This window comes from Notolepis coatsorum, assembly GCF_963971535.1.
Source record: "Notolepis coatsorum genome assembly, chromosome: 11".
Classification (NCBI taxonomy): Eukaryota; Metazoa; Chordata; class Actinopteri; order Aulopiformes; family Paralepididae; genus Notolepis; species Notolepis coatsorum.
The window spans coordinates 27,323,086-27,389,590 of NC_140175.1; the positions used below are offsets into that span (position 1 = coordinate 27,323,086).

General features: G+C 42.3%; 2 protein-coding genes across 2 annotated transcripts; both read right to left on the bottom strand.

The window, feature by feature from the left end:
- Positions 1-6,964: 6,964 nt before the first annotated feature.
- On the bottom strand, positions 6,965-59,801 carry mamdc4 (MAM domain containing 4; the record flags this gene model as incomplete). The annotated part of the gene is made up of 30 exons (XM_084324877.1): positions 6,965-7,073; positions 7,623-7,757; positions 18,394-18,464; positions 21,309-21,499; positions 24,061-24,166; positions 24,327-24,451; positions 25,205-25,330; positions 25,952-26,101; positions 26,771-26,861; positions 28,941-29,068; positions 29,518-29,658; positions 30,248-30,461; positions 31,703-31,830; positions 32,357-32,491; positions 32,712-32,816; positions 35,518-35,626; positions 37,887-38,026; positions 38,592-38,729; positions 40,800-40,901; positions 41,300-41,323; positions 41,537-41,627; positions 42,074-42,229; positions 44,086-44,189; positions 44,627-44,782; positions 45,235-45,360; positions 48,407-48,640; positions 52,393-52,518; positions 56,103-56,261; positions 57,098-57,190; positions 59,747-59,801. 30 exons carry the CDS (start codon positions 59,799-59,801, stop codon positions 6,965-6,967), a joined length of 3,768 nt encoding a protein of 1,255 aa, XP_084181003.1.
- Positions 59,802-62,601: 2,800 nt separating this feature from the next.
- phpt1 (phosphohistidine phosphatase 1) lies at positions 62,602-65,902 on the bottom strand. The gene is made up of 3 exons (XM_084325349.1): positions 65,559-65,902; positions 65,171-65,298; positions 62,602-63,237 (listed from the first exon to the last, which is right to left on the bottom strand). The coding sequence occupies exons 1-3, from the start codon at positions 65,722-65,724 to the stop codon at positions 63,145-63,147; spliced, it is 387 nt and encodes a 128-aa protein (XP_084181475.1). The 5' UTR covers positions 65,725-65,902; the 3' UTR covers positions 62,602-63,144.
- Between the last annotated feature and the right edge of the window lie 603 nt (positions 65,903-66,505).

Genomic DNA, 66,505 nt, shown 5'->3' on the forward strand with positions numbered 1-66,505 from the left:
AAAAATAAGTTACATGTGGGCCCACGTTACCAAATAAAAACCTAAGCTAAAGCCGGCTTATAATGGTTGGGGTACCCCTAGACCACCGGTTGGCAAACTGCGGCCTCGAGGCCGCATGCGGCTCTTTAGCCAATCAGCTGCGGCTCCCTGACAATTAAAAAAAAAAATTGATTTTTTTTTTACCTCTTATGTTGGAGATCGATGTGATACTTCGACACTGAAATAAAAACAAACATTTCGTCAACTAAAATATTATGTCAACTAAAATAATTTGTCCACTCCACTCAAATATTATGTCAACTAAAATAATTCGTCCCCTCAAATATACGTCACACCCCCGCGCCTCGTTACACCCCGCGCCTCTCCCTGTTATGTCGTCTGCAGGTGGTTAAGTTTCCGACCCGCATGGTAAGCTAACCATGGATAAATCCAAGAAAAGGAAAGTCTCAGAGGAAAATAGAGGATTTAATTCAGCGTGGACAAATTAATTTGCTTTCACGGCTAATGACGCAGGCTTACCTGTATGCCTGATATGTGGTGATAAATTTGCAAACAACAAAAGATGGAATGTTGAAAGACATTTCCAGAATAAACACACAGCATTTTCTGAAAAGTACCACGCTGGAGATTTCGGAACTGCTGCGGCAAAATGACCAGAGCAAAATTACTTTTAAGAAGTGGATCAAGACTCCAAACACAACTGTTGCTAGTTTTGTGGCATCTCATGAGATAATAAAGCGTGGGAAGCCGTTCACAGATGGGGAATATATGAAGGAAACATTCATAAAAATATCCGACCATCTATTCTTGGACTTGGACTTGGACTTGGACAATAAAGGTGAAATTGTTCAGAAAAGACTGTCAAGGACAGGGCCATTAAGATGGCAAAAAACATCACAGATCAACAAATAGAAGACATTAATTCAGCTCCAGCGTTCTCAATAGCATGTGATGAGTCAAGTGATGTAAATTATATTGAACAGACAGCGCTGTTATGCAGATACGTGAACTCTGATGGGCCGCAGGAAGAAATCATCGAGTTGATACCGTTAAAAGGCCAAACACGGGGAGAGGACATTTGTGAGGCTGTGCTAAATTGTTTAAAAGCCAAAGAAATAAACACCACACACATGGTGTCAGTGGCCACTGATGGGGCACCAAGTATGAGAGGAACACATAAGGGGTTTACTACGTTACTTCAGAAGTCGCTGGATCGAGAGCTGCTGACGTTTCACTGCATCCTGCACCAAGAAGCACTGTGCGCTCAAACATTTCCCCCTGAATACAAGGAGGTGATGGACCTTGTCATTCAGATAGTGAACAAAATAATGGCAAGAGGATTAAATCACCGACAGTTCCGTTCATTTTTAGATGAAGTCGACAGCACATATTTGGATCTCCTGCTGCATAATAAAGTCCGATGGCTGTCCAGGGGAGAGGTGCTTAAAACGTTTTGCTGCGTGTCTGGAACACGTGAAAACTTTCCTGGAAAGCAAGGGCCTCATCTATCCAGAACTGGAACATCCGGATTGGCTGGAAAAGCTGCACTTCATGGTGGATATGACAGGTCACCTTAACATGCTGAACAAAAGTCTCCAGGGAAAAGGAAGCACAGCCATTCAGATGCTGGAGAATGTTTTGGCATTTGAGCGCAAGATGACGGTGTTTGCCAGAGATGTGCAGACAGGTTCGTTCTCTCACTTCCCCTCCATGAGAGAATTAAAAGAAGCACACAACCACATCAATTGTGAGAACTTACAGCATGTGATAATCGAAATGCATACTGCATTTGGACAACGATTCTCTGATTTTAGAAAAGAAAAAAACACACTGTCCTTCCCCGTCACACCCCTGGGCATCGACCCATGCATGCTGAACACGTCAGCATTCACAGGAGTAAGTCAACCCGACCTTGAAATGGAACTGGCCGACATAGCTGATAAAGAGTTGTGGGTGTCCAAGTTCAAAAGCCTGACAGCTGATCTTGAAGATGTCACACGTCAGAAGGCGACTCTCGCCCCGGAGCACAAATGGAGCGATATTGAAAAACTCCCTAAACCCGATAAACTTGTGTTTGAAACGTGGAATGCCATTCCCGATACTTATGTGAACATGAAGAAGTATGCATTTGGAGTCCTTTCCATCTTTGGATCTACATACTTATGCAAGCAGGTGTTCTCAAATATGAACTACATCAAATCCAAATATCGCTCACGCCTCACAGATGAGTCTGCAGTCCTGCGTGAAGATCAAAGTCACGTCTTACAGCCCCGACATAGAGAAGCTCAGCAGTGCTGTTCAGCTACAGAAATCACATTAAACAGGTGAGAACATTATCATTTAATAGGCTATTATTTAGCACAAAAAAACATTTATTTTAGAACCTGAGCTGATGTTGTTTTTTTATGTTCAGGATCGATGGTTGATTCCTGTACGTGGCTGAAGAAAAAACAAGAGGATGACCAACAACCTGAAATGGACTGAAGTCATAATTAAATACAAACTGGCCTATTTTTATGTTTACTCTTTTTAAAGCGAATAGGCTGCAGATATATGTTTTATTTATTTCAAAGTGGACTACTTTTTATTTTATACATTTTCCACAAATAAGGGAAGGACTCAAATATACCTGCATAGTTCAGGGTTTTATTTCAAAGTACAGATGCCAGTGTTATTTCAAAGTGGACTACTTTTTATTTTATACATTTTCCACAAATAAGGGAAGGACTCAAATATACCTGCATAGTTCAGGGTTTTATGTCCAAGTACAGATGCCAGTGTTTTTTCAAACTGGCTTATTTTTATGTTTACTCTTTTTAAAGCGAATAGGCTGCAGATATATGTTTTATTTATTTCAAAGTGGACTACTTTTTATTTTATACATTTTCCACAAATAAGGGAAGGACTCAAATATACCTGCATAGTTCAGGGTTTTATTTCAAATTACAGATGCCAGTGTTATTTCAAAGTGGACTACTTTTTATTTGATACATTTTCCACAAATAAGGCAAGGACTAAAATAGAGCTGCAGTTCTGTGTTTTATTTCAAAGTAGCTACAATGCCAGTGTTTTTTCAAAGTGGACTACTTTTTATTTGATACATTTTCCACAAATAAGGCAAGGACTAAAATAGAGCTGCATAGTTTATGTTTATGTTTTATTTCTAGGTCTACAGATGCCAATGTTTTTTCTCCTTCATAAGAGTTTGAGGTTTTCCTTTGTAAAAACAGCAATAAAATGTCAACAATGTTCTTTTTGTCATTTTATAATTTCATAAATACTATAAATATAAAGTATAATAAATCCCAATTACTTTGGATATGCAATCGTCAGGCGTTTTATGCTAAATGTGGGGTATGCTTGGGGATATATAAAACGTTATACACTGTGTTATCTTCATTTTAAGGGTAAATAGGAAGTGCGGCTCCCTGAGCATTTTATTTTGTGGGAGGGGGGAAAAGTGGCTCTTTTGATAGTAAAGGTTGCTGACCCCTGCCCTAGACGCTGGTTGTTAGCGTTCGCTTCAAATGAATACTGTTTTGGCACACGAAGTACCGCTGTACTTTGACAAGATGGCCGTCGGGCAATCCCGCGAGCACAGCCAGTGGGCTGGGGTAGGCAGCAGGGGCAGTGACTGAACTGGAGGAGCGTGCTGTGTTGTGGCGACCTCTGCTGGAAGAAGAGGTGTCCTCGGCTGCGTCGATGAGACGTCCACTGCGGGGCTGCTGATGGGCTGGCGCGCTCTAAACTGTTTGCTACCTTAAACACAGCTAAACTGTGGGTATTGGTGAACGCTCCTGCTATCGCCTGTACTGCTAACGCAACGTGGCTGTATGCACCACCGGTCTTCAGCGACGCTTGCCTTGTGGTATACTCAGAGTCACTATAGCCGTTAGCAGCAAGCTAATATACCGCTTACACTTCTAGGATAACACGTTATTTACTGACGTTGGTTCTTCTTCCCGTTTCGCTTATTCACACACTTCTCTATCGCTTGTACTAGGATAACCCGTGTTATAGCAAAGTACTTGTTATCTCCCGTTGCTCTTCAACGGGGCTCTTCAACGGGGCTCTTCGAGAACACACGCCCGTTCACGTTCGAGGTCACTGTCGAAGAGGACTTCCTTCTGTTCCGCCCTCCAGGTAACCATCTCTCACTCGCTGCTCCTTTCTCCTCCGCTCCGCCTGCCACCACTGCCCCCTGCTGGCGACCGCAAACTGGTCCCTCTATAGGACACTCAAGGCAGGAATAAAGATGCTTCAATGTCACGTTAATGGTCCAAATCGAAGCCGGAGGAAGAAGAGCACCTCGCATCATTAGTCCGGGCGAGATATCAAAAAGGAACACTGTTTATCACGTCTTTGTGCACACAGGGGAATAACAGGTTAAGTCAGCACTTCTGAATAAATAGCAGAATATTCAGGATGCTACACTAGTGACAGTAAAACGTCAATAACACACATTTAGTTGTTTATTTGATTTCATTTTGCCTGATTGCATTCATAAATGTGCACATCTTTTATGGGGAGGTGCCTCATTTGCATATATAAACATAAAATTCAGAAAACTTGCAATATATTTTTTCTTAGTTTATATGTATAATAAACTGGGAACGTTTCATAGTGATATCTATTCAAATATTTGTTTTGCCTATTAGAGGGTACTACACTGTTACTACAGTTATAGCCTGTGTGTAGTTCTGTTCAGTTCAATAACATCATTATTATTATGTTATTCAGTTATCAGGCATGTGTTTAGGTTGTCTATTACTAATGGTTTGATTGGGTGTTGTGTTTGTAAATAGCAGTTTCAAATAAAAATGCATTCCAATACAAAACTTTGAGGTCGTTTTCTGAAAAACTAGTTTGTATGCATTTTACTTACACACAAAATCTTGGAACTCCATTTCCTAGTACCTACACACACCATACTTTCCACATTTCTTCCCATCCATATTATGCTTCTTAGTATAGAAGGGTTTGTTGATATATCATTCATAGCTGGGTTTATAGTACATTTTATACCAAAACTAGGCAACATTTAAAAATGTTATGACAGTAGACAGTATTTCCTGATGATGGGCTGATAAGAGGACATAGGTAGCCACAATCCCCTCTTTAAGAAGTTTCGTTTTGAATATCAACCAAATGAAACCAAGTTTTTGAATCTGCACATTATCCATGTTGGTGATGCGAGTCTTGGCGATACATGCAAATGTGTGCATATTTAATGGCGAAGTGCCTCATTTGCATAAACATCACATTCAGAAAACTTACAATATATTTTTTCTTAGTTATATGTACATAACAAACTGGGAACGTTTCATAGCGATATCTATATTCAAATATTTGTTTTCCCTAGGGCAGCTGATTGGCGCAGTGGGCAAGGCGCTCGCCTCTAACGCAGGAGACGCTGGGTTCGAGCCCAGCTCTCGGCGTTGCTACCGGCTGGCCGGTCGCCCATACCAACACAATTGGCAAGTGCACGAGGGTGGGAAAGCCGGTGGGTGGGTATTTGACGTTGTGGACAGCGACTCCTACAGGTTGGTTTGGTGACGCCAGTGCGACGGAAGCAGGAAGTGACGGGGGCAGCGTGAGCCTCCCACGCGTTACTCCTCGCCACTGAGAGCTCGAGCTGCTGCGGCGAAAAGATGCGACAGGCTGCCTCCTCGTGTACTGGAGGGGACACGTGATGCAAGGCTTCTGTCCTCACTACAGCCGACCAGTGGGAGGCATAGTCTAGCAACGTTCAAGACAGGGGAGGGAAGAATTGGATATACGAAATTGGGGTGGGGAGAAAAATAGAAAATGGGGAGAAAAAGTGGATACAAAATAATAATATTTGTTTTCCCTATAATATTTGTCTCGCCAGCACCTTATGTCATATTTAAATACTGGATGTGAATGATAGAAATGGAAGGGAAAAGAAGACTCTTTCCACTGCTTTATATGATTGATAGTGTGGTGGAAAATCAAAACCATAAACAGTTATGGAATGTAGCCTATACTTGTGTGACTAATATAGATACATACATGTTCTGGTTTAAATAATAATGATATAGTCTACGTGTTTATGTATAGCCTGATGACATGTTTAGCTGTAGACATGGATGTTTGAAAGTCCATGCATTGATATGACAAAGGTCAGGATGGTCTGACAAGACATTTCTTAAGCTTAATGTGACTTAAATATAATTACTATATGTACACAATCAGAGTGGATGGGGTGATGATACAGGGGCCTTTTAGCCAACGGTAGAGAGGCTGGTAGTGTTGTTGTCTCAGTTTGATATGTATAGAAAAGACATAATGATTCAGTGTTTTGCCAGTTCTTCCTTGCAAGAAACGCCAGTATTTTTGCATGTAATCAATAAAGTATACCGTGTTTATTCCTGAAAACCTTTCGTCATTTCCCACTACAATCTATAGAATCCATTAAAAGTTGATTGAGACAAAAAAATCACACCAATGATAATTCTACAATACAGCCACTCTAAAGGGCCAATTAGGACAATCCAATCAATACTTGAACAAGTGTCATATCTATCTTTCCCAGACACCACACCTTTTGGGCCTTATGAAGGAGAATAATTTATACCTATCTGTATACTGCATATGATGAAGAAACAATGAAGTACAAAAGGAATTATTTTATTAAATAAGAACGGAGACGCTTATAGGCGCATGCGGGACTCGTTGGGGACGAAACAAAGTCACATGACAGTCGTGTCGTATACCTGTACAGATACCAGCGGTACATAAGTACACAAATCAAATGAAAACGATCAAATAAATAGCGCTGTAGTCGGTGCAGTGGGCGCTGTCGTTCTTCTCTCAGAGAAAATGGCATATGACGACAGGCTTCAGAGCTACAAAAGGCAAGTTCGCTGATAACGAGTCGGCAGAAAGTGTCTCAACTGTTACAGTGCAACAAAGTGTCTCTGTCCGTCGTCCATGCTCTTCATCACCACGCCTTCCTGACAATCCGCACACTCTTCCTCAACTCTCTCCCTATTTCTGACCTGGTAGGGTGGCTGGTGCTGACCGTCCATGTCCCCTGGCACACCCGGCCACTGAGGAGGGGGAAGAGAATGGATAATCAATGTTATTTATTCTCAATGGCCCGTATTATTATCTTTATTATTATTATTATTAATAAGAATAATAATATTAATACGAATAAAAGTTATTTGTATAGCACCGTTCATACAAGAATTGCAGCTCAAAGTGCTTCACAGCAGCAAAAAAAAAAAGACAGGCATGAAATGAGCAAAATAGACAAAGTCAAGGTAGGACCAAATCACAGTTCTTCATAGGATCTAACATCCAAACAAGTCTCCCTGTTTATAAGGCTCGATTGTCACACATAGTAATAGTGTGAGTAGCAAAAGTAGCAAAATAGTTCAATAGTGCAGTGCAATAAAACAGTTAGTAAAATATAATAAAATTAAAAAAAAAAAATATTATTTTAAATCATTATTATTATTATTTTATTGTTTCGTGTATTTTTTTTTTATTTACAGCTAAATGAAGCCCGTTTACATGATGAGATGTCTCGCATTATCTGCTGATTATAAACGATGGGCTAAATACGGGTGTACTGTAGTAACATCACGACTCACCTGGAGCACCACATTAGTCCCGCGGCTCGTCTGCGGGGCTTGGCGGACTGTCTCCGGTAGTGCATCCAGCCACAGACCAGCTCGTGGGCGATCATCACATACAGCAGCGCGATGAGCACGGCGGGGTCCATGGAGCTGCAGGACCGGACCGGACGCTCAAACAGACAGCGTGGTTGGTGGTTGTTTTTGCAGGTATTCGACGAAAACGATAAACACTAACAGACGACACGGGCTTGCGGGGAGCAGCTTACGTTCTAAAGGCGCGCGCGCGTGCGTGATGAAAGATCGATCATACTCGTTATGCAGCATAGATGAAATGCCACCTCTAAAGTTGCTCTCATGCTGCCTCGGGCTAATCAGTCACATAATATGGTGGAAATTACCGCAATAAGCCCTCCTACTACTACTCGTAATAATGAATAATGACGCACGCAATTTGTTGGTGACTCTTCATAGGCATATATTATATAAATCATATATAGGCGCCTGGGTGAGTGACACAGATTGTAGGCTTATTGATGATGAGACCGAAAGAGGCTACATGGGATGATATTACCGTGGAGACGTGGCAGTTGCTAGGGGAAGGATGTCGTCATCCCCTCTGATTCATTTGACCATGTAGGGCAAAGCCACTTAGCAGCACCCACAATGTCATGGTCTACATCTACACATTGAGGTTGAGGGTTGACTCACATTCAGCCCCCATTGGGGGAACTATACTGCTTTTTATTTTTTTGTATACTGCAAATATACAACAAATACAATTATTTTCATCACCACTTATAAAATAAAAAGGTTCTGCAACTGAGGGTTGAACATTTTACATTTTATTTCATTCACATTATGAAACTCAATTACATCTCGATACAGGCTAAATTTGGCTTCCGGTCACATACTATTCTGCATGGACTTGGTGACAGGGAGTTCGGCTTTTTCCACCCCCTTCAGTTTACAATGACTCCTTCCTTTGTCTTCCTTTCTCTTTAGAACAAAGTTTGACCAACCAACTCCATTCCTTCCCATCAACTATAGACTCTATGCTTCAGCGTTAGTCCTACAGAAAGCATAATTATGCTTGATCTCTTAAGGAACTTCCAAATCTGATGATGATGGCATCCATTTCCGCAATTCAGAGGATGTCAAGTCCTGACATAAACAAGTTCCCATTGCGTTACTGGGAAATGAACAGTCCGTCTTTAGCTACGGCCTCCAAGCCCTTGTCCTTCCGACTTCCTTCCGATGTCCTCCTGCCAAGCGGTCCACAAGCGGGGAGCGTTCCAACCTGTAAGGACGCAGCAACACTGCAACACTTTGGATCAGTGTATTTTCAATATGATGAGTGTGTGTATATGCGTGCAGTGTTGGTAAGTAAGTAACACACTATTTGTTTTACTCAAGTATTGTACTGAGGCAATTCAATTTTACTTGAGTATTTTCAGTTTAGGGAACTTTGTACTTTCACTGTACACAGGAAATTTACTTTTTTTTACTCCATGCACTACATTGATCTGAACCCATTAGTTGCTGGTTACTTTGGAGAAAAAAATTTGCATAGAAAACGTGGCATAAATTGATGAAGATAATGTACTTTCAACGTCTTCAACGTTAAGCCGACAACTTCAAGAGGACGCAATCAGAGCCGGCATAACCGGACCACATACCACTTTAACATGACCTTTAGAGGCCAATGAAATGAGGGTGGAACACTCCCAAGGAAGCACTGCAATACACAAACATCATATAGAATGTGTACTCATACTTTCGATACTTAAGTACGTTCAATACCAAGTACTGCTACTTCAGTACAACTTCAAATGGAGGCCTTTTACTTTGACCAAAATACTATTTTATCTGGGTATTTCTACTTTTACTTAAGTAAAGGAACAGTGCACTTCTTCCACCACTGTGTGTGTGTGCAAGAATGTGTGGTTGTGTGTGTGTGTGTCAGTGTGTGCAAGACGACACAAGCAGTTCTGCTGCTGTAATGTCGCTTCAGATTCTCAGAGCCACCTCTAGGTGGCGATGCCCATGTCTCCTGTTCCTCAGACCTCCATCTCTCTCACTCTGTCATCCTGGAGAAACAGAGAAATAGTCTTCATGTAAAATATGTTGACCTTTGACCTTTTCTGCAGGTGAGAATGTCAAAAGTGCCCATGAAGTGGAAAAACTATACTTTATTGTCTCGTTGCCTCTTACCCCTGGATGTGCTGTACTGCCACATATGCTACCAATGCATTACAAAAAGGTTAAATAAAATTCGCATTCTCCTATTTTTATGTTCAAATTGTATTATTCTCTACCTAAAAAGTTGCAAGATTGTGTCACTGTTCGACCAGCTCGATCCAATCAAATAGCAAAATTTATTTGAAAAGAATCCCACTGTTCCTTTTTACTAATCAAAATGTAAAAAAGTCAAATGTATTTATAAAGCACATTTAAAAACAACCCACGAAGTGCTGTACAGACAAGAGCAGGCCAGTAAAATCGCAAAAAAGAAGTCGAAAAACAAATAACACCAACAAAAGCATCAATACACACAGCAGCATATAGGAACAAATCAACAAATCATAGGCACAGGCACAAATCAAATCAAACCCCCAACTTTGTTGGAACTGTAATTCCTATCTGACTATTTAATTTGGAAACACACTGAATCAAGGCAGCGAAAGCAAAAAACAGGTAACATTAATAAATAATAGGGCGGCTGGGTGGCGTAGCGGAGATTGCACTCGTCACCAATGCAAGAGACTCCGGTCTCGACTCCCCGAGTCAGCGTTGCCTGCGGCTTGGGCCAGTCGTCATACTATCTCAATTGGCAGAGGTAGCGGGTGGAAAATCGATGGGTGGGGATTGGACGTTGTGGACAGTGACTCCTACAGGTCGGTTGGGTGACGCCTGTACAGCAGAGACAGGAAGTATCGGGGGCAGCGTGAGCCTCCCACGCGTTACTCCTCGCCACTGAGAGTCCGCGCTGTCTGGTGAAAAGATGCGACAGGCTGCCTCCTCGTGTACCGGAGGGGACACGTGATGCAAGGCTTCTATCCGCACTACAGCCGACCAGTGGTAGGCATAGTCTAGCAACGTTCAAGACAGGGGAGGGGAGAATTGAAGGGGAGAATTGGCGATACGAAATTGGGATGGGAGAAAAATAGAAAATAAGGTGAAAAAGTGGATAAAAAAACAACATTAATAAATAATATTATTATAAATAACTTACAATAAACATTATTTTTAGACAATTTTTATTTATACAGAGGAAACCGTATAAAGCCATCAGTCATTGGATGGTTTTGCGCTGGTGGCACAGCAAACCAGTCCTGCTGAAAAGTAGATTAGATTCAAATGTATTGTCATCATACAGCACAAGTACAGTACAACAAAAATAAGTTTTGAATCGATTTCAAGGGAGTCGCGTGTCGACTAGGAAGCGCTCCGAGGCAGGAATTCACTTTGTAGCTTTTTCAAACTGGATTTGTTTTGGACTTTTGCCGATACGAAATGTAAATATATTGTGCTGCTTGATGTGCTGCTTGAGTTAGTTAGACAGTTAGACTCTTACTAGTTGCGCTCAATGGCCAGTATGACTCACTAGTTACTACCATAGTGTCTTTATATCTCACTACATATTAATACTACAACTCTGTACATACATCTGATTAGCACTATACTCAGTAGTACTAATTTATATATTTTATACACAGTTTAAACATGTGCACGTTGTATATTACTATTGCTTTACTGTTACATTTGTACTGGTTGGATGCCAAACTTGAATGAATTAATTAATGAATGAATGAAAGATTTTTATTTTCGAACAAGTATAAAAACAAAAATATATCTGTTAATTTGACATATACAAAAGATAATGAAAAAAAGACAACAAAAAGAGAAACAGATAAACCAATCATAGTTTACCCTGTTCGAAAAAGGAGTAGGAACAAGTATAGACTTTTTTAAATTCCTACCCCTTTTTAACTATCAAATTATATAATTTTATTCTATTGTTAATTTTATGTATAAACGCGGTGTCCAATACATTTATATATAAATACATTTATTTAAATATACATATAAATATATAATATATATATATTAAATAAATACCATCTTCTATGCAAGGTTTGAGGCTGTGAATAACAACACCAGCCTACAGACCACTGCAATAGAGGGGGGAGCCACTGCCGATGGAGACTCAGTGTTCAGGATAACAGAACATGAGGTGAGGAGGACCTTTAAGAAAGTGAATATCAGGAAGGCAGCAGGACCGGACGGTATCCCCGGCCGCGTCCTAAAAGTCTGTGCCAACCAACTGGCCTCGGTATTCACTGATATATTCAACCTGTCCTTAGAACAGGCTGTCATCCCCACCTGTCTGAAGAAGTCCACCATTATCCCTGTACCCAAAAAATCCACGCCCGCTTGCCTCAACGACTATTGCCCTGTAGCTCTCACCTCCATAGCCATGAAGTGCTTTGAGAAGCTTGTGAAGGGCTACATCTGTTCCTCCCTCCCCATCAACTTGGACCCCCTGCAATTTGCATATCGCCCCAACAGGTCCACGGAGGACGCCATAGCCCATGTGCTGCACACAGCAGCATCACACCTGGACAAGAGGCAGGGGAACTATGTGAGAATGCTATTTATTGACTACAGCTCAGCATTCAATACCATAGTCCCCTCCAAGCTCGTAGTAAAGCTCAGAGACCTGGGCTTGAACTACGACATCTGCCAGCAGGGACGTGCACAGGACTTTAGAGGGGCAGGTGCTCAAAGGCTGAAAAGGGCACTGGGCCTGTGCTATTTTTGGTGGCCCTTTTTGGGCGGGGAGCAGGGACGTGCACAGGACTTTAGAGGGGCAGGTGGTCAAAGGCTGAAAAGGGCACTACACTTGTGTGTATATATTAACCGAGCGCGCGTAGCGCGCAAGCACGATTTTTAAGGGCCCTTTTCGGGCGGGGGGCCCCCTTTTTATGTTTTTTGGGGGGTTTTGGTGATCAAATATTGAATATTGAACTATAATAATCAGTGCAGGAGCTCACTTATCCTTGAAAGACACTTTTATCACTGACTTAAAAGGACCATACATCTCCATAAATGTTCAGGGGGGAGGGAATAAGTGCTTACCCTACAGACCCCAAGAAGTGCTGTATATTCTGTATTGTTTAATATAAATGCATTTTTTATTCCAATCACGATTTCTATTTGAGATTCCCAAATCCCATCGGACTTGACTTCTTCGTGTCCCTCAATGAGTGTAATACCAGCATTCAACAGCGGTTTCTATCATCATCATCATCACCACCCACGCTATGCATAAAATATATAGGTCCGCGGAGAGGCACGCTGAGGAGGCCGTGCAAACTGCAATGGAATATGGGGCATCTCTCTCTCTTTACCTAATATTTTGATTCTATCCTGACATTTTTCAGTTGGAAGGGCAGTCTATATGTGTAACTGTAAAAAAAAAAAAAAAAAAAAAAAAAAAAAAAAATTCAAAAAGGGCACTTTTTTGACGAGACTCAAAAAGGCAGGTGCTCAGGCACCCCTTGGCCTCTATGTGTGCACGTGCCTGTCTGCCAGTGGGTCTAGGACGTCCTGACGGGAAGACCCCAGGTGGTGAGAGCAGGGAACTGCACCTCCTCATCCATCACCCTCAACACAGGGGCCCCCCAGGGCTGTGTTCTGAGTCCCCTCCTCTACTCGCTGTACACACATGACTGTGTGGCACAGCGGAACAACAACACAATCATCAAGTTTGCTGACGACACAGTAGTGGTGGGCCTGATCTCTGCAAACGATGAGAGGGCCTACCTGGAAGAGGTAGAGGATCTGCCGTGGTGGTGTCAGGAGAACTGCCTCTCCCTGAACGTCAGCAAAACAAAAGAGATGATTGTGGACTTTAGGAGGTCAGGGCCAGGGACTACGGCCCCCTCAGCATCGACGGGGCACCGGTCGAGAGAGTGAACAGTTTTAAGTACCTCGGAGTCCACATATCCGAGGACTTGACATGGACCACACACATTGACAGTGTAGTTAAGAAGGCACGGCAACGCCTCTACTTCCTTAGGCGCCTAAGGAAGTTCAAAGTGAGTCAGAAGATCCTTAAGAACTTCTACTCATGCACAATAGAGAGCATCCTGACTGGTAACATCACCTCCTGGTTTGGGAATAGCACTGCACAAGACCGTAGCAGACTACAGAGAGTGGCCCGTTCAGCCGAACGCACAATTGGAGGTGGGCTTCCCACTCTCCAGGACATTTACAAAACCACCAAAACAACTGCCTCTTTGAACTGCTGCAGTCAGGCAAGCGATAACATCAGGATGCTCAACGACAATGCCACTATGTAACAAACCATCAACTACACTCACAGCACACACATCCACATGTACAGACTCACTTTAAATAAACACGCACCGTAGGGCGACTACGTGGCGTAGTGGGCAAGGCGCTCGCCACGAATGCGGAGACGCTGGGCTCGCCTGTTCGAGCCCAGCGCTCCACATTGCTTTCAGTTTAGCTGGTCGTTCATACTAATACACATTGGCCGTATTAGGGGGTGGGAAACTGATGGGTGGGGATCGGGCGTTGTGGACAGCGACTCCTACAGGTCGGTTGGTGCGCCTGCGCAGTAGAATCAGGAAGTGTCGGGGGCAGCGTGAGCCTCCCACGCGTTACTCCTCGCCACTGAGAGATCGAGCTGCGCAGGTGAAAAGATGCGACTGCTGTTACCTCAAGTACCGGAGGGGACTTGTGCTATGTATGACTTAGTCCACATTGCAGCCGGCTTGTGGGAGGCAAGAAACAGCGTTCGTGACAGGGGAGGGTTGAATTGGATGATACGAAATTGGGATGGGAGAAAATATAGAAAATGGGAGAAAAAGTGGATCAAAAAAATAAATAAACACGCACCGTAACACCCACTTTAGACACTTTAACACACTTTATATTTATTGGTAAAGAGATTTGCACTACAATTCATACCTCATTGCACCTTACCCTAAGTTGTACCTCATCCCATTTCTGCATTGTACTGTATACTGTAATGTACTGTAACTCACTGTTACTATTTTTTACTCTGTATTGTATATTGTATATATGTATATTGACTGAACACTTTTTGTTTACGTACTTTTGACTTTCTATTTTATACTTGTTATCTATTTTTATCTAGCACACTCCCAAGCTCATACAGAAAAAAGCATTTCATGGAAAAGTATTCTGTATTTTACTATGACAACTAATAAAGAAACTTGACCTTGAAATAATTTCTTCTATTTTTTATTTACATCTTTCACATTCCTTCTCTTTCCCTGAAAATGTTTTGTATATTTTTTGGCAACAGGTTATTTCTGGCTTTGTACATGATTTGTGATGTTTTAAATTTGACCAGATCCATAGATTTCAAGGTGTTTGGTTTAAGACACAGTGGGGTTGTGTGTTCTATATCCTACCTTGTTTATTGTCCTTATTGCTCTTTTCTGTAATATGCATATTGGCTGTAGGGTGCACTTTTATTTCCCCGGACCTCCACACATAAGACAGATACGGTAAAAACAGTGAACAGTATAAAGTGTGTAATGATTTATGATCCAATATGTGTTTAGTTTCCCCAAAAATTCCAGTGCATTTAGCCAGTTTAGCTTGGACATGATTTATTCAGATTCAGACAACTTTATTGGTCCCCGTGGGGATTTACATGGGGTTTCCAGTTTATTTTGTGGTCTATGATCACTCCAAGAAATGTATTCTCATAAACTCTTTCTATGTGTTTATTGTTTATCATCAGGTTTAACTTTACATCTGTGTTATGTTTTCCAGCATGATCTTTGTTTTCTCCAGATTTAGTGGTAATTGTTTTTGTCGAACCACAAGTTTAATTTATTAATTTCTGTAGTGATCATCCACAAAATCTCCTGAAATATTTCCCCAGAACAAAAAACATTTGTAACGTCTGCAAACAAGACAAATTTCAGTATTTTTGATACATTACATACATCGTTTATCTATAATATAAACAGTTTGGGCCCTAATACTGACCCTGGTGCCCCACAAGTAATATCCATATAGTTTGATTTATGTTCACCTATTTGCACAAATAGTTTCCTGTTTCTTAGATAGCTCCTAATCCAGCTCAACCCAATCCCCCTAATACCATACTTTTCTAATTTATTGAATAATATATCATGATCAATGGTGTCGAAAGCTTTTTTTAAGTCAATAAATACTCCAATAGCAAATTTCTTTTTGTTGATAAAATTTGTGATTTCTTCTGTTAATTCCATGAGTGCCAATGATGTTGATCTGTCCTTTCTGAGTCCATATTGACTGTTTGTCAGCAGGTTGTGTTTTTCAATAAATGTGTAGTGTGTCAGTAAAAAGTTTTTCAAGTATTTTGGAGAATTGCAAGCAAAGAAACAGGCCTATAATTTGTGAAATGGTGTCTATCTTCAGTTTTAAACAGGTATAACTTTAGCTATTTTCATATTGTTGGGGAATTTACCAGATTGAAATGACAAATTGCAGATGTGGGTTAGTGGCTTTGCAATTCCTTCAATAACTGATTTTACTGTTGTCATGTCTATGTCGTTCCAGACAGTGGACGTTTTATTTTAGCATTTTCTTACGGTCTCTGTGACTTATTTTTCATCCACTGCTGCCAAGAAGATTGTATTTATATTTCTGTCCCCGCTATCCTCAACAGCCTCACCTTCTGTTGTCTTGATTTTTGCTGACAATTCTGGTCCCACATTTACAAAGAAACATAATACCTATGATATAGATTTGATTTGGGAATAATAGCATGTACAGGCAAGAAACGGCAACGTTTATAGTAGAATTGACGTATAAGGCTATTACTCAGCCTTTCAGGAATTACCCCAGACCACGCTATAACTATACTTATATTCACCACGGTATAACACGGGAACATATGGATGGACAAATGTATTCTTTTTCACATATTGAAAGATAGATAGGTGATGTCAAATGGGCCATAGTATTGTATCCATAGCTATAATATAGAATATAGTTATAGCCCTGCAAACACCGCCACTTATACCTATCTCTCAGAGCTTGGCGTGGTAAGTACAAATGATGCTCAACTGCGTGGCGCTGATTGAGTTAAGGGACACCAGAAAATTAAATCCAAGCCTGGCTTCAATGTCAATCAAAATAATGCTACCAGCAGTGTACCTGGGCTGCCTCAGTGTTATAGAGAGTGGGGGCGCAGTTTCGCTCGTTCGGTTCATTTCTCCAGGAGGGAGAACATTATTATAACACAGAGATGAAAAATAATGATTTTCTTATTATTGTAAACTATAAAAGTAAAAAAAAAAAAAATATATATATATATATATATATATATATATATATATATATATATATATATATATATATAATTTATTTTTTAAAGAAATTGTACTGGTCATATTTTTGGGGAAGCTTGGCTTCCCTTGGCTTCCATGAATATTCGCCAATGTTTATTCATCACATACATACCAGGGCATACAGTGAAATGCCGTGAAATATCTGTTATTATGTACAGATATAGATATAGAATCTACAGATGTGTCAAACTAAAAAGTATTATATGCAGGTATGCACAGACAGATGTGGAAAGGTATATATACGGTAAGAATAAATATATAATATACTGTATAGTGTATATACAGCATTATTGTACATCCTATCATACAGAGTTATATGGGTTATAAGCAGGTGTATAAGTAGGTATATAGAAGGATTATATGCAGGTATATTCAGACAGATATATATATATATATATTAGGGCTGTCAGTTTATCGCGTTAATTAGATTAATTAATTACACAGCAAATAATCGCGTTATGAAAATTAACTAAAAATTAATTACACATTTTTTTTTTTTTTTAATAATATTTTTTTTTTGTATCTCATTCATTCCATAAGCATGTAGAATACACATTTACAGATTTTTTTTAATATGGTCCATTTGCATGTTCTTGGTATCTGATTCTAGGGACATCTATGAATCTCAGGGAATGTATTCCCAATTTCCCAGTGTCAGAAATACTGTGGGCTAGATCCACAAAGAATGGATTGCACGGTGCAAGTTGCACCCTTACTTACAATTCATTATGAATTGAAAATGGGGGACCCTGATGTAAACAAGACGAAAGTCTTACTCTGGTCTGCATTCCCTTAACAATTGTGTGTATTGAGCTGTACTGTATTGTACCCATTCTGCAATCTGTTAATAACATTTTCATTCAATCAATCAATCTGCGCGGTGATTGATTGAATGAACATTTTATTTTGAGTCAATTGTAATGAACCAAATGAGAATATCAATAAATTTTTTTTTATCTTTGACTGTGAATAACACCATGCTCAAATTGACCAGACCTGAAAAATCTAAGCAAATTAATAGATGGAAGATGATTAAACAGAAGGTTTTGTAGATACAGTACTGAATTCTGCCATCCGGACACATGCAATTTGAAATATGATTATAGAATATAGAATATGAGGCATAAAATGGTAATGCGATTAAAATGCGATTAATTAGATTAATTAATTACAAATCCTGTAATTAATTAGATAATTTTTTTTAATCGCCTGACAGCACTAATATATATATATATATATATCTGCGGTAGATAGAAATGCTGAAAAGTAAACATTCAGAGTGAACGCCTCAGAACGCACATCGATGCTAGTATCAACACACCCTGGTGTTGTTATGAGGGATAGGGAGGGCGGATAGACTCACTGTGTGTTCTGCTTCATACGTCTCATTGGTGAAGGACGGCTGACCCACGGACGGCTGACCCCCGGCCTTCGTCTTCTCAAGCTCGCGGGCCTTCAGGTAGAAATAGACACAGGTTGTAGGCTTATTGATGATGAGACCGAAAGAGGCAACATGGGATGATATTGCCGTGGAGACGTGGCAGTTGCTAGGGGAAGGATGTCGTCATCCCCTCTGATTCATTTGACCATGCAGGGCAAAGCCATTTAGCAGCACCCACAATGTCATGGTCTACATTGAGGTTGACTCACATTCAGCCCCCAAGGGGGAACTATACTGCTTTTTTTGCATGCAGCATAATACCTAAGTTATACTGGAATTATACAACAAATACCATTATTTTCATCACCACTTGGTTATAAAATCAAATAAAAAGGAACGGCAACTGAGGGTTGAATTTTTTTTTTATCTTTCTTTATTACAGGAAAATAATTATTTGAACATTTCAGTTGTAACCGTTGTACATTTTCCATTTTTTTTTGTATACATTTTTTCCCCCTTTCCCTCCCTCCCTCCTCCCCTCCCTCATACCCACCCCATGCCACCCCTGGAGGTTTACATCAAACACATCTGCAGTACGCACAAATAATTAGATTAAAAAAAATTAAAATCTTTAACACAGATGTGGCTGTAGAAGAAAATCAACAATAATATCATTTCACACTTTTTCCCACCCCTAATTATAGTGTCATGCCAATTCTTGAATAGTTTGATCTTCTGCAGTTATGTCCCCTGTTCCTCCCTCCCTCCCCCAATTACCCACCCAACCTCCCCGGGATCTCATTCACACCCATACATACCAGGACAGGGAAGGGGGGGGGGGGGGGGGGGGGCAGTAAACAATAGGAATAAAATAATAATAAAAGATATGAAAATGTAGTTAGAGGTGTAAAGCTCTATTCTTTCTCAGTCTCTTCATTGATAGTCAGGGTATCGATGTGTTGCAGAAATGGTTGCCAGGTCGCATGGAATGTTTCAAGGGAGCCATTTAGGGAGAATCTGATTCGTTAAAGCCATCTGTTGTGAGTGGGTGGGGAAGGGTGTATCCATTTAAAGAGAATGAGTCTCCTAGCGAGGAGGGTAGTGAACGCCACAACTCGTTTTGCAGCCCTAGATGTGATTGTAGGGGTATTCGGAATTCCGAAAAGGGCAGCGAGTGGATCTGGGTCTAACGTCACACCCAGGACCTTACTCAGTGTATCAAATATTGCAGTCCAAAACTCTGTGAGTTTAGGGCACGTCCAAAACATGTGCATATAATCGGCTGGAGATTGTTTACATCTATTGCATGCATCCGTTCTATCCGGGTATATCTTTGCTAACCTCGCATTGGTGTAATGAACCCTGTGCAGGATCCTACACTGCAGCAAGCTGTGTCTTGCACATATAGAGGAGGTGTGTACAAGGTCTAATATATGATCCCATTGTTCATCTGTGATGGTAATTCCCAGGTCTTCGTCCCATTTGGCTTTTAGGGAGTCTAAGCAAGTTGGGTCTATCCAAAATATTTTATCATATATAATTGAGACGAGCCCTTTTCGCCCAGTGCTGAGCGATAGGAGGGGGTCAATCCTCGAGTCTGGAGGACGGCCAGGGAATTGTGGGAATTGGTTCTGAACAAAATGCCTGATCTGTAAGAAGCGGAAAAGGTGGGAGTTTGGAAGACCACATTTTTTTGATAATTCTGCAAATGAGGAGAACACACCTCCGGAGTAGAGGTCATTAATAGTTAGCAATCCTTTGTTTGCCCAGATTCTGAATACAGGATCGGAGCAGGATGGTAGGAATAGGTGATTGGAGCTAGCCCCGACGGAGTGTGTAGGCCAAATTGTTTCCTAAACTGATTCCAGATTTTCAAAGTATTATTTACGATTTGGTTCTGAGCCACTTGTTTAATAGGGATTGAAATGGGCAGTTGGGATGTTGCCACAGACCAGAGTGAGTATTTTGAAGAGGAGATTTCCATCTGAGCCCATTGGGGCCGTTCTTCTTCCTCCCTTTTGGTCCTCCAGTAAAGGAGTTTGTTTATATTACATGCCCAGTAGTAATAGTGAAGATTAGGCAAAGCCAAACCCCCTTCTGATTTGGGAAGTTGCATGACTGTCCTCTTAATACATGCTCTTTTGTTACCCCACAGGAATTAACTTATAAGTTGGTCAATCGAGGAGAAATGAGGGTTGAACATTTTACATTTGATTTCATTCACATTATGAAACTCAATTACATCTCGCTACAGTCTAAATTTGGCTTCCGGGCACATATGGAGATATTCTGCATATCGTCTCTCACTAAGCTAGCATTACATAAATCCTGGGACTTGGTGACAGGAGTTTGGCTTTTTCCACCCCCTTCAGTTTACAATGACTCCTTCCTTTGTCTTCCTTTTTCTTTAGACCCTTTTAAAGAACAAAGTCTGACCAACTCCATTCCTTCCTTCCTTTATATATATAAAGACACTATGGTTGTAAGTTATACTGGCCAACAGCGCAACTAGTAAGAGTAGGTACTGTAAGAGATATGTACAGATAATATAGATATAGAATCTACAGATGTGTATAAAGGATTATATGCAGATGTGTAAAGATATATATATATACGGTAAGAATAAATATATATATTATATACTATACAGCATTATTGTACACGCTATCATACAGAGTTATATGGGGTATAAGCAGGTGTATAAGTAGGTATATAGAAGGATTATATGCAGGTATATTCAGACAGATATGGATATATATATATATATATATATATATATATATATATCTGCGGTAGATAGAAATGCTGAAAAGTAAACATTCAGAGAGAACGCCTCAGAAGGCACATCGATGCTAGTATCAACACACCCTGGTGTTGTTGTTATGAGGGACATGGGGAGGGGGCGGATAGACTCACTGTGTGTTCTGCTTCATACGTCTCATTGGTGAAGGACGGCTGACCCGCGGACGGCTGACCACCGGCCTCCGTCTTCTCAAGCTGGCGGCCCTTCAGGTAGTAGTATAACACGGCGCCCAGGGTGCCGAACAGCAGCACCACGACAAAGGTGGAGGCGACGATGCCTCCGACGTTGTCTCCGAGCGGTTTGGCTACATGGGAGATTCAGTAGTATAGTTTAGTCGTGGCAAACAAACTGAGCACAAAAGACATGAGGCGATCTGAAAGTAGGTTTCATTCAGTGGTGGAAAGTAACTAAGTATTTTAATTTTTTTTACTCAAGTACTGCACTTAACCCTTTCACTGCCACACGGCGGCAGAAGGTTAACTCTTTACTATCACACAACCGGCTGTCGTGTGTGGCAGTGAAAGGGTTAACCGTATGTGTATTGTGGTAGTGCGGCAGTGAAAGGGTTAAGTACAATTTCAAGCTACTTTATTTACGTTTACTCCACGACATTTCGAAGGAGATATTGTACTTTTTACTACATTTATCTGAACCCATCGGTTACTAGTTACTTTGAAGAAAAATTATTTGCATTGAAAACGTGGCAAAAATGTATGAAGATGATATATTTTCACATTTGAAGCCTGTCGATGTCAAGAGGACATAATCTGAGCAGCATAACTGGACAACATACCACTTTAACACAACCTTTAATCAAGAGCAGCATACTGTAACTGGAACACACACCACTTGACCTTCAGAGGTCAATGGATCGAGGATTGAACGCTCCCAAGCACTTGGATACACAAACGTCATGTAGAATGTGTTCTTTTACTTTAGATACCTAAGTTAAGCTGTAGCCCTATTTTCAGAAATTTCGCCTAAAGGTACATGCCTAAGTAAATGGCAGATTGCTCAACTTCTACAAGGCCAATTTGCATGTTATCTAGGAACATCTAGGGACCTTGGGGTATGTATTTCCAGTGTCAGAAATATTGTGTCTGTTACTAGGCTTGAGTAAATTGTAATGAAAAAAAGGAGAATATAAATTATGATTTATTTTTGCATCTATGCCGGTGAATAACACCATGTTACAGTTGTGCTGGAACCGAGCTCGCTCACTGAGCTCATTCAGCACCTTCTTGAGATCAACTGTAAAAAAAATCTAAGCAAATGAATAAAGGGAAGATGATTAAACAGAAGGATTTGTAGATACAGTAATAAAATATTCGATTTTAATTATAAATTCATATTTGACCTTGAACTTGACCTTGACCTTATTATGGCCAAATCATACATGTATGGATAGGGAAAATGCTCCTCTTTCCAATGGCAGGGTTAAATCTGGATTTAGTAATTTCCTTGCGGTTTTACGATAAAAGATATAATTAGCATTTTTTCGATACATTCTTATTTTCGGTAAATTGTATAAAACATCGGTAAAAATGAAAAGATACACTTTGACTGCTGTTTTGATAGGGTTATGGTCTTTACTCTTGGCTACAAAAAAAAATTAAAACATTGACCTCTTAACATCGAAGGGCCCACATGTGGGCCCTCATGAGGACAATTCGCGATGCCACTTTTGCCGACCTCTAGCGGCTCGGGTGTGCATTTCTTTTCATACAATATATAGATAGAATTAAAGCCATTTGTTGCCTGTCAATTGCCCTTTCAGGTGACTAAATCCGTTCAGCGGTTCTCGAGTTACATGCCGATAATAGGCGTGCGCCAAAGTACACATTACCACCCCCGACTCCCGGGGCTCTCGCTCCGTCAATCATTTGGCGATCTCGAACATTTTTGGACAGGGTTGTAGCCAATGAGTGTGGCTTTCCAATGATACCCCACATGGGGATCTAATACGATCTCTATTGATCGATTTATGATAAAGAAAAGCAGGGTCCCCTTATAAGGGGACCTTACGACTTAACAGGTTAAGAACATTCAATAGAAAGTGACCTTTTCATTGTAAGGTGACCGTTGAGTGTGGGCGTGTGCAGCATGTGTGTGTGTGTGTTCATGCTAAAGTGACTGCTTAGTGTGTGAGCGTATACAGTGTGTTTGTTGTGTGTGAGCACACATGAGCACACACACAACACACACACATACGCTCACACACTAAGCAGTCACTTTAGCATGAACACACACACACTCAACGGTCACCTTACACAATGAAAAGGTCACTTTAAAAAATAAGAACAGGAGTGGTTCTTGTATAGTAAACAGAAGGATATAGCAAGCTAGCATAAGGACACATAGTATAACTGTAGATTGTATAGCATAGCATTGTATAGTAGTGTATATAAGACCCAGTGCCTCATCCGTAGCTAACTGTGTATTGCACTATCGCAGGACCTTAGCATGTCTTACCATGCTCTTGTAAACTTTATGTACATATATCTGTTATTATTATTACTTGTATTATTGCACATTGTATTATTGCACAAATGTCCTATTCTCATTCCTGTCTTATTACTTGTGTTGCACATCGCTGCGGGCATGACCCCCCCGAATTTCACTGTATGCTTGTATGCCGTGACAAATACAACTCTTGACTTGACTTGAATAGAAAAAACTTTTTTTTTACTTAAGTAGAATTTTGAATGGAGGACTTTTACTTTGACCAGAGTACTCATTTATCTGGGTATTTCTACTTTTACTTAAGTGAAGGAACTGTGTACTACTTCCACCACTGGTTTCATTGTATTCGATCATTCGAAAGGAGAAGAAAAGTATTGTATTTTTTATTTTTTTTTATCTTACTTGTCTGTGGATCGGTGATTATTCCCTCACAGTCGACCCCGACGGTGTAGTCGATGTCATCCAGAGCGAAAACCCCTGCCGTGGCTTTGATGCCCTCGAGCACAATCTGACATAAACCACGGAAAACAAAACCGCATTTAAATTGAAACTGGACCCCGAGTTAATCCATTTAAGCACAGTGAGTCAAAATCAAGAGTGAGAGTGTGTATTTCATCGTATTTCCTTGTACAGTATGATTAGCACTGGCGGCTGACCGAGAGTCCCACCTGGTATTCTTCAGGAGAGATGATGTTGACTTTGAAGCGTTTCCACACGGCCTCCACCTTGTTGATCTCCAGCTGCTCCCGGAGCAGGCCTCCAGACAGCGTCCACACCTTCAGCTGATTGTCAGCTGCATACGTATACAAAGTTTACAACTATACCAGCACCCCCATTACATTTCTTTTTTTTTATCCACTTTTTCTCCCATTTTCTATATTTTCTCCCATCCCAATTTCGTATCATCCAATTCAACCCTCCCCTGTCACGGACGCTGTTTCTTGCCTCCCACAAGCCGGCTGCAATGTGGACTAAGTCATACATAGCACAAGTCCCCTCCGGTACTTGAGGTAACAGCAGTCGCATCTTTTCACCTGCGCAGCTCGATCTCTCAGTGGCGAGGAGTAACGCGTGGGAGGCTCACGCTGCCCCCGACAATTCCTGATTCTACTGCGCAGGCGCACCAACCGACCTGTAGGAGTCGCTGTCCACAACGCCCGATCCCCACCCATCAGTTTCCCTCCCCGTAATACGGCCAATGTGTATTAGTATGAACGACCAGCTAAACTGAAAGCAATGCGGAGACGCTGGGCTCGAACAGGCGAGCCCAGCGTCTCCGCATTCGTGGCGAGCGCCTTGCCCACTACGCCACGTAGCCGCCCCCCCATTACATTTCTTTACACTATACTGTAAGGGTGAACGAAACAGTATCACAAAAGGTACAAGTACTACAGAGTGGTGTGTAGACATTTAAATGGTAAATGGCTGCATTTATATAGCAGCTTTTATCCAAAGCGCTTTACAATTTGTTCCTCACACTTTACCCATTCACTCACACATTCACACCGACGGCGGAGGCAACCATGCAAGGTGCCAACCTGCTCACCAGTGGACGGCCTGTTGGCCCAAAACGTTAGACAGGTGCCCTTGGTCGGGGGCAGGTGAGGACTCAGCAGCTGAGCGTTGTGATTGCCCGGGACCCGACTGCTGCTAGGCAACAACAAGAAATGACCTGTTAAATGGAGGCAGAGAGCAGAAAGAACCATCTTAGACGCTTTTACTCTTATTTCAATGTGTCAACTATGTGTGCGTGTCTGTCTGTCTGTCTGTGTGTGTGTGTGTGTGTGTGTGTGTGTGTGTGTGTGTGTGTGTGTGTGTGTGTGTGTGTGTGTGTGTGTGTGTGTGTGTGTGTGTGTGTGTGTGTGTGTGTGTATGTGTGTATTTAACATCTCTTTTTATTTGAAAGTGTTAATTATTTTCTCTTTCTTTGTGTTTGACTCTTTTAATTTTGGACTTTTAAAGTGTTTGTTGCATAATCTTTTCTCTTCCTTTGTTAAATCTTTGGAAACATAGGTATATGTATATGTGTGTTTTTGTTTTGTTCTATGTGGACCCCAGGAAGAATAACTGTTGCCTAGGTGACAGCTAATGGGGATCCGAATGAACAATAAACATCATTTCAGTATATATCGCCCACGGAACATTCACATACACTATTGTGGGCTCACACAAGTGTTGTGTTTAGATTGTGCCGTTTACTGTAAACACAATATCTCTCTAACATGCACACACACACACGCATGTACAGCACACACGCATGCATGCACACACACAGAAACCTTCTGACTGTCACCTTTCTTTGTTCCCAGAGTGTGGTCATGTGGAGGGGTGGAATAGTAAGTCTCTGCCTCCTCGCTCGTCAGATACCAGTCCAGTTGATCCATATCCGGGTTCTGAGTGTTGCTCCAGCCACACAGGCCTCGCTCCAGGTTACATGTAGTACCTGACAGATTTGACGGGACGACAAAGTATTATAATGTGTCCAAGAATCAAGAATCAAGAGGTTTATTTGTCACATACATACCAGGGCCTACAGTGAAATGCGGGTGGTCTTGCCCGCATTGATTGTGCAAAATACAATAATAAAATAGGCATAGAAAAAATAAACATAGAAAAAATAAAATAGGTAGACACAAGATATGCATGGTAAAAAAAAAAGACATGCTGAGTTCCTGAGAAACTGGTTCCTATATACACTACTATACTATATACAATTTACAATTTTAACTCTTAATGTGTACCTGTGTACTAATAGTACCTCCTTCCTTTAAAGTGACTTTCTAGTTTTATAAAGTGACATTTTGTTCAAGTGATAGTTTTAGCGGTTGCCACATGAGTCATCGAGTCTCTACTAATTGGAACCTACACACCAAACCCACCTGGACTACAACGTATAATGTATGACGTTATGCACATTTGATTACACATTGTTTACTTTCTCATATTCTTATATTCAGAGTAAATTATATTGTTTACACTGTTTATTATTATTCTTTCCTCATATTCTTTTATATTCTGATATAATTTCATTGCCTATATTTACTATTAACAATGCACTCTAGCTGGAGGAGATGCAGTTTGAATGGAAGCTAAGGTAGAACAATATACAGACCTAGATTCTGACACGGGTGCGCTGAGAAGACAACGTCATCGATTGCAATATGTGTGTTTTTGCCACCCGCTCCGACCACCTCAAACTCCAGCTGAAATAAATGAAAATGAATCAATCAGTGGGTAATTCATTAATACCGTGATTGATTCAATGATCAATGTTATATTCAAAACAGCCTTAATAACATCTATCAACACCAGAGGTTGATTAATTGATTCTGTGATTTATTTAATGATCACGTCTCACAATTCACCAAGTGTCTACAACAGCCATACCAATACAAAAAGTGTTTCACCACTGGCTGGATATACAAAACATATGATTAGGCAGTTCACTCAAAATTAAGAATTCCAATATGTCATTTCCATGGCCTAGGAAAGTTAAATCAATATTTGTGAACATGAGCTACACTCTCATAAAGCTAGAAACCAGAGAATCAAGACTCAAACTTGTGATGTCATCAGGTATAAAGTCTGGAGCTGCTCCATAGACAATGAATGGGAGACTGATTTTGTGGAGCCACAGAATCTTTGTTTGAGTTTTTACATCTAAATGAGCTTCATTCTACGTTCTTGTTTTCACTTCTGAAACTTCTGAACGCAGCGGCCCGCCTGATCTCAAACCTACCGAAGTCGGCCCATGTCACCCCACTTCTTAGGGACCTGCACTGGCTCCCCATTGCTGCACGAATCCGCTTCAAGGCCCTTGACCTAGCATACCGTGCGGCAAAGGGAACTGCTCCCGCCTACCTCCGGTCAATGGTCTCTAACTACACACCCTCAAGACCCCTACGCTCTGCATCTTCTGGCCGCCTCAGACCTACTCCTATCCAAGCTCCGGGAGGGTCATCAAAGAGAAGTCGCCTATTCTCAGTCCTTGCCCCACAATGGTGGAATGAACTACCCACCCCAGTTAGGACAGCCGAAACACGTCCAATCTTTCGCCGTCGACTAAAGACTCACTTCTTCAACCATTATCTGAATTAAAAAAAAAAAAAAAAAAAAAAAAAAAAATCTAACCCTAACTAACCATACTGTCATGCACTTGTCCTAATAAACTAACCTACACTGTAGCACTCAACACTTTGATGAACATTGTTACTCAGCTGATAGAGTTGTGCTCTTCCTGATGGCTTGTCGTACAGAACTTGTAAGTCGCTTTGGATAAAAGCGTCAGCTAAATGACTAAATGTAAATGTAAATGTAAATGAAACAGAAAATGAAACTAACTACTCACTGCCGTATTTGTTATCCGTTACTTGTGGTTTTATGTTCCTGTGTATTCTTATTGTCCTCCGTTTCCCTGTGGTTCTATGTTTCTTTGTTTTCTTTGTTTCTTTTTTGCCTATTGTCAGCGACTTTGGGTCTTTGAAAGGCGCTATACAAAATAAATGAATTATTATTAATTATTATTATTATTAAAATGTATCCGCAGGCACTGAACATCCCCCTGGGTGCTCTCAGTGTCACCATTGTACCCTTGACAAACCAATAAAGAAATCGCGAAATAACCGGTGGCTACAACAACACACAGTAACTACATGCATCATTGTTTACAATGAACGGTGGGGCTAATCGAAAGGACTGGACACGGACAAGTTAAACTAACCTAAAGTTAGTTGTTCACCAACAATCTACAGACACAAACAAACACAGAATCTGACTGTTATATAAAATTAATTGATTGCTGTTTAACGCGTCCGTGTCCAGTCCTTTCGATTGGCCCCACCGTTCATTGTAAACAATGATGCATGTAGTTACTGTGTGTTGTTGCAGCCATCGGTTAATTCGCGATTTTTTATTGGTTTGTCATGACAAACCAATTACATAATCCAACATATGTGTAAAGAAACAACATATTCCAGTTAACGGTATATTTTTTTAATGATTTGTTACGGCGAAATCAATACTTCCATTTGTATAAATTGCGCTAAGCGGAGCTTAGTATTCCTGCCTGGCTGAGTGGCTTGTTGCGGCTCATGCGCATGCGCGCGCTCGGCCAATCAGAGCAACGCGGAAGGGCTTGTTGCTTGCCGAAAGGATACAAGCAACCCGGACCTCTGGCACGAGGAGCAGTGTGTCATATTCAACCCTTCAGGAAATATCTGAGAACGAATGGTATCGCGGCTACCGAGGAACCCCCCCCCCCCCTCGGCTCCCGTGTTCCGTACCTGCCAGTCAGAAAGTGTGCTGCTGATGTTGCCGTGGCCATGGCGCCAGACGTCTCCCTGGCTCAGCCTATCGGAGAAGACCTTGACCCTTTCTCCATTTTCCGACTTCATGTACACAGTCAGCGTACCTGGAATGATACAAGGCAAGTATATGAACACAATAACAACCAAGAGCTTATATTGCCTTGTGGTCCTTTGAGCGTAAAGACAGTCAAACAGGTGCAAATATTCACAGCCTGAAAATAATCTAATGTAGTATAGAACTTTACCCTTAGGATAGTGAAACCTTTATAAGGCACAAAAATACAACCTTTTGTACAATATTAGAGGTTCACCAATACAATTATTAAGTATCTCTCTCTCTCTCTCTCTCTCTCTCTCTCTCTCTCTCTCTCTCTCTCTCTCTCTCTCTCTCTCTCTCTCTCTCTCTCTCTCTCTCTCTCTCTCGCTCTCGCTCTCCCTCTCACTCTCTCTCTCTCTCTCTCTCTCCCTCCCCCTCTCTCTCTCTCTCCTCTCCTTCACTCTCTCAGAGCAATTGTAATATTATAAATACTAAGGTTGATGGTGGGGGTCTTACCAGGATTCTTCGATATTCCGGAGTGATACCAGAACTGAACACACGTGGTCTTAACTGCTCCCACGCGCTTGGCGGAGGTCAGATATGTTGTACTGCCAACTGGTAGGACGTCTGCATCAGTGTTTAATATCATGTAGTATCCTGATGACCACAAACACAGAGGGAGTCAGTCAGTGTCTAACATCATGTAGTGTCCTGATGACCACATGCCTGTGTGAGTAAGTATGTCTGTCTCTGTCTCTGTCTATGTCTCTGTGTGTGTGTGTGTGTGTGTGTGTGTGTGTGTGTGTGTGTGTGTGTGTGTGTGTGTGTGTGTGTGTGTGTGTGTGTGTGTGTGTGTGTGTGTGTGTGTGTGTGTGTGTGTGTGTGTGTGTGTGTGTGTGTGTGTGTGCGTGCGTGCGTGCGTGCGTGTGTGCAAAGCAGGTCAATATTCAGATATACGGATGGATTAAAACATTTCTGAAAAGCTTAATTTCCATCTATACATCAAATTAATGAAGAATGCATGTGAAGCCATAGCTCTATGGTCTTATTACATCGTGAATAGATTGCCTAGAGTGGCAGTGTGGCAAAAATATTGTTCTTCCCTCCCAACAATAAAGCACAGTGCAGATTGTTCCTGTTTATTGAAAGACTGTGTTATTAAATCAGCAAACATCAGATATACATTTACATTATACATTATTTACAAGTATTGTGTATAATATCTAATCTATCTGTGCTCTCTCACCCAGCCGAGTCTCCAGTGTGTGGTCGGTTCTAGGTCCAGTGTTACTGGCCTGCCCGCTCTGGTGGAGAAAGCGGGTGGCGCCAGCGCCGGTGAATCCACAGAGCTGGCCTTCGAAGGAGCACATCCTGGGCACAGTGCACTGGCGCTTCACAAAGGCCACGTCGTCAACGGCCACCCGCCCATCGAAGCCAGATCGAATCGTCTCGAACACCAGCTGTTCAGAGTTTACACACGTGGGAGAGGGAAGAGGGGGGCGACACGCAGAGAAAGAATGAGGAAATAACATTTCCACCCAAAATAACCAGTGTTATTTATTTGAACTATTACCGTAGATTAGATTCTAATTTATTGTCATCCTACATCCCAAGTACAGTACAATGAAAATAAGTTTGGCATCCAACCAGAGTGCAAATTAACAGTAAAGTGCAACAGAAATGTATAGTATAGGTGATTAAACTGGATATAAAATATATAAATGAGTACTACTGAGTGTAGTGTACAGTGATACAGGTATAAAGACAGTATGGTAGTAGTCATACTGGCCAGCAGCGTAACTAGTAAGAATAGATAAGGGATATGTACAGATATAGAATTGTGGGAGATAAGACCCCCTTCCCCCTCTCTCTTTCATCTTTCCTTCCTCCCCCCATTCCTTCCTACCCCCACCTTACCATAGTCCCCAAAGAGGTCACACCCCTATGTTCATGTATTCCTGTGGCCCCCACCCCTTCCAGTTTTGTATAAAGATGTTCCAAGATCCAGTGGGGGGGTCTCTCTTCCCAGGTGTCCTAGCTAACCACTTAGTTGAGAGTCATCCAGCCTAACTCTTACTATTTTGTATTGATACTTTGATTGAGTTACTAAATCGTATTAACCAGGTCTCTTTGGACTGAGTAAGTTATTAGCTTCGGCTCCTTTCCACCACAGTATCTACAGATATAATGTATTGTATTGGTTAGAGCCAGTATTTAGATTTTTATAAGAAAAGCCACTTAATTGTGACGTCTGTAGTCAACGCACTATAAAGGACTACAAATCCCACAGCGCCTTGCGCTAAAGCCGCAATGAAGGCAACCTGTTGAGAGACGCGGTCGGGAAACAGTTTTTAACCGTTTCATATCGTTTCATACCTTTTCCTACCTTTTCATAACGTACCTTTTCGTATTATACGTACATACAACTTGTACAAATACCCTTTAAGTTATAAAGTCATATAAGCATTATCAAGAAAGAAAGAATCCTTTTCTTTGGAATTCTGAGCAAACACATCGCGACATCATCGAAACCATCGGAGGCCAAGCAACACTTCGAACTGTGAGTAATTTAAGGAAAGAAACGAGTTAGAACTGTCTGTTTAAAGCGTCTAGTGGCTTGATGGAAAGACTGATTGATTGATTGACAATGGAAGGAAGCCACGACAGTATTGCACTGATGTCGGTAGTGTCTGTGCCGCACCTGGAAGTCTATAGGCTGGTCGGGTACAGGGCAGTGGGCCTCATGCCACGTGTTCCCATGGGACCCACTACGGGTCCAGAGCAGGTCTTCATCTCCCAGGCGATTTCGCACCTTTACATTCAAAACACCTGGATAGGATGGGCAGAAGAAGGGAGGCGAGACAGGGGGAGCATGAGAGAGAGGTGAGAGAGAGAAGAAAAGGAGTGGGAGACGTAAGATAATGGGATATGATGATCAATGACAGCCGATATGTATGTATGTCTCACTCTTCTTTTTTTTTGGTCTTTCGATCTTTTTCTCCCATCCCGAATTTAGTCGTTATGCCAATTCCCTTCCTGGTCATTGTGCGCATTGCCTTACTGTCGTTCTGCGGAGGGAGGTGTAGACTATATCACATGCCTCCTCTGATACATGTGGAGTCGCCAGCTGCTTCCTTTCACCTGACAGAGAGGAGTTTCACTGGGAGAGAACGTAATGCATGTGGAGGTTCACGCTATTTCCCCTAGATCCCCTCCCTGCTGAACAGGTGCCCCGGATTCTAACCCAGAGTCTCTGCGGTGGTAGGCGAGTGCTTAGACTTCTACGCTTCCCAGCCATCCCTATGTCTCACTCTTCAAGCGATGCCACTCGATCCCTTTGCAGTCAACGTCCTACCTGTGTCAGGCCCGTAGAGTTTGTAATAGAAGGACAGGCAGTGTTCTCCAGTGATCTGTCGCAGAGGATACGATAGCAGGCGTCCAGACACGCCACGCAGTGAGGAGTGCCACACATCTACAACAAGACTTTGACCTGGAGGTAGAGAGAGAGAGAGAGAGAGAGAGAGAGAGAGAGAGAGAGAGAGAGAGAGAGAGAGAGAGAGAGAGAGAGAGAGAGAGAGAGAGAGAGAGAGAGAGAGAGAGAGAGAGAGAGAGAGAGAGAGAGAGAGAGAGAGAGAGAGTAAGCAACACACTTTTAGGCCTACAGTTCAGAAACCTCTCACGATATATTTTGACGTAAAGAATACGTTTACCGAATCCAATGGAGTGGTCCATCCCAGAGAGCAGGGTCCAGTCAAAGTTATCGGATTTATCCTGGTACCAAGCGCACAGTCCATCTTCAAAGTTACACGACATACCTGTCCGCGACAACATCAAATAAAGGAGGGTCACCATATAGCAGTACCATGCAATAGCATGAGTAAGATAAGATATTCCTTTATTGATCCCCTTGGGGAAATTCAGACATCATAGCAGCAGGGGGAGGTGGGGGGTACAGGTATGGGCATGGGCATGGTAATAGTAGAAGACATAAATATAGGCAATACAATTATAGTACAGCAGAAAAAGTCAAAATAAGCAGTGTAAGCTATATAATTAACTCTGAATATAAGCATATGAGCAAGTAGGCAGTGTAATCAAAGGTGCAGATGAGGGTCTGTATGCCCTATATGTCACGTTCCACCCGGTCCTGCCCTTGTCCCCCTCGCATTCCTGGACTTATCCCTGCACCAACCCCTCTCCACTCCTTCCCTTGGACAGTTCCCCTCACATCCCCCACTCATTCATGGTCCTCTTCCTCCACCTGCTGGACAATTCCCATCATTACCCCTTGGACTCAGTGTACATTTATGTCTGGTTAAATTGTCTATATTTCTCAGTGTTCTCCCCATCTTGTTGTCTCTCCCAGTGTGCCTTCTGCCCTTTGTTTTCCCTTGTCTGGTTTAGGTTGTATTCTTGTCTTTAGTATTATGTCCCCTGTGTGTTTAGTCTTGTCGTTCTGTTCCCATCCCAGGTGTGTCTCATTTCCAATCAAACATCATGTGTCAATTAGTCTGTGTATATGTCTTGTCTGCCCTGCCTTCCTTGTCGGTTCATCGCTCTGTTATCCTGTATCCTGTTTATCCTGTTTCCTGTCGTATTCGTGGTTAGTGTTATTCCTGTGCATTTAGCTGGTGTTTCCTTCATAGTACTTAGTGTTCCCGTGTTAGCTTTTGTGCCTTGATGTTTTCGGTTTTTGCTGAGGTTTTTGTTCGTGTGTTTTGAAGTTCATTTTTGGTTGTTGAATTTAGCTTTAAGTTCTGAGTAAAGCTTGTTCTCTTTGAATTACACCTGCCGTGTCCTGCCTGCTTCCTCCTCGTTCTGTCTGCTATTGGGTCCTTCCACAAAACCCACCCTGTAACACTATCAGTTATGTTATATGTTACAATAAATATGGTCAATACCACTTAGAATCTGAATGTATACTATGAGTAAGTAAAGTATACAGTGTATACACAGGTGCAGAGTACACTCTATGTCTGGAAGGTCGGGAACCTTTTCAATTACAAAAGCCATTATTTTGGGCCAGCGGCCATCAGGCTCCACAACCGGGGGCATGGACTGCTGCCAGCAGCTGGAGAACTAACGGTGGCAGAACTTGAGAACTATTAGAAATGTAAGATTTGGGCGCCCCAGTGGCGAACCACATAACGCGCTGAGTCGCGGCACGGCCGACCCGGGTTCGATTCCCGGACCTGTCGTTATTTGCCGAATGTCTTCCCCCCACTCTGTCTCCCGTTCCTCCTCTCTCTCTCTCTCTACTCGACTGCCCAGTAGTAAAAAGCGATAAACGCTAAAAAATTAATCTTTAAAAAAAAGAAATTTAAGATTTGGTGACTCCTAACCACCAAAACCTGCACGGACTATAACGTATATTGTGACCGATAGGGTACAGACCCTCATCTGCACCTTGTACTGTTTACTTATACTTAATAGTATATATTCATATTCAATTTATTTTATTGCCTATATTTATTGTAACATATATTATGACCGATAGGGCATACAGACCCTCATCTGCACCTATTTTTATACCATTTAATTTTCTCACATTTTATATTCAGATTAAAGTGTATTGGTTATATTCATGTCTTTATTCTATTACTCTGCCCATACCTGTACCTATCCTCCCCTCCCCCCCCATGCTGCTATGACCCAACATTTCCCCAAGGGAATCAATAAAGAAATATCTTATATTATCTTATTTCCTTAGTTTTTATCAGATACACATGAAAAGAGCCACAGCTAGGTTTACACTTCTATTAGAAATATTACCACGTTTATGTATTAACTACTGTACTGAAAGACACACTGGAAATAGAAGCTCCATTACAATGCCATCCATTGTATTGTTCCTGCAGGAACAGTGCTGCTGTCAATACTTTTTTAAAGATATTTTTAGGGCATTTTTAAGTGCTTTTTATTGACGGGACAGATGGAAATTTGGGAGAGAGAGAGAGAGATGGGGACTGGGGAGGACCTGCAACACATGTCCCTGGGCCGGATTTGAACCCAGGACGTTGCGACCATAGATATATATAGAACACTAGATAGCTTAAGGCGGAGTCACCAGCGCCACCATCTTGCTCGAGTCAGCCTTGAGTGAGAGTGAGTGAGCTGCACAGACAAAAATACTCATAACTCGCTGAAATATTGACAGATTTACAAACGGTTTGGTTTATTACAAGCATTATTAACGTGGCTATGATTCAAGCGGTTTGTAAAAAAAACAGTCAATCAGTCAATATTTCAGCGAGTTATGAGTATTTTTGTCTGTGCAGATCACTCACCCTCACTCAAGGCTGACTCGAGCAAGATGGCGGCCCTACGACGACGTCGCTCTCCATTGGCCGGCAGCGCGGGTAAGCTATCTAGTGTTCTATATATATCTATGGTTGTGACTACAATGCCAGTGCATTTACGTGGTGCGCCACTGGGACTGCTGTCAATCATATGACACCATAGGTTCCCTCTCTACCGCCACGCAACAACATGTCCACACAGTCACATCATGGTTACCTGTCGGGGCCATTGGATAATAACCAGCGTAACAATCTATGAATCGGACGTCCTTCACTTTGATCTTGGAGTCCGGAGAGAGTATTCTGGCTCGGGCTTCAAACTGCAGCTAATGAATACAAAACAGAGCAGCAAATAAACGTGTGGGACAGTATGAATGTGTGTGAGAGAGATAATCAAACTTCAATAAAGAAAAAAGACCCTGATCCCTGATATCAACATGGTAGTGTGTCTACATCCCATCGCCCAGAAGGACCTACGGTTTCATTGAATTTCAAACCTTTATTTAAACTCGAAAGGCAACTGAGGTTTCCTTCATTTACAGTCACGTTGAGTGTACATACAGAAATTAGCAAAAAGAAGGCATATAAAATCACACAGCATATAAAATCATACCAATAAGACAACAAGGCCGAGGCAAAAGCAGGGATAACAAATCAATTAAAATACGTACAACTTGATTGATGAAGGTTGGAGATCAAGGTTTTAAACTCTAACAGAGGGTATAATCTCAAGCTTTAAGGACTGTTGGAGTTCATTCCATGAGCTAGAGGGGCATCATAGCAAAATGCAGATTTACCCTGTTCTGAGAAAACTCTGGTGACCTTAAGGACCAGCCAGTCACTAGAACGGGTTCCATAGGTTCCAATAATGATAGTAGTATAAGGAGGTAGCTTACCAATAAGGGCCTTAAAAAACAACAAACACCAGTGTTTGTTGCGCCTCTCCATCAGAGAGGACGAACCAACCTTCTCATAAAGGACACAGTGATGAGTGTCGTATCTATCATTAGTGATGAAGGTTAAGGTTAGGTCATAACAAGGTAAGATTTATGAACAACACATTTAGGGGGAAAATACGACCAGTTACAGCTGTGCTGCTTGGCCAACAAGTAACGACACACTTCTGGGTCACAGCCAAGGAAACTATAAAAGAAGGAAGGGTCATCACGTCAGAATACCAGCGCTCTATGCCCTGCTTGGTCCCAGACATTGTTGCCTCTTCTATTGACACCTATGGGAGATGCATGGAGAAGCAAAATATACAATATATATACAATATATATACATCTGAGGAAATATAGATCAACCAATATATCAAACTTTAGCTACGTAGCTAACAATGCAACAAATTGCCAACGATTCTGACATCCGAGGTAATAAACGAATTAAACCGAACGTTTCCACACTTAGCACCAATGCGCGTTCACGAGTGACGTGATGACCCTTCCTTCTTTTATAGTTTCCTTGGTCACATGTAAATTTAGAATTTGAATACAGGCATACATACAATAGAACTGACACCAAAGTCTGACACCAAGTAGAGCATAGAATGCTGGTATTCTGACGTGATGATGACCCTTCCTTCTTTTATACTGTAGTTTCCTTGGTCACAGCCAAGATCCATCCAAGTGATGGGACCTAGACTCTACCATATTGAGTCCTCCCCTGAATGGAGCAGACTGTACCATATTGAGTCCTGTCCTGAACGGAGCAGACTCTACCATATTGAGTCCTCCCCTGAACGGAGCAGACTCTACCATATTGAGTCCTCCCCTGAACGGAGCAGACTGTACCATATTGAGTCCTGTCCTGAACGGAGCAGACTCTACCATATTGAGTCCTCCCTTGAACGGAGCAGACTGCACCATATTGAGTCCTGTCCTGAACAGACCTAGACTCTACCATATTGAGTCCTCCCCTGAACGGAGCAGACTCTACCATATTGAGTCCTGTCCTGAACGGAGCAGACTGCACCATATTGAGTCCTGTCCTGAACGGAGCAGACTCTACCATATTGAGTCCTCCCCTGAATGGAGCAGACTGCACCATATTGAGTCCTGTCCTGAACGGAGCAGACTGCACCATATTGAGTCCTGTCCTGAACGGAGCAGACTCTACCATATTGAGTCCTGCCCTGAACGGAGCAGACTCTACCATATTGAGTCCTGCCCTGAACGGAGCAGACTCTACCATATTGAGTCCTCCCCTGAACGGAGCAGACTCTACCATATTGAGTCCTCCCCTGAACGGAGCAGACTCTACCATATTGAGTCCTGCCCTGAGCGGAGCAGACTGTACCATATTGAGTCCTGTCCTGAACGGAGCAGACTGCACCATATTGAGTCCTGTCCTGAATGGAGCAGACTCTACCATATTGAGTCCTGCCCTGAACGGAGCAGACTGTACCATATTGAGTCCTCCCCTGAACGGAGCAGACTGCACCATATTGAGTCCTGTCCTGAATGGAGCAGACTGCACCATATTGAGTCCTGTCCTGAATGGAGCAGACTCTACCATATTGAGTCCTGTCCTGAACGGAGCAGACTGTACCATATTGAGTCCTGTCCTGAACGGAGCAGACTGTACCTGGAAGCGATTTGGCCTGGCTCCTATAGACACCTCGGCCTGCCGCCACTCCTCCTCCTTGATTCCCGTCTTCCCGCTGAACTCCCACAGCTTGGGCTGGTGGCCCAGAAAGCTGTCAATCACAATGACTGACAGGTCACCTGCCGGAGAGGAGGGAGAGTCCAAGGGGCGGGGGACGGGGAAAAAGACAATAAATAAATAATACAATAAATATAAATGGTAAATGGCTGCATTTATATAGCGCTTTTATCCAAATCGCTTTACAATTTGTTCTTCACATTTGACCCATTCACTCACGCATTTACACACCGACGGCGGAGGCAACCATGCAAGGTGCCAACCTGCTCATCGGGAGCAGTTAGGGGGTTAAGTGTCTTGCTATCTGAGGAAATATACACCAACCATATCAAACATTACCTAGTTTACAATGCAACAAATTGCCTATGATTCTGACATCCGAGGTAATAACCTGTTTAAATGATAGGTCATAAAAACGAGGAGATGGCGAGATACCAATCAATTCAATGTCGGCCGAACTGAACGTTTCCACACTTGGCACCAACGTGCGTTCACACGCTACACAGTGACACGATGACCCTTCCTTCTTTTATAGTTTCCTTGCAACGTAACAGGAAATGCACTTAGGCCCATTTAGAATATTTATGTATGTCACGTTTGAAAAGGTCTCTATATATGTACACGTACCGATGTGAGCAGGTGTCCCGGTGAGGGCGAAGGAGAAGCTGAGGGTGCAGGCGGGACCAGAGGGGCCCAGGGGTGGGGTCTGTGTCCTGGCATCAGTCTCCAGCTGTCCTGGAGCTCTGGTCACAAGCAGGTGCTTCTCTGACGGAGGGGTGGGAAGAAGGAAGAGAGGGTGAGAGGGTGCGAGAGAGAAAGAGAGAAAGAGAGGGTGAGAGGGTGTGAGAGAGAGAGGGTGTGAGAGAGAGAGGGTGCGAGAGAGAGAGGGTGCGAGAGAGAGGGTGCGAGAGAGAGGGTGCGAGAGAGAAAGAGGGTGTGAGAGAGAGAGCGAGAGAGAGAGCAAGAGCGAGAGCGAGAGAGAGAGAGAGAGAGAGAGAGAGAGAGAGAGAGAGAGAGAGAGAGAGAGAGAGAGAGAGAGAGAGAGAGAGAGAGAGAGAGAGAGAGAGAGAGAGATTCATTGACAGCGGACATGGCCGGTTAGCCTTCGGGAGAGGTGTTACAGTACTAGTCGGACAATGCCTAGGCCTAGGCTAACCGGCCATGTCCGCTTCCATTCATTGTGCTAAGCTAGGCTAACGTGCAGCCACATAGCTTTCTAGTGAACGGAAGAGGAGAGGAAACTGGTATCTATCTTCTTGTGTGTCTCTCTCTGGAGAAGACGGTAAGCTCATTTCCCAAAAAAAATTCTTTTAAGTTAAGTTGAGCCTTTATTATTAAATGAATAAATGCTAACTATCTAGGAGCCGTGGGCAGCCACACACAGTGCGGTGCCTGGGGACCAACTCCAGTTGTAATGCCAGTACCTTGGGTCAAGGGCAGTGGCTGGAAACCTTAGCATTAGGGATGGGTACCGAATTCGGTACTTTTGAGGTACCGAACCGAAACACGTCGGTACTACCGAGTATTGAATCAAGTGAGAAACCCAAAAAAAAAATAAAAAAATAAAAAAATTATTCATTTTATTTTTTTTTACTTTTTTACTTTTTTATTTTCATGTCAACGTTCACACGCACAATATATGCTTACCTAGGATTTGACTTGATTCAACAACAAAGCAGTCGGAGCAATGACAAGCCGAAAACTGTCGAAATTGGAAGTTTGGATTTTTTTTTTACGACTGAGGTAGGCAAATTAAATTTCTTGAGACTAAAGTACAGAAAAAAGGTACCGTTGGGTACCGGTATCGATTCACAGGTACCGGTACCGGTATCGGTTCAAATGTGAAAGGTACCCATCCCTACTTAGCATGCATGTCTTTTGGAGGAGAAGAAGAAGAGGAGGAGAGCACTGGAGCCCATGTGACCACATTCACAGTCACCCTGCGGCCAATTTTGCTCTCATGTCGCGCTCAGCTTGGGATTCCTTTCCACCCGGTTCCCAGGTGAATACGGCCAATGTATCATTTGTGTTGAGCAGCAGACCTCTCGACACACAGCAGCGTCCTCTTCAGATGCTTCAACCCATTGTCGTATTTGAATGAAAACATCAATCAAAAGACAACGTGCATGCAGACACACACACACACACACACACACACGCACACGCACACGCACACACACACACACACACGCATACACACACACACACACACACGCATACACATGCATGCACGCCCGTACACCTTGTACCGAGAGTGACTGAATGCTTGTTGCCCTACCTAGCAGGCCTGAAAACCTATCCGTTCAAAAAGGCCTTTGACTGTTAGCTTTTTATTTTTATTTTCTTGTGCTGTTGTTTTTGAATTTTCTGTTTATACTATGTTTTTTATTAACTATGTTCTATTTTTATCAAATTTTTATTCTGTATTTTATTTGTTTTACTAATAACTATTTGATTATTTTAACTATGTTTTAACCCTGTAGTGTAGCACTTTGGGATCCCAGCGAACAAAAAGTGCATTACAAATTCAATCTATTATTATTATTATTATTATTATTATTATTATTATTATTATTATTATTATTATTATTATTATTATTATTATTATTATTATTGTTATTGTTATCGTTGTTGTTGTTGTTGTTGTTGTTGTTGTTGTTGTTGTTGTTGTTGTTGTTGTTGTTGTTGTTGTTATTGTTATTATTATTATTATTATTATTATTATTATTATTATTATTATTATTATTATTATATTATTATTATTATTATTATTATTATTATTATTATTATTATTATTATTATTATTATTATTATTATTATTATTATTATTATTACCTTCTTCAGCGGTGGTGTTGTACATGTCATTCAGCACCCAGCCTTGACCCCCAAGACTGACGTCTGTCCAACCGGAGCTGCCCTGAGCGTAAGAGAAATCACCTGGAACACATGGACACATGCAAGTGTTCATCACGGCACGTCACTAAACATCACATCAACGCACAAACACCTCATGGGCTGGCATCATACTTTTACAGTACGCTAGGGAGTCCTAATTATTAAGTATAGGATTGTGCATGGACGAAGTAAGGTTAAGGGACAAAAACCCTGAATTGTACCCTAAAGATGCAGTTACAACCCCTTCATTTAAACTCCATAATGTTTTAAGTATATATTAAGCGGTGTGCGCATAGATTAAGGCGATTGATACCGATGATTGTTCCCCAGTGGTACCCGTACCCGTAAATACAAGACCCAGATATATGACACATAATTATGTATGATAATAACTTGCTAAAAAGTGCTATACAAATACAAATAAAGTTATTATAACTTACCACACTTGGCTTCATCCTCTGCACCTACACAGTGGGCATTGAAATTACATATCTCATATGCATGTTCGGTACAGGGAGGTGGCGGTGGTTTGGGAAACTCTGCGTATGTGAAATTCTCTGTCAAAGACGAAAGACAGACGGGAGTGAATACAAGACGTGCAAATTTTTCAAAATGTTGCAACAAATAAGACCGGCTTTGGTTTTTGTCGAATTTAAAGGGTGGACGTTTTTTTTTACCACTCGATATTCTGCATTCGGGGGACATCACTATGCTGTCGACGCCGATCCCGCCGTACGCAGTGTCCCTGATCGCTGCCATGAACACGATCTGTGACATGAGAGACAGGCTGATTTCATCTGAACCTCTGAGTCCTTGTCTTTTACTCCGTGATCATGGGAGCGTATTTTAGGCACACGGGCCGCTCGATTGTCCAAACATGACATGAAACATCCTTCTTTTGCAATATCTTATAACATTTTAAATCTTTCAAAGGATAATGTAAACAATCATACATAGCTTGAATATGAATTGTGATGTCAAACGCAAAGCGAAAAGATGTATGTAATGTATGCATGTATGTAATGTATGTATGTATGGCATGTATACAGTATGTATGTACTGTATGTATGTATATGTAGTTTTTCCCCCTGTGTCATTGTTGTTTTCTTTTCGTAGCTCTGTAATAATACTGTAATTGTCATTGTGATACTGGTTATTTCCAGGCTTTGTGTGTCAGAATCAGAAAGGAGACACGTCGTCAACCAATTACTCACGTGGAATGTGTGGTTGGTGACAATCTCTACCTCCGACTTCACCCAGACGTCACCCACCGCACCGCCTCTCTCCCACACAGGGTAGATGATGCTGTCCGCCACCAGCACCGTCAGACCCCCCGACCGCGGCCCAAACTGATGGGTATACATGACCATCTACAGTGGAAAGAAAGAGAAAAGGCCTGACGCTCAACACACTGGGTTTATGTTAGTGTCGGGATGTACAGTACATGTGCTTTCAGTTCAACACAATGGGTTCATGTTAGTGTCGGGGATGTACATGTGCTTTCAACTCAATCAATTACTAAACTCCAATTAATTTACAATAGTGTACTTTCTCCATTACTTATTAGCTATAGGGTTGGGCACCGAAATACATACATACGTACATACATGTATATATACAGACAAACAAACATACAAGTTTCTTTAATAGTTGTCATACAGAAGTACAGAATACTTTTATACAAAATGCTTCTTTCTGTTACGCTCCAGAGACTGTGCTAGACAAAAGATAAGTATGAAATAAAATAGTATAGCATGTAAAAATAGAAGTAAAAAATAGAAGTCACGTACGTAGACACAGTGTTCAGTATATACATACAAACATACATAGATACATACATCCACACATCCAATACATACATACTACTAGGCCTGTCCCCGACTAAGGATTTGTATAGTCGACTTTGATTGGCCAAAATTTGCCAATGGAGGAGGACCGAACGTGGAGGAGGGCCGAAAGCGCGCTGACCCGGACAAGATCAGGGCGGTGGTAGATTGGCCCCGACCCCACCGACTGTACACAGCTCCGGCGTTTCCTTGATTTCACCGGTTTCACCCGACGCTTCATTAAGGGGTTTAGCCAAGTGGCGGCCCCCCCTCACCGCATGCACCTCCACGACTCGCCCTTTCACCTGGACCTCCGGAGGCGGAGGCGGCCTTCTCTGCCCTGAAGGGTCCGTTCACCACGGCTCCGGTGCTGCTGGCCCATCCTGATCCTGCGAGACCATTTATCGTGGAGGTGGATGCGTCCGACACGGGGTCGGTGCCGACCATCCTCTCCCAGGACCAGAGCATCCATCCCTGCGCCTACTTCTCCCGACGATTTGACCAGAGCTGAGAAGAACTACGACGTTGACAACAAGGAGCTTCTCGCCATTCACGCCGCGCTCAGGGAGTGGAGACACTGGTTGGTAGGGAGCGAAGCTGCCGTTCCTTCTTGTATGGTCAGACCACAAGAATCTGACCTACATGAGAACGGCGAAGAGGCTGAACTCCAGGCAGGCGCGCTGGGCGCTATTCTTCAGCCGGTTCGATTACACCCTCACCTACCGCCCGGGGTCAAAGAACATCAGGGCAGACGCCCTCTCCCGGCTGTTCCCTGGGGAGACCTCGGAGGTCCCTGGGGGACCCTGGACACGATCCTTTCCCCAACCCGAGTGGTGGGGGTCGTCACGTGGGCCATCGAGACTGAGGTTCGACGAGCCCAGTGCGCCCAGCCGGACCCAGGCACCGGACCGAGGCACCGTCTGTTCGTGCCCTCCGCTGTCCGGCCGCAAGTGCTTGAGTGGGGGCACTCTAGCCATTTCACCTGCCACCCCGGAGTGCACCGAATGGCCGAGTTCATCAGCCGGCTGTTTTGGTGGTCCACTCTCAAGGCGGATGTCGGGAGTTCGTGGGCGCCTGCACCATCTGCTCCCGGAGCACGGCTTCCCATCGCCCACCGGCAGGTCTCCTGTGCCCCCTCCTAATTCCCGGTCGACCTTGGTCCAACATTGCCTTGGACTTCGACTATACTGTACAAATCCTTAGTCGGGGACAGCCCTAATGTCTATACTACTATGCACTACTACAGTAGATGAACAATACCACTTACCAAAGGTGTACCCCTCCTGCTGACTTGTTGTACACAATCATTGTAAATTTGTAAGTCGCTTTGGATAAAAGCGTCAGCTAAATGACTAAATGTAAATGTAAAACATGTAAGGGTGTTTTGAGCTTAACGTTACCTTGCAGGGATGTGTGCTATTGGTAGGCTCAAGGAGTGGGCTTTGGAAGGATGCCCAATCCATCGTCATACCCCCGTCAGGCACAGTGACGTAAAGAAAGTGACCTATGAAGGATTGTCAATCATAATTGATTGAATATACAAAAAATGTCAATAAGACAACCATTAAAATTCAATATACAGCGATACAGTGTTTCCCATAGGCCACTGACCTATCTCAAACACTGCCCTCTTTTCTTGATCCTCCAATCACAACCGTTGCTGCTTTTTTCGGTTTGCCCGAGGAACAGTTGTGATTGGAGAATCATGAAAAGAGGGCGGAGTTTGAGATAGGTCAATATACACAGGCAGTACATGCAAGACAAGATATTGTCTTGTATTGTGTTATTGTATCAGTTTGGGAAATGTATATGTGGTAGGCCTACTTTTAATATTGAGGTGGTGCTGCCATAAATAAATCTGTGTATGGGGAAAACACTAATAGATCAGGATATACTGTGTGTAGAGTGAGTCTCGACTCTGGTGAAAATGAGGTACTGCACCTGTAGCACTGTTGGTTGAGTGATCTCTTCCTGGTCCTGTCAGAAGATCATCAGAGGCGATACTTCTTTGACTCGTCCTCACCCACGGCAGCGTAGATATTGTGCTCAGGTCCCATTCACACAGGTCCTTCTCAAAGTCACAGCCCCAATATCCTCCTAAAACACACACAGCATGCACACATAATCGGCTTAGCCATTGGTATGTTTTTATCTACAAAGCCATTTTGGGTCAACATCCTGGCTACTTGTCTTGCCTTCTGATTCCAAAGCAAAGTTCTTATGGTCGAGTTCAACCCCCAGGACCTACAGTAAACAGAATTCAAGTTCAAGTTCTGTTTTATTTGTCACATATAAGGTACATCATGTACATTACAGTGAAATGCTTGGTCCTGTATGAGCCTCCTGAGATTGTGCTTCAAACAGTAAAAAAAAAAGTAAAAAGAATAAAGACCAAACACTATACAAAATATACAATAAAACTAAAGTGCAAACTAAAGTTGAATTGTTACACTTCTCTATTGCCCTGTGGGATCATGTCGAGTCATGACATATTACAACATAGTGCACCGTATCTTATCATGTAGTTATATAGTATATGAGTCTCTCACCGCAGTTCGCCTCGTCGGTCCCGTCGCCGCAGTCGTCAGTGCCGTCGCAGACCTGCCGCTGCTCCACACATCCCCCACCACCACACTGCAGCATGTCTGGCACACAGCCATTCCCTGTGACCGGCACTGACAACGGATAAGAGTGAGACACGGAGACAAGAAAAAGTGAGACAAAGGAGATGGCGTGGCCTCTGGAACCACGAGTGTGCTTGCTGGCCTAACGATGGAATCCCACCGGAGTTGTCTCTTCTCCTGTGGTGTTGGTGTTGATGGTGTTGGTGATGGTGTTGTTGTTGTTGTTGTTGATGGTGTTGTTGTTGTTGTTGATGATGATGGTGGTGTTGATGGTGTTGGTGATGGTGTTGTTGTTGTTGATGGTGTTGTTGTTGTTGTTGATGATGATGGTGGTGTTGATGGTGTTGGTGATGGTGTTGTTGTTGTTGTTGATGGTGTTGTTGTTGTTGTTGATGATGATGGTGGTGATGGTGGTGATGGTGGTGGTGGTTGGGGTGTTAGTGGTGGTGATGGTGGTGGTGATGGTGTTGATGGTGGTGGTGGGGGTGTTAGTGGTGGTGATGGTGGTGGTGATGGTGTTGATGGTGGTGGTGATGGTGTTGATGGTGGTGGTGGGGGTGTTAGTGGTGGTGATGGTGGTGGTGGGGGTGTTAGTGGTGGTGATGGTGGTGGTGGGGGTGTTAGTGGTGGTGATGGTGGTGGTGATGGTGTTGATGGTGGTGGTGGGGGTGTTAGTGGTGGTGATGATGGTGATGGTGGTGGTGGTTGGGGTGTTAGTGATGGTGTTGATGGTGGTGTTGTTGATGGTGGTGGTGGTGGTGATGGTGGTGATGGTGTTAGTGGTGTTGTTGATGGTGGTGGTTGGGGTGTTAGTGGTGATGATGGTGGTGATGGTGTTGATGGTGGTGGTGTTAGTGGTGGTGATGATGGTGATGTTAGTGGTGTTGATGGTGGTGGTGGTGTTGGTGATGGTGGTGGTGGTTGGGGTGTTAGTGATGGTGTTGATGGTGGTGGTGTTAGTGGTGGTGATGATGGTGATGTTGGTGGTGTTGATGATGGTGGTGATGGTGATGATGATGATGATGATGGTGATGTTGGTGGTGTTGATGGTGGTGGTGGTGGTGTTGGTGATGGTGGTGGTGGTTGGGGTGTTAGTGATGGTGTTGATGGTGATGTTGGTGGTGTTGATGATGGTGGTGATGGTGGTGATGATGGTGATGTTGGTGGTGGTGTTGATGGTGGTGGTGGTGTTGATGATGGTGGTGATGGTGGTGATGATGATGATGGTGATGTTGGTGGTGTTGATGGTGGTGGTGTTGATGGTGGTGGTGTTGATGGTGGTGGTGGTGTTGATGATGGTGGTGATGGTGGTGATGATGATGATGATGGTGATGTTGGTGGTGTTGATGGTGGTGTTGATGTTGGTGGTGTTGATGGTGGTGTTGATGGTGATGTTGGTGGTGGTGTTGATGGTGGTGGTGGTGTTGATGATGGTGGTGATGGTGGTGATGATGATGATGGTGATGTTGGTGGTGTTGATGGTGGTGATGATGGTGATGTTGGTGGTGTTGATGATGGTGATGTTGGTGGTGTTGATGTTGGTGGTGTTGATGGTGGTGTTGATGATGGTGGTGGGGGTGTTAGTGGGGGTGATGATGGTGGTGATGATGGTGATGTTGGTGGTGGTGATGTTGGTGGTGTTGATGGTGGTGTTGATGATGGTGGTGGAGGTGTTAGTGGGGGTGATGATGGTGGTGATGGTGGTGGGGGTGTTAGTGGGGGTGATGGTGGTGATGATGGTGGTGGGGGTGTTAGTGGGGGTGATGGTGGTGATGGTGGTGATGGTGGTGGGGGTGTTAGTGGGGGTGATGGTGGTGGTGATGGTGGTGGTGGGGGTGTTAGTGGGGGTGATGATGGTGGTGATGGTGGGGGTGTTAGTGGGGGTGATGGTGGTGATGGTGGTGATGGTGGTGGGGGTGTTAGTGGGGGTGATGATGGTGGTGATGGTGGTGGGGGTGTTAGTGGGGGTGATGGTGGTGGTGGGGGTGTTAGTGGGGGTGATGATGGTGGTGATGGTGGTGGTGGGGGTGTTAGTGGGGGTGATGGTGGTGATGGTGGTGGGGGTGTTAGTGGGGGTGATGATGGTGGTGATGGTGGTGGTGGGGGTGTTAGTGGGGGTGATGGTGGTGATGGTGGTGGGGGTGTTAGTGGGGGTGATGATGGTGGTGATGGTGGTGGGGGTGTTAGTGGGGGTGATGATGGTGGTGATGGTGGTGGTGGGGGTGTTAGTGGGGGTGATGGTGGTGATGGTGGTGGGGGTGTTAGTGGGGGTGATGATGATGGTGGTGATGGTGGTGGGGGTGTTAGTGGGGGTGATGGTGGTGATGGTGGTGATGGTGGTGGGGGTGTTAGTGGGGGTGATGGTGGTGATGGTGGTGGGGGTGTTAGTGGGGGTGATGGTGGTGATGGTGGTGGGGGTGTTAGTGGGGGTGATGGTGGTGATGGTGGTGATGGTGGTGGGGGTGTTAGTGGGGGTGATGATGATGGTGGTGGTGTTGATGATGGTGGTGATGGTGGTGGGGGTGTTAGTGGGGGTGATGATGGTGGTGTTGATGATGGTGGTGGGGGTGTTAGTGGGGGTGATGATGGTGGTGATGGTGGTGGGGGTGTTAGTGGGGGTGATGATGGTGGTGATGGTGGTGGTGGGGGTGTTAGTGGGGGTGATGGTGGTGGTGTTGATGATGGTGGTGGGGGTGTTAGTGGGGGTGATGATGGTGGTGTTGGTGGTGGTGGTGGTGGTGTTAGTGGTGGTGATGATGATGGTGATGATGGTGGTGATGGTGGTGGTGGTGTTAGTGGGGGTGATGATGGTGGTGATGATGGTGGTGTTGATGATGGTGGTGATGGTGGTGGGGGTGTTAGTGGGGGTAGGGTATACACTAGTGTCAGCTCTCTCATTTCTAATTTATATCTTTGATCACAAAATAATCGTCAAACAAGCGGGAGGCAGAAACTAGACAGCATCTCAAACCCTGCCCTCTTTCCTTGACCTTCCGATCACAACGGTTGCTTCTCTCAAAACAACAACAGTTGTGATTGGAGGATCGAGAGAAGAGGGCGGAGCTTGAGAGAGGACCATGCTTAGAGGGGTACTCACAGGGCAAGGCACATTCCCAGAACTCCAGGTCGTCTATGGCCACATCGCCCCGGCTACCCTGGGCGCGTTGGGAATGGAGGCGGACTCTGAAGGGCACTGAAATACGCCCCAGGTACACCCAGGCCTCTCTCCATCCACGCACGCTGCTGACCTCGGGACGCCACACCACGGCATCGTTGGTGTCATGGCGCAACACGGATGCCCACAGTGGTGTGGATCCCAGACCGGTGTGACCTAACAGGGAGCAGAGAGGAACACTTCGTTAAAGCCTGACTCTGAGATTGTTTTTTTTTTTTTTACCATATACATGTGGAGTATATTCACATACATTCAGGAATGTGGTGAATCAGAATTGATCAGTTTTACCCCTGTGTTTACAAACATGACAAACATCTCATGTTATGAAATTGGTTTATTATAAAATAATGCAAATAATTTACATAGCTAAAGCAAAGTTTCTGTGCGCAAAGGTTTTTTCAATACGGGAAAGTGCAGCGGACTAAGCGTCTGTCTACCACCACAGAGACAGTGGGATCGAATCCAGCTGTGGTGCTTCCGGGTTGGCCGACCATCCATACTAACACAATTAGCAGTGTTAGCAGGTGGGAAACCCGGCGAGGGTGGGTCCTGGTCGTTGTAAACAGCGACTACTACAGTTCGGTCGGGGCGCCTGCACAGCAAGGGAAGGATCTGGGAGAGGTAGTGTGACCTTCCACACGTTACACTCTCCCAGTGAGAGTCCGCGCTGCCAGGTGAAAAGAAGCGGTGGGCTGGCTACACATGTGTCGGAGGAAGCATGTGATAGTCTCCGCCCTCCCAGACCGACGGTAGGGGGTAGAGTGCGCAACGACCAGGAAGGGGATTGGGAATTGGCATGACAACTAACATTGGGATGGGAGAAAAAACGGAAAAAGAAGGGGGGAAAAGATAATAAAAAAAAAAAAAAACATTTATAAACTACTGATAAAGAACACAACAAACCATGAATTTCAAATGTATATGAAATGTATTTATTTAATTATAAAAGTACATCACAGCAATAATCAGAGTGTAATGTTAAGTTGCTCACCACCTCATAACATATGTACATACAATTTTGTAACACGTTTAAAAACAAACATGTTCTACTCTCCTTTCTATTTCTCACCCCTTTTTCAACTCTCCATTTCTTACCCCCTCCCTCCGTCCCTCAACCTTAAACCCCAACATTGAGCAACATTCTGATTCATTTGTACTGACTAATTTTAGAATTCTACTGACCTGACATCATGCTAGAAGGGGTATAATATTTCATCTATGGCACAATGAAATGATTGAAATCTAATGAGAGGTATGTAGCTGGTTGAAGTTTTCAACCAGCAGATCTATTCTGGGTTTGGTTTTTGAAAGTGCTATTCTGAGGTCATGCTGAGCATTTAGTCTGTTTCTGTATTTGTTTTTCAGGTATGCTAGAGTAGAAAACCCAGATTCACATAAGTATGTGGTGCCAAACTGAATCAACACATCTACAGCTTTAAAAATTATTATTATTCAGATTCTCACCGGGAGAGTGTAACGTGTGGAAGGTCGCACTACCTCTCTCCAGATCCTACCCTCGCTGTGCAGGCGCCCCAACCGAACTGTAGGGGTCGCTGTCCACAATGCCCAGGACCCACCCATGGCTTCCCTCCCCCTAACTCAGCCAAACGAGTTAGTATAGCGATCAGCCCAAGCCAAGGCAATGCTGACTCTCCGGGAGTCGAGACCGCAGCCTCTTGCATTGGTGACGAGCACAATCTCCGCTACGCCACCTGACCGCCCTATTATTATTTTTAAATTTTCTTTTTTACTTTTTTCTTTTTAATTGGCGACCCAATAAAAACGGGTCCGTGAGTTTGGGAAACACTGGAGGATACACTGAAATACACCAGAACTATTTCAACATTCAGGAAAACCTTACCATCCATTATTGCAACTATTCGATTCAGTGTGACAGATTAAATGATTCACAGATGATACCAGATTACCACAGGAGCCCATACGAAAGATATTTGCAAGTAACACAAAGTGTTTAATTAAGTGTGCACCGCCCCTGGGCCTTTTTGTTGTTGATTTTACTATAATCAATTTGACTATAATTGATATCAGATTATGACACTCACTGTGCACACACATCCACATGTACACACTCACTTTAAACAAACACTCACCTTACCACTCAGTTTACTCACTTTAGACACTTTAACACACTTAATATTTATCTATTATTAAAGAGATTTGCACTACATTCATACCTCATTTGCACCCTACCCTTTATAAGATTTGTACCTCATCTCATTTCTGCATTGTACCTCATGTTACTCATTTTACTCTGTATTGTATATTGTATGTATATTGACTTTACTTACTTCTTAATTACTTTTTTTTTTTAACTTTTGCCATTGTGTAGTGTGATGTTTGGCTGGTGCCAACGTATGGCAGGCATTGAGCCTGTAGCCAAAGGTTGGGTGCTACCAGTGGTGGTGAAGGAGGCAATTTCCACCCTACATTGTGGGGAGTGCTTTGAGTGTCTAGAAAAGCACTATATAAATGTAATGAATACCTGTTCAAGAGAGATGTCCATGATTTTTTCTTCTGCTGATTTAAGTATGATTTTATGAATAATCTGCAGTGTAAGGTTAATATAATTAAACCAAAATTATCAACAATCCATCAGGATAAGTGGAAGGTGGAGATATGGAAGAAACCTAAACTTAGAAAATATGTTGAAATGAAAGAAGATTTTTTTACTGAACCTGTTCCTTTCGGCCATGGGATTTGGTGAATTATATGAATATGTACTGTTGGACTGTGGTAATTCCATGTAGGAATAAATAAATGATGATGATAAATGATGTAATGTTACATTTAAAGAGGGGACGGAGGTCTGTGTGCCCAGTTAAGGTCTGGCTGTGGAAGTGGGTAGATTCCAAGTTACACCTGAGGAGGAGCGGTTGTGTGTTCTCTGTGATCTGGGAGTGGTGGAAGATGAATATCATTTTGTTTTTCACTGCCCCTTGTACACCGACTTGAGGAGCGTTTTATTTAAATTGAGGAAAGTTCAATTTGTAAATCCGGATTTGTTTAGGAAGTCTGAGAGTTGTATGTTGAGTTGTCTTTTTGTTGAGGAGATCAGTTTTGCAGGATTTTTGGAGAAAGCATGGCACTTGAGACAAAACACATTATATCCTATATAATTGTATATGAATTCCTCTTGTCTATTTGAAGTAAATTTTTTACAGCTTGTTATGTTTTATTTAGTTAAATTTTTTGTGGCCATCTTGGTCTATATACTTATTGTTAAGTATACTATATACTTATTGTTAAGTATACACTTATTGTTTATGTGTCTTGTAAGCCCATATGGGCTGGACATACATCTGTAAGACACAAACATTTAAAATATCAATCAATCAATTATTAAGAAAAACTGAAAAAGAAGAAGATGAAAAAAGAAAGGAGAAGGGGCGGCTGGGTGGCGCAGCGGACATTGCACTCGTCACCAGCGCAAGAGACACCGGGTTCGAATACGGCTGTCGGCGTTGCCTCCGGCTTGGTCCGGCCGTCATACTAACTCAATTGGCAGAGTTAGCGGGTGGAAGTCGATGGGTGGTAATCTGGACGTTGTGGACAGCGACTCCTACAGGTCGGTTGGGGGACGCCTGCACAGCAGAGACAGGAAATGGCGGGGGTAGTGTGAGCCTCCCACACGTTACACCTCGCCAATGAGAGTCCGAGCTGGCAGGTGAAAAGATGTGACAGGCTGCCTCCTCGTGTATCGGAGGGGACACGTGATGCAAGGCTTCTATCCTCCCTACAACCGGCCAGTGGGGGGCATATGCGAGCAACATTGAAGACAGGGGAGGGGAGAATTGACACAGCGAAATTGGGATGGGAGGAAAATAGAAAAAGAGGAAAAAAAGTGGATAAAAAAGAAGAAGAAAAAAGAAAGGAGAAGAAGAAGATACCTGTGTCCCAGAGGAAGTATCTGATTCTCATTCGGCAGGTGGGTGAGGAGTCTCTCATCTCTGGTGATATCAAGACGGTTGTGCTGGGAGAATCTTTCATCACTGAGGTCACTCCCATAAACCAACCTGCATGAAGTGGAGTCTATTATTTCACACACATGAAAATCAATAAACATCTTTACGCCAAGTGATGCTGGTGGTGCCGGCTGGGCTGGCTGAGAGAAAGGATAATGTCACTTTCTGATTTTAATACCACTTGGTTGTATATGTCTGTGAATGTCTTATCTATTTTATTTTCATGGTTATATGTTGTGTTTGACACGAGGAAGAGTAGGGCAGATGTTCTGCACCAGCTAAGGTCCTTACAGTAATGACAGATGACTGGCTCAAGGAAATTGATAACTCAAAGATGACTGGTGCAGTATTACTTGATTTTAGTGCTGCATTCGATGTCATAGACCATGATCTGCTCATCGGTAAACTAGAATGCTATGGGTTTTGTCCAACAGCCATCATATTTATGAAGAGTTATCTCACAAGTAGGACACAAAGGGTTTATTACACTGGCAGCTGGTCTCACTCTAAGGCAGGGGTGGCCAACCTTTTTTGAACCAAGATCTACTTTTTTATTTACCACCTAGCCCGAGAGCTACCAGCCAAAATTGTATATTGTAAGCCGTCATTTGAGGCTTTATAAAAGCAGCATAATGAACACAAATCTGTCAGTGCCGAGTCCGACCTCATCTTAAATAACAAACAGCATTGCTTGTTGTAGTTAACAAGGAGAGGAAGAGTTGATTTAGCAAAAAAAAAAAAAATTTTTTTTTTTTTTTTTTTTTTAATAATCAAATTTTATTAATCAAGATCTACTTGAAATCAGCCCGCGATCTACCTGTCGATCGCGATCGACTGGTTGGGCACCACTGCTCTAAGGTCTTAGACTGCGGGGTCCCGCAAGGGAGCTGCCTAGGACCACTCATATACGCCATCTTCACAAACGACTTACCATCAGTTCTGTGTAAAGCAACTGTACAAATGTATGCTGATGATTCCACATTGTACTATGCTGCAAAAACTGTCAGTGAACTGGACAATGTTTTTTATCAGCTGAGTTAAATATGGTGTTTGATTGGATCAAACGGAATAAGTTGGTACTAAACATCTCAAAAACCAAATCAATTATCTTGGTTTAGTATTAGTGTAGTATAACTGTATTGTCTTAGTTTTTGCTAATTATCTGGCTAGCTAACCTATATATAGGTCAGTGGCAAAAAAACGTGATCAATCTCAATCTCGTTCTGCCCTCATTTAGCTTGACCGAGGAAAGCAACATTTGTGATTGGTAGGTGAAGAAAAGAGGGCGGGGCTTAAGATTTAGCCACTGACATATAGCCAGCTAAGTTAAAAAGACAATACAGTTATACTACACTAATACCACATAAAGTGACACTGCAGGTCAGAACACAGACGCATATAACAAGTAATACGCCTGCGCACACACTAACAGTCACTTTAGCATGAACACACACACACACACATGCTGCACACGCTCACACTCAATGGTCACTTTACACAATGAAAAGGTCACTTTAAAAAATAAAAAAGAACGGGAGTGGTTCTTGTATAGTAAATAGACGGATATAGCAAGATAGCATAAGGATATATAGTATAACTGTAGATTGTATAGTATAGCATTGTATAGTAGTGTACATAAGACCCAGTGCCTCATCTGTAGCTAACATTGCATTGCACTATCGCAGGACCTTATCATGTTTTACCATGCTTTTTGTAAACTTTATGTACATTATACCTGTTATGTCTTATTCTTATTACTTGTATTATTGCACAAATGTCTTATTCTCATTCCTATTCTTATTACTTGTATTATTGCACAATCGCCGCGGGCATGACCTCCCACATTTCACTGTATGCTTGTATGCCGTGACAAATAAAACTCTTGACTCTTGACTTAAATACTCAAAGTGGCATTCAGATGTACAGTGTACAGAGCAACTACTTTTGTAGTTGCAGACGAAGCAACCAAATAACGTACTACAAGCAAACTACCGATAAGACTATAGTCAGAAACTGACCATTATCATGCAAAATGACTATATGGTGTGGACTATGGGGTCATATAAAAAGGTTATTAGTTGGTTTGGTTAGCTAATAACTTTAATAATAACCCAAGTGATCTTTTTGTCACTGCAGCACCCACTTTACCCACTTTAGAACACCTAAACACACTTTATATTTATTGGTAAAGAATTTGCACTACAACCCATACCTCATTACACCTTACTGTAAATTGTACCTAAATTGTACCTCATCCCATTTCTGCATTGCACTGTATAGTATATTGCATATTAGTATATTGTATGGTAACTCAGTTACTTCTACTCTGCATTGAACATTGTACATATGTACATACTGAACACTTGTGTCTACGTACTTGACTTCTATTTTATACTTGCTATACTTATTTTATTTTATACTTATCTATTTTTGTCTAGCACAGTCTCTGGAGCGTAACAGAAAGAAGCATTTTGTATAAAAGTATTCTGTACTTCTGTATGACAACTACGGTAATAAAGAAACTTGAACTTGGGTGGATATCTAATTATATCCCAGAACGATGTCTGGGATATTATGGATTCACCACAACTACCACAGCAGATCCTACGTGTGAACGAGACAACTTGAATAGCTTTCATTCAAATATTTTCAAATGTGCGGTGCACATTCGTGACCCCTAGAGGAAGAACCCACTTGATTTCGGTCACCACGTGACATTTCCTCTAGCCGCGCCACCATCAGGCCAGACTTTTCCACCTGATTCTCACCAAACTTGCTGTGTGGAATCAGGAGACCAACATATTTAAATGTATCATTTAGATAATTGATAGGCCAAGCCATATGACCACCAGATCCAATCAACTTCCAGGAAAAACACATGGTCAACAGAAGTGATTTGTCACTTGTGAAAACGCCGTCCGATTTCCACCAAACCACACAGACTAATATATTTGCCTTACAGCAGCAAGGAGGCCTGTGGAGTCTGAGTCATCTGGCATCATAGTGGCGCTGTTCCCATAAACCTAAAAACATTAAAGGGGAACTATCTTATAAATGGCCTTTTTCAGTGTTTAGCATTGTTTCATAGCTATGTAGACTTATATTAATAGGATCTATGTCTCATATTGGCGCATTCTTCCAATTCTCCTCTCACAATATTCACCCTCACTGAACTGAGTCATCTGAAAATGTGCTGATCTGTGATGTCAGAGATGTCTCAGCTGCATAATAATGTGGCAGTTGATGTGGCAGGGTTAGGGTTACAGTGGTTGGAGCCCAGCCTCAAAACGGCTTAAGATCTTGAGGTAGAAAAATGCTGTTTTTGAGTACTTGATTAGAAATACAAAACAATGAAAAAAAAAAAAAAAGAAGAAATTACAGAGGTGTTCCATAGACTCACAGGAATTGTGTAAAAGTGCCCAAATAGTGAAATAAATAGTAAAATAGTTCCCCTTTAAAAACATCTAAATGACTCAGATTATGGGCGTGGTCAAAAGGTGGATTGAGAATTCGAGGCCGTTGGGGAATACACCCACTGCCTGCCACAGACAGCAAATCATGTGTAGTTATTTGGTAGATATCTGGTTTTGGAATGAGGCTTCATGTAAGTCTATATTATATATTATATATTATACCTGAAGCCGTCCCAATCGTATGGTCCGAGGAGGGTCCGCTGTCAGGAAGGCTGGGCCCTCTTTGGCGCCTCTCCCAGGTGTATGTATCCACTGACTGGGCTTTCCATCCACACAGCCCTGGGTCCTCAAAGTCACACACAAAGTCTGTCTTTCTGTAGCCTGGGGGATCGCCAGAAAAATACATGTTCAGACAAAGTATACAGTACAGTAAAACACAAAAGCTTCAATCTTGATGTTAGAGGATATAAATAGAAAAGGTATATGTCACTACCAATATCAAGTATTAGGCCTACACCAGGTTAAAGTACTACTAATATCAAGTATCAGGCCTACACCAGGTTAAAGTACTACTAATATAAAGTAGCAGGCCTACACCAGGTTAAAGTACTACTAATATCAAGTATCAGGCCTACACCAGGTTAAAGTATTACCAATATCAAGTATCAGGCCTACACCAGGTTAAAGTACTACTAATATCAAGTATCAGAGAGAGAGAGAGAGAGAGAGAGAGAGAGAGAGAGAGAGAGAGAGAGAGAGAGAGAGAGAGAAAGAGAATGAAATGCAACAAAGGTCACACAGGCCAAATTTAAATCGAAGAGTCTGCAGTTACAGGGTATGCCCACTAGCTTGCTGAGCCTTATCCAGGCGTGTCCGCTGGGAAAGTGTTCATTGGCTATACGTTACATTAGTGTCTGTCACAATGTGTTACATTAACACATCCTTCCTGGACTATTATATATTGCACATATACTCAACTGTGAACTGATCTGAACATTATATTATATTCTATTGTACTTTTTTTTATTCTAATTTAGTTTATATATTCCATTTAATTTTTTCAACTTATCTTACCTTTTATTTTATTTACCAACCTACTTGTTTTGTAAAATTCCTTGTACTGTATGTGCAAGTATTTGGCAATAAAGACTTTTCCGATTCTGATTAGGTGTCCCTGCACTGGGAGAAGAGCTTGAATCAAATTGAGTTCTTCTTACCACAGTTATCCTCTTCACTGCAGCCATAACAGTCGCACACAAAGTCACACTTATTCTCCTCTGCTTGACATTCGTGTCTCTGTGAGCCAGCAGCTGTGAAATAGGAGATTCGTAATTTGACACAACTAAACCAATTATTTTCAGTCATAAAGAGTACATTCTGTTGCAGGTCACCTTCTCACTACAATTCCCAACTCAAATTAATTTTATCAAATGTTAGGCTATATCCAGTGGTGGGTGAGTATTTTTACTCAAGTACTGTACTTAACCCTTGTGGCTTCCTAAGGATTTTGACACTCACTGGGCTTAAGAGATGAAATGATACATCATGTTTAAAGCCATATAATTTTAACTGTTTACTATTTAAAAAAAAAAGAATCCCCATGATTAACATTAATAGCCCAATCTCAAGATATCTGTAACAAATTACAAATATTTCCGAATTTTAACCACTTATATTTGTGTTCGTTTGATACCAAGTCTGTTTTTATTGAAAAAATTCATATTCATATCCATATTCATCATATTTCTATAAATTTTAGACACCATATTACAGCGTGTGAAAAATAAGCACCGGTTAGTACTATCTATTACTAAAAGGTATGTATTGTTTTTTTTTAATGCCTGGTGTAATTATTCTGTTTATTTATCGATATATGATGTGAAAATTAGAGATTAGAGATAAAAAAAAAAATATTTAGACTTGCGGTTTTATGGCGGTTTTATTAACATGGAAGTGGATGGGATGAAAAGTGACGCTAGGGATATGGGAGGTACCCTATATGACAAACTTTTTTTTTAGAGCGTTTCAAATCATAATCTTTTGACATAATGAAAATATATGTAAAATGAAGATATGGCCCCAATTTCATGAAATAATAATAAACACAGACACCGCTGTGCTCACACACAAAGTCAAGAAAGTAGAAAAATAGTAGAAATCATGACCAGGAAGCCACAAGGGTTAAGTACAATTTCGAGCTAAAGGGAACTTTATACTTTTACTCCACTATATTTATCTGAACCCGTCAGTTACTAGTTACTTTGAATAAAAAGATGTTGCATAGAAAACATGGCAAAAATCTTTGAAGATTATATACATTCATAGTTGAAGCCTGTCAATTTCCAGAGGATGTAATCAGAGCAGCATAACTGGAGCACACATACCACTTTAACATAACCTGTAGAGGTCAATGGATCAAGGGTTGAATGCTCCTGACCACTGGAATACACAAATGCCATGTAGAATTCATACTTTTACTTTAGATACTTAAGTACATTCAATAGCAAATACGTATCGATTTTTACTTAAGTCGAATTTGAACAGAGGACTTTTACTTTTACCAGTACTCATTTATTTGGGTATTTCTACTTTTACTTAAGTAAAGGAACAGAGTACTTCTTCCACCACTGGCTATATCCCACTCATATGGATTACAGAAATTCCAGCTGACACAAGCCTCAATCCTCCTCTTATCATGACATATTACTTACAATCTGCCTTTATGGATCTGCCACTAATGCATAAAGGCTCAAAGGCCAACTAGGTCTTTGCTCATCAGGGCAGCACTTCTGGGAATTCCATTCGTGCATCCAAAGGTCTCTGATTACAGAATGTATTCAATCAAATAAAAGCGTTCGATTACTTTACACACCGACACACATCTTGCAATAAGATGGCTCATTGTAATATACACTGTATATTATGTTTTAGTGGCATATCAGAAGGTGCCCCTATCTTCAGACACAGCCTATTGTAACAACATTGATATGATACTGTTGTGTGTGAATCTCAATGTGATCCCAAGGAGAATATGGAGAATGTCTACCATCGCACAATGCCAGAAAACAAGAACGATTTTGTCCCACCCCCTAATCTGTGACATCACCACAACGTACACCTCCCCAGAGATTCAAATGGTAAAGTAGCAACAGTATAGCAAAGGATGGGTTTTCTCGGGTTAGAGGTTAGACAACAAATAGCTCCACTTTAATATGAATGCTATGTAAAAAAGGGTCAGGCAATCACTCTGTATTGACAAAGTTAGAATCCCATTCACCGTCAATGGGTCAGCTTGAGGCTGGACATCAGAGATCACAGACCTAATCGGTGCTCCGATTTCTACCAATGGGATGAAGTCACTCATCTCCATGCTGATCACCATCCAGATCCATTGGAGTGAATGGCTCATGGTATGTTGAGAGGAATTCAGGGAAGGAAATTAGCACATGTCGTCTGGGGTTGGTAGGTTTATCAACTGTTCCAAGAAGAAGACACTGACAGATAAACCCCAACTCTTTTCTATTGTAAAACTCTACTCTACAGTGGCTCAGGAGGTAGAGCAAAGGTTCCCGGTTCGATTCCCGCTCCTCCCGGGTAGCGTGTTGACGTGTCCTCGAGCAAGACACTTAACCCCTAACTGCTTCCCCGATGAGCAGGTTGGCACCTTGCATGGTCATTCACCCGCCGTGAATGAATGGGTGATGAATGTGAGGCATGAATTGTAAAGCGCTTTGGATAAGAAGCGCTATATAAATGCAGTCCATTTACCATCTACTCGGCAGGTAAACAGTCACTATGACCAGTTGGAAGGAAAAATAATGAGTTTAAAAATCAGTGAGTTGAAAGTAAGATTGAGCTTCCCTTACCCAGATGAAGTGTCAGCAGCAAGACAAGGCCTAAGCTGCTCTCGTGTGACACCATCTCCCCGTTCTCTCTCTCCTCCTGGAGCTGTGAAGGTCTGCACGCTGCCTGTCACCTCGCACACACTGAGTATACTCTGACCTCACCCGTTTTCACAGATAGCACCTGGACTTTACCTGGAATCTACCTGCTGCAGTAGCCTCGGCGGTTGTAAAAAAAGAAAGTTTTCTACGACACATGTATGATTGCGTAACACGTTAAAGGAACACGCCAACATTTTGGGAAATTAGCTTATCGTCTTCTCCAGAGAGAGACACAAGAAGATAGATACCAGTTTCCTCTCTGTGCGTTCAGTAAAAAAGCTATCTGGCTGCACGTTAGCCTAGCTTAGCACAATGAATGGAAGCGGACAGTGCCGGTTAGCCTTCGGGAGAGGTGTTAGTTGGACCAGTTGACGGACCACATTGTATGGGAGAGATACACTGCAGTATATTACTCTGCAGTACATACAATGATGGTGTAGCCCACATTAGTCTGAACCTCTTCACCACATGCTGTCAACAAATGACCACATTCGCTTTAATTAAAGGCAAATTCATTCAGTAAGTGGATTTTCAATACAACTCTCACTGTAATACACATACTATAATTGTGTATGAGTGTCATATGCGATTATGTTTATTATTGTAGATTATGTATTGGTGGATTATGTATGCGATTAAGTAAATTATTTACCATGTGTATGATACATCTCAATGTATGCACAGCTATATAATATGTAATCAGGTGTTTGTGTATAATATATACTATGTGTATAATATATACACACATATATATATACTTCTCCAGTGCTTTTGATACCATTATGGCCTGGGCTGCTGGGTGAGAATTTAGAGGCAATGCTGGTTGAGGCCCCCCTGGTGTCCTGGGTTGTTGACTATCTCACGGGCAGACCACAGTATGTGCGCCTACAAAGCTGTGTGTCAGACAGAATGGTCAGCAACACCGGGGCCCCGCAGGGGACAGTCCTCTCTCCCTTCCTCTTCACTGTCTACACCAACGACTTCCACTATCGGTCAGAGTCCTGCCACCTTCAGAAATGTTCTGATGACTCTGCGAGTGGGACGTATTAAGGACGGTGATGAGGAGGAATACCGGGCACTGGTGGTGGACTTTGTCACATGGTGCGAAAAGAACCACCTTCAGCTAAATGTGACAAAGACCAGGGAACTGGTTGTGGATCTGGGGAGGAGGAGTGCATCTGTGACCCCGGTTTCCATCAGGGGAGTCGATGTGGACACAGTTGAGGATTACAAATACCTCGGTGTGCACGTCGACAACAAACTGAACGGGTCAAAACACGCAGATGCAATCTACAAGAAGGGTCAGAGCCGACTCTACTTCCTCAGAAGGCTGAGATCCTTCAACGTATGTTCTACGAGTCAGTGGTGGCGGGCGCCTTCTTGTACGCTGTGACCTGCTGGGGCAGCGGACTGAGAGCGGGGGAAGCAAACAGGCTGGATAAGCTGGTCAGGAAGCGTGGCCAGTAACGTGGTAGGAGTGGAGCTGGGCTCTCTAGCGGTGGTGGCGGAGAGGAGGAGCCTTTTTAAGCTCCATGCCATCAGGGACAAGCCCTCCCACCCACTATACACAGACTTGGCTGACAGAAGGAGCACGTTCAGTGCTAGACTAAGACTCCCAAGATGTAGCACTGAACGGCACAGGAAGTCCTTCATTCCGACAGCCATCAGACTTTATAATGCATCACTGAGCACAGGGTGACAGTACCATCTTCCTGGACTTTTAAACCAACATTTAGAATGTATATACATAACATAGGAAATGTACATCCCGGACTGTATTTTATTCTTAGGCTTATTTGTGACTTTGTTTTTGTCTACCTAAATGTTTACTGTGAGCGATTTGTAGTGCCAACTTTCCCTCAGGATGAATAATTGATATTCTATTCTATACCTACTCTACTAGTTATGCTGCTGACCAGTATGACTATTACCATACTTTCTTTATACCTGTACCACTGTACATATTTTGTACACTGCACAGTACAATTTTCTGTCATACTAACCTTTGTACTGGGGCTCAGGAGGTAGAGCAGGCGTCTGGGAATCCAGAGGTTCCCGCTCCTCCCGGGTCTAAGTGTCCCTGAGCAAGACACTTAACCCCTAATAATGCACCTTGCGTGGTTGCCTCTGCCGTCTGTGTGCGAAGGAATGGCTAAAATGTGAGGTACAAATTGTAAAGCACTTTGGATAAAAGCGCTATAAATGCAGCCATTTACTGTCTTTTACTAGTATGCACTCTGCTACTAAGGAATCGATCTACTTTGCCTATATTATTACCTACTATGCACTCAATCTGACACTGTTTGACGAACAATATCACTTACCCTTCCTGCTGACTTGTTTTACGGAATTTGTAAGTTACTTTGGATAAAAGCTTCAGCTAAATGACAAAATGTAAATGTACATATTGGTATTACAACTCTACATACATCTGATTAACACTACACCCGGTAGTAGTAATTGATATATTTTATACCCAGGTTTAATCACCTGTACATTGTATATTACACTTTACTGTTAAATTTGCACTCTGGTTGGACGCCAAACGTCTTGTACTTGTGCTGTATTATGACAATACATTTTAATCTAGATGACAATGTACAGTAGTACTTAACATGCTTTATCAGCAGTTTTGGTGGCTGCCAAGTACCGACCCAGGAGTATAACCTCCTGTAGGCTACAACATAATATACTGAAAAGTAATGACAGAGGACCCCCCCCCCTTTTTCTGCACCTGATGGAAGAAGAGTTTTTATTCAACTTTGTAGTGAAATGCAGGAAGGAATTATGAAACTGGAATAAAGACAACGCATTTCTATTCACCTTTTTTTTCTTTTCTTTTCTTTTTTTTTTTACTTCCAAGATAACAAGGCCTGATGATGAGTCTAATGACCGGATATGGAATTTCATAACCAGTTATTTTTTATCTTACCAGCCAACGGCAATTACCCAAAGAGTGGTATTTTATACAACGCTACCGCAACGGCACATTTCATAATAGCAAATATTTCGTTTTAGGCCTTGATGAGAAAACATAATGAAATCCTCCAATGCTTGCTTCTATTTAAATAAAAACATAATTCTAACAAATAAAAATAAAACAATAAATGGTGTTATGCCAATTAGTCTGGTATAGTCAGTTCAGTCTCTGTGTCTGGATCACGAGGCCAACGGCACAAGGTTTTCTCTTTGCAACGGGGTTCATTTTCACCCATTGATAGTTTGCTCTGCTCTTCCAGACGTACGACGTATCGAGGATCACTACGGCAGAACAAGTCCATGAGAACAGTTCTCAAGAGAGGCCGGTCCAGTGTAGGTGGTCAATAGCCCTCGTTGGCCCAGGTCACCTCGTAGGCCGGATACTGGACCTGCAGTTTCTCTGTAGACGTAGCGTGGTTTGCTCTTCCAAATCCCTGCATTGACAAGAATAAACTTGATTTGTATAGTACAATAATCGCAGGCCAAAGTGCTTCACAGCAGCGATGTAGACACAAAATAGACATAGGCATAACATTTGCATGGAATAGTTATAGACGGGCATAAAATTAGCAGAGAACTGATATTAAAACCATCCCGGAAAATATTTAATATATTTCGGTCATTAAAATCTATGAAAAAAATTATAATACATTTTTTAAAAGAGCGTGATCGATCTTATAATAATAATAATAATAATAATAATAATAATAATAATAATAATAATAATAATAATATCTTAAATGTATATAGCGCCTTTCAGGAGACCCTTATTGATGATAGATTTGACATGTATAAAAGACGATTAGCAGGTTTCAGACTAAATAAAAGCAATGCATAAAGTGCAGACATAGAATGAGTAGAAAAATAGACAGAATAAGAGCAGTGCAATAAAATAAAGTAAAATAGTTCAATAGTGCAGTGCAATAAGAGAGTGACTTTTTGGGTGCTGCTGATGATCATGCATTTATTGTAGCCCATATAAAAAAAACATAGCCTTTAGTGTGGAGTAAATTAAATGCACTATAGATCAAATGTGTATGTTTGTAGAGTAATCATATAAAAATAAATACATCCACAGAGCTTTCAAAAAAGAAGTGTGGATTAAAAGTATTGCTCCCCCTCAAAAGAAAATATTGATGAATGAATGTATAATTAAAAGAAATGTTGGCAGGTACAAAATTAATGTTTATATGTTGCAGGCATGTATCCCCTTCCCGTTTCCCCATGTGGAATGCACCCGATTGGATAAATTACATGCTGGTGCTCTAGTGCAGCACCTAGTGGTTGAATGTTATCGCACCTTTAAGCTTTTGTTTAACCTCTTAACACATTCCCTGCCATAACTTATATCCATCAATATAGCCAGTCTGCCACCACTGTAAGCCTATGGAGATGTTCACCTTCTTTGCAGGGCTATAACTTTTTTAATTGTATTGCTAAATTGACATTACTATGGCCCATTCAACATCGATTATCTATCGTTCAGGATGTAGGAACGTTATACTTTTTCATTCATACATTGTTGTGTTAATACCGTCTAGAATATAAGTATGTTTTTATCGTTTTCTGCAGTAATTCCTAGAACGTGAGTTATAGGCCTAAACGCATAATTATCGATTAGCGTTTCTCTCCTATACAGGCTATATTAAAAAATGCAACTGTATATGGTCGTATACGTTATGCGTCATCATGCGCGGAGGAAAGGGGGGGTCGTTTATAATTCCGTGATCGTCAGTAAATGCTTTATGGGTGATATATTGATCAGATGGTTTGCAGTGAAATGAATAAACAATTGGGCTGAAAATAACGTTAGCGTCCTCTTACCGTGCGTCAAAGAGACTGGCGGTGAAATATCCCAAGTATAGGACGTCGATCGTCTAGGTCTATTTCCGGTTTGTATGTCGCAATAAACGCCGAAATCATATAGATTATTAAGTTTATAAAGCGATCGATATGTACTATAGTGTCTGTCGGGAGCCTTGCAACAATGTCTGACGGCCGGATGAATTTAATCGACGCACACCTCCCACTTCCTGTTGTTCGAGTGTAACTCGCCCGACCATCCACCAGGCGGCGGTATTGAGCCGTCGTTGTATTGAGCCGTAGGGTCCAGCTGCAGCGTCGGAGGTGTATATATGAATTATGAATGCCATGGCGAAAAAATGAAATATTGATCTCAATAACGCTGTACAGCGAGATCTGGCGGTCAAAGCATGGCGGGCAATAACATTTTAAAGCATTTCCGGCGGTGGATGTGTTAACGTGCCTTTAATACAGTAGCCAATGTCTGTTCTACTGAGATTGCGACACGATGGAGGATGACATTACATCGGACGAAACGTCAGGACTGAAATGACAAGCTCTTACCATGGAGTAGCCATAAACGTGGATCTTCTTCGTTTGGGGTTCATGCTTTATCCTTCCTCCCCCGATACACTCACAGTCTAGGACGCCTCCCTTTTCCAGCTGCTCTGACACCTTGTCATAGATGTCCGCTGCAAACATACAAGAAAATATGCGTAATTTAATCCATTAAATGCAACAGTGTGCTACTGGTCAAATAAACAATACCATTATTAGGCCATCAAAAATATTCTCACCAGACAGGGTGCACAACGGGTAAGAAATGCAAACTACATTAGGCCGTTATGTCTTGATTAAGCATGTTAATAGCCCCACCTAGCGGTATTCAAGGTTAATACAAGCCCGGTTATGTCGATGGTGAAGATGAATGGAGTAAACGAGGGGTCCTTACCGTGGTATTCTCCCCAAGCGTATCCTCGCACAATATCAATTTCAGAGTCATCCCCCTCCTCTTTACTGTGTACCCGAATGAGAACATACTTGAATACACCAGTCGGGTCGATTTCTGCTTGCGGGATCTTGGCCATGAGCGCCGCAGCCTTCGTCTGAGTACACATTCTAATCTTCTGCCAGGGGCCTGAAATGTGCTGCACAACTAGTACTTGCTCGTGTAATAACAATCAAATCAAATGCCTTGTTGTGATGTTAGCAGAGCTACAGTATCAACGAATCCACAGCAGCGACAACACACTCAAGCCAGACTGCCTTGCTAAAATTATTGTACCGTCGCGTTTGTTGATGCACACTTCCGTAAAGCAAAGGATTGTGGTACTTGTAGTGTAAGATCAGTTCTACAGCAGCAGACTGGCTACGAAACCATTTATTTTGATGTAGTACAGTACACAATACAAACTGAACATGGAAAGTAAACACACATCCATAGCAGTTTAATCAAAACAGAATAACCTGCATACATGGGTTTAATGATCATTCTTATAATGGTCCATATCTGTGCCTGTGGGACTCATCATCATAAAGCATTGTATTAGAATCTTCATTATGAATGAAAAACATTCCAATGCAATGGGCCAAACTTTCAGAGCATCAAAACAAGCCTAAAGGTCACCATATTCTGTCTTTGGCCTCGAAATTTCCGAGTTTACCACCAGGAAGTTGCACTCTAACCACAGAGCAAATGGTAAATAAACTCAGGCAGGTTCTATGATACCAGAGTTTGCGAGTTGTGACGTTTCACTGACCCTTCACCTTTTGTGGCGCAAATATACTTAACATATATATAAACATGGAGTATCATGACACATCAGAAAGAAATATGTCGTCGACATGCTGCCATTCCTAAGAATTGGATCTGCCATGATTGGTCCTGACTTTACAACC

What these genes read in the sequence shown, in the direction of transcription:
- phpt1 (XM_084325349.1), bottom strand. Translation starts at nt 65,724, where the DNA reads ATGTGTACTCAGACGAAGGCTGCGGCGCTCATGGCCAAGATCCCGCAA. An exon ending in CGCTTGGGGAGAATACCACG is followed by an intron (nt 65,299 to 65,558) that starts GTAAGGACCCCT and finishes GTATGTTTGCAG; the next exon opens with CGGACATCTATGACAAGGTG. An exon ending in ACGTTTATGGCTACTCCATG is followed by an intron (nt 63,238 to 65,170) that starts GTAAGAGCTTGT and finishes TTGTCAATGCAG; the next exon opens with GGATTTGGAAGAGCAAACCA.